This window comes from Chiloscyllium plagiosum, unplaced genomic scaffold (genome assembly GCF_037043375.1).
Source record: "Chiloscyllium plagiosum isolate Xiang-an unplaced genomic scaffold, Cpla_swu_hap1 HiC_scaffold_48, whole genome shotgun sequence".
Taxonomy (NCBI): domain Eukaryota; kingdom Metazoa; phylum Chordata; class Chondrichthyes; order Orectolobiformes; family Hemiscylliidae; genus Chiloscyllium; species Chiloscyllium plagiosum.
The window spans coordinates 22,505,751-22,577,839 of NW_028270186.1; the positions used below are offsets into that span (position 1 = coordinate 22,505,751).

The 72,089-nt window shown below is 45.4% G+C and overlaps 1 long non-coding RNA gene across 2 annotated transcripts; it reads left to right on the forward strand.

Annotated features, from left to right (window-relative positions):
- Positions 1–4,093: 4,093 nt before the first annotated feature.
- LOC148135748 (uncharacterized) lies at positions 4,094–50,366 on the forward strand. Of its 2 annotated transcripts, XR_015754880.1 has the most exons (6): positions 4,094–4,430; positions 6,453–6,581; positions 24,875–24,986; positions 33,058–33,182; positions 34,550–34,654; positions 49,701–50,366. It is a non-coding gene; the product is annotated as an uncharacterized LOC148135748 (long non-coding RNA). The 2 variants fall into 2 exon arrangements; XR_015754881.1 differs by lacking the exons at positions 4,094–4,430; positions 6,453–6,581; positions 24,875–24,986; positions 49,701–50,366 and adding an exon at positions 27,655–27,736 and having other exon boundaries at positions 34,550–34,787.
- Positions 50,367–72,089: the final 21,723 nt, after the last annotated feature.

Below are 72,089 nucleotides of genomic sequence, written 5' to 3' on the forward strand. Positions count from 1 at the left end.
CTACAATCCTCCCCCCTCCCTCCTCAAATGCCTTCATCACCATCAAACCACACAATTACTGAAGCCTCCTTTTGGCACTGCAAACCTCCTAATGTCTGCAAAATCCTCCAGTCCTGATATTTATCTCTGTCTCCTTAACCCCCACCACCCTCCAGTGTCCTTCTGGGGAACATGGCAGAGGAGGGAAGATTTGTGAAGTCCGAGCCATGTTACGGAGATAGAATCCTTGGAATTACAGATTTGGTCGAATGTCTGTGGTGTGCAGATTATGTGCGAGGACTCTAAAGACAGGATTTATGACTACTTGGAAAACCATTGTTAAATTAGCCGCAGTCAGTATGGGTTTGTGAGGGGTCAGGTCATGCCTCACAAACCTTATTGAATTCTTTGAGGATATGGCAGAATATGTTGATGGCTCATTCAGAAAAGAAGGAAAGTTGGGATACAGGGAAATCTGTCTGTCTGGATACAGGATTGGATGGCCTAGAGAAGACAGAGGGTGGCAGCAGATGGACAGTATTGAGCCTGGAGCTCAGTGACCAGTGGTGTTCTGTAACAATCGGCTCTGGGACTCTGCTCTTTGTGATTTTTGTAAATGACTTGGATGTGGATGTTGGAGAGTGGGTTAGTAAGTTTGCCAATAACATGAAGGTTGGTTGAGTGGTGGGGAATGTGGAGGGCTATTGTAGGTTGCAATGGGACATTGACAGAACGCAGAGCTGGGCTGGAAGTGGCAGATGGAGTTCAATCTGGAAAAGTGTGAAGTGATTCATTCTGGAAGGTCGAATTTGAATACAGAATACAGGGTGAAAGGCAGAATACTTGGCAGTGCGGAGGAACAGAGAGATCATGGGGTCCTTGTCCATAGATCCCTCAAAATCACCACGCACGTTGGTAGGGTTGTTAAAAAGGCATATGTTGCATTGGCTTTCCTGAGCAAGGGGATTGACTGTAAGAGCCGTGAGGTTTCACTGCATACTTATAGCGTCCTGGTGAGACCACACTTGGAATATTGTGTTCAGTTCTGGTCCCCTGTTTACAGGAAGGATGTGCAAGTTTTAGAGAGCGTACCCAGGAGATTTACCAAGATGCTGCCTGGAATGGAGGGCAGTTCTTACGAAGAAAGGTTAAGGGAGCTAAGGTTTTTTTCATTGGAGTGAAGAAGGGGGCGGGGTGACTTTGTGGAGGTGAACAAGATGATGAGAGGCACAGAGAGAGTGAATAGTCAGAGACTTTTCCTCCTATGGCATAAATGGCTATTACAAGGGGGTGTAATTTTAAGGTGAATGGAGGATGGATCAGAGGATAGAGAATGGTAGGTGGTTGGATGGACTGTCAATGGTGGTAGTAAAATTAGACACATCTGGGACATTTAATAGACTCTTGGACAGACACATGGATAATAGTACAACGAAGGGTATGTAAGTTAGTTTGATCTTACAGTCGGATAAAAGGTTGGCATAGCATCATGGTCGAAGGGTTTTGGGCTGAACTGTTCTGTGTTCTATGTTCTGTCTGGTAAACTGGGTAATAAGCTCAGATCAGTGTAAAAAGGATATGGCATTCAGGAGGAGCTAGTGAACTGGATACAAAATTTGCTTGATGGTTGTAGACAGAGAGTGATGGGAGACATGTTGTTTTTCTGACTGGAGGCATGTGACCAGCGGTGTAGTTGGTCCACTGGTTTTTGTTATTTGGATAAATGGTTTGGATGGAAATATTGGTTTCCTGGTAAGTAATTGTTTTGGGTGACACTGAAATTGGTAGTAAAGTGGACAGTGAAGAAGGTTATATATGATACAACAGGATGAACAGTACAGCTAGGGTAGTGGGCTGAAGAATAGTAGATGGAGTTTAATTAGATAAATGTGAAGTGTTCCATTTTGGTGAAACAAACCAGGGTGGGACTTGTACAGTTAATGTTCGGGCACTGGGTAGTGTTGTCAGTCAGAGACCCAGTGACCCAAGTACACAGTTCTTTGAATGTGGTGTCACAGGTAGACAGGCTGGTGAAACAGGCGTTTGGGATGGTTACCTTCATTGGGGAGAGCATTAAGAGTAAGAGTTGGGATGTCATGTTGTGGCTGTAAAAGACATTGGTGGGGCCACCATAAAAACATTGTTGAGCAGTAGGAAGAACTCATCTAGTTCACTAACTTCCTTTCGGGAAGGACATCAAATATTCTAACCTGGTCTGGCCGACATGTGACTCCAGACCCACAGCAATACAACTGACTCTGAGCTGCCCTCTGGGTAATTAGCAGTGGGGTCAAAGAATGTTGTTCCAGGCAGTGACACCCACATCCCATGAATGAATATATAAAAATACCTATGTCCCTCCCTACCTCTGCAAACTCCTCCAGCTGCAGCAATCCGTCCTGGCTTTGTAACACCCTGACCACTCTCTGTAACACTCTCACCACCTCCAGCACCTTCACATCTCCCTGTTCCTATTGTGTCAATGAACCCTGACCGTGGCTTCCCTTCCCACAGCCCTCCTCCTGCGAGCAGACCCATTGCAATGCATTAACATTTACTCCTAAAACACACTCTCACTTCAGGATTTTAAGTACTTTTTGGTGATCTTCTCAGCATCATAATCTAGTATGATTCCTTTTGCCCTGAGTGAGGGATCAGTGGGAATTTCTTGCTGAGGTTTTTACTGTTTCAGTGGAATGTCTTTTTGTTGAGTGTTTTTTACACTGTTCCTTCAAATGTTTTCCACTGTCCATTTACAGGCACATATTTCAGTCTGTTTAGCCTGTTTACCTTGGCCAGTTCTCCTCTTAAACTCATGTCATTGGCTATTTTTGTTTCTAGTTGTAGCTTGTCCTTTCTTTAAAACTTTATATTTATTTAAACTGCACTTTATCACAATTTCCCGAAGGATCTCTGCAGGTGACATTACTCATTCACTAAGTTTCATTACACGGTCGCTCTGCGATAGTTATGTCCCGAGCCAGTTGCACAATGTGTTTTTCAAAGAAACACTGAAAAAAAATTCTCCGAACTCCTTTCAACATCAATGTTGACCGTGTGTTTGTCCCAGATTATACAAATATTGAAGTTTTCCAAAATTATCACAATGCCGTTGTTAAAAAATTCCAATGAGTTCCTGTTTAATGCAGTGATGAGCAACGGAATGCTGTTCGGTTGCTAAAACTGTTCTGCTGCTTGTGTCCTTGGCAAGTAGTAGCCAGAATTTAGACTGACTCTACTTCATGATCTGAGGCCAAATGCTTTCTCTGTAATGCCTTTGTTAACCATTATTGTTAGTGTTACCCATTTTGCCTGAGTTTGCACAAGACTGAACCACTGAATATTTTTGTTCACCCTGTATCCATGTCTCCCTGGTGTCTAAATCTCTTTTATCTCTGTGTCACAAATCCATTGACCTTTTTGCAGCAACGTTGTCCATTCAAAAAAAAATTACATACTCTCTACCACAATTTTCTGTCACAAATCTATTCGCTGATGTACAATTTTAGTTAAACTCTATCCCTTCCTGTTCCTTTCTGCTTGTCTTCAGCCACATTCCCATGCTGTTCCATTGCTTCACCTTTTCTATTTGGATTTGGAAAGCTCCTTTCACCTGCATCCTCTCTGTCAGTTTAATGCCCTGTCCATAAACCTACCGACATGATTGGCCAGGACCCTGGTCCCAGCACAGTTCCAGGGGGACCATCCTAATAGATTTTTAAATCAGGTATTGGATGTGTGAGTCTCTGGCTGACCAGCCTTTCTTCCCCTGTCCTAGAAGCCCTTGAACTGAGTAACGTGCTCGGCCATTTCAGAGGGTAATCGAGAGGCAAACACTTTGCTGTGGGGATGTTGTGCAGACCACGTGAGGATGGGCAGATGTCCTTCTCGAAAGGACAAGTGTTTGGATTTGTTGTATACCAGCAATGGTTTCATACTTATTTGTGGATTGTTAATTATTATTTTTAAAATTATTGATTTCAAATGTCTCCTTTTCAGATGGCGGGATTCAATCCTGCCTCCCCTGAACATGAGCTGAGGTTTTGGATACATTCTCTCGCAATAATACCACTCGGCCATCACTTCGCCTGCTCACTGGGTGCTCATCCCTGAGCACTGATACCAGGGCATCATGAAGCTAAACCCATTTTTCCGACACAATTGTGTGATCCTGACACCTTCCAGCAATCTGGGACTATTACTTAATATCGCTCCATTTTCCAGACCTCTGTGGAACTCAGTGCCATCCTCCATGTGTAACCCTCACTGCATCTGTTTTATTTCCCATTCTGTCTATTTCTCTGTCTCCTGTAGTTACTCAGGAAAGTCCTGACTCAATAGCCTTCCCAGCTGCTGGGTGGATCGTCCATCACCACATGGAACGCAGTTGGTCTGCCAGAGAGAGACAAAGGGAAAGGAGATCTGGATCCTTCAATAAATCCTGTAGTGAAGTAAGGTCACCCACAGTGCACAGAGCAAAGAACAATGAGAGGGCTCCAAACATCTGTTAACACAACATGACATAGATACAGTGCTGGAGGGGGAGCACAGTACACACACACACAGACTCCAGGCTCAATCACCACCCCAATGTAAGTTCTGTCATATTAAAACTCACTACTCTGCAACAGTGTATCTATGGCATGTCTTGTGGTCCAGTGTCTTCAATAATATTTAATTCCTATAACAGATCCTATCGCTGTAACCTCCTCCCTTCCCGATACTCCCTCCACATACTTGAAATGTACTGCATTCCAGACTACCAGCCCTATCGCTGTAACTTGCTTCAGTGTCTACAACATGCCTTACCTCGGTAGTCTGCTCCTCCAATAAGGTAAAAACAAGGACTACAGATGCTGGAAACCAGAGTCTAGATTAGAGTGGTGCTGGAAAAGCTCAGCAGGTCAGGCAGCATCCCAGGAACAGGAAAATTGATGTTTCCTTTATCAGGAACAGATGCCGGGAGCCAGCAGAGTGGGGAGATAAATGAGAGGGGAGTGGGGATGGGGAGAAAGTAGCATAGAGCACAATAGGTGAATGGGGTGGGGAAGAAGGTGATAGGTCAGAGTGGAGGATGGAGGAAGGTAGCAAAGAGTACAATGGGTGAATGGGGGTGGGGATGGGGGTGCGAGGGTGGAATGGATAGGTGGAAAGGGAGATAGGTCATGAGTGTGGTGCTGAGCTGGAAGGCTGGAGGGGGGTGAGATGGGGGAAGGGGAAATGAGGAAACTGGTGAAGACCACATTGATGCCCTGGGGTTGAAGTGTTCCGAGCCGGAAGGGGAGGCGTTCTTCCTCCAGGCGTTGGGCGGTAAGGAAGTGGTGGTGGAGGAAGCACAGGAGCTGCATGTCCTCGGCAGAGTGGGAGGGGGAGTTGAAATGTTGGGCCATAGGGCGGTGGGGTTGATTGGTGCGGGTGTACCAGAGATGTTCCCTAAAGTGCTCCGCTAGGAGGTGTCCAGTCTCCCCAATGTAGAGGAGGCGATGGAGCCTGTAACTGGAGTGGGTGTGGTGTTAGGGGGAATGGGGATGGAGTCATGAGCAGGGGCGGTGTTCCCCTCAGGGTTCTGGGGGCGGGGATGGTGACGGGACCTGGGGGGGGTGTCAGCAGAATGCAGGTGAGTAGCGTTGATGTGGGCGGAAGTGGTGGCAAACACGGCAGTGGGGGAGCGTGGAAATCACTGCGTGTGTGACATCAGCGATGATGTGAGGGGTGGAAGTGATGTCAGAGATGGAAATGTGTTGCTGGAAAAGCGCAGCAGGTCAGGCAGCATCTAGGGAACAGGAGAATCGACGTTTCGGGCATTAGCCCTTCTTCAGGAAGTGATGTCACTTGTGGTGTATGAGGAATTGTGAGGGGCAGAAAAGGCATTTACTTTATTTTAACCAATAATTTCCTGTCACCAATCTGTTTGACAATGTCATATTTCAATTAAACTCAGTCCCTTACTGTTTCTTTCTTTTGGTCTTCATTCACATCTCCATGGTGTTCCAATATTTCAACCTTTCTCTTTGGACTTGGGAATTTCCATTCACCTCAGACCTGTCCCCCTCCTCATCTGTGTCCATTTATAACACACTGCATAATCTGGTACCAGAGGAGCCTATCCCAATAAAATAGCTCAGTCCTCCCTGAGTACTGGTAGCAGTGCTCACTGGTCAGAACCACTTCTGATAATACCCGTTGTGTGATCCTGATACATTCCTGCATTCTGCTGATATCACTGTCTCTCTCCATGTGGTATCCCTCACTGTGTGGGTCTAATTGCTGTCTCTGTCAGTGTCTCTCGCTCTTCCAGCTATTCCAGATCCTGAGCCAACAGCATTCTCCACTCCAGAGGGAAGCAACTGCACAGGCCATGGATGGAGACTGGGAATTTCCAGATCTCTGTGGGACTCAGTGCCATTCTCCATGTGTAACCTTCATTGCATCAATGTAATTTTTCATTCTGTCTACTTCTCTGACTCCTGTAGGTATTCCTGATGTCCCTGACTCAACAGAATTCCCAATTCCTGTCTCGTCCATCACCACATTGAAGACAGTTGGTCAGCCAGAGAGAGATGGAGAGTGAGATCTGGAGCCTTCAGTAAATCCTGCAGCCGGTAAGATCACTCACAGTAAACAGCACAGGGAGGAGTTAGTGGACTTTAATTCAGACCCTGAGGGCATGATGTAGGAACAATGCTGGGCAAGGAACATGAGAAAATTCTCAGGCTTCATTATCACCATCTTGTCTGTAAATTCATCTGTTCCACAGAACCCTCCCTATGTCTGTCAGTATCTCTGCTGTCTGTTTCATCGATACCACTTCCCCTATCTCTATCAGCCCCTACAATCCTGCTTATCCCTGTAAGCTCCTCATATCAGTAAAACTCTCCAAGTTTCTGCCTTTGCCTTTAATCCCGGGTTCTGTCACATCTCTCCTTAACTGTGAAAAACAACTTGTCAGTTCCTTAAGCCATCCCTGTCAGTGTAGCCCTTTCCAGACCTGAAAAACTTCCCTGTCTTTGTGACTTTTTTGAACTCCTATTACCTTCATGATCTCTGTAACCTTCCAGTCACGACAACAAAAAAGTTCTGTATCTTCGTAACTCCACCAGCTGTTAGACTCCTCCTTGTCTCTGGACACAAAGCAGAGTGACTCTGCTTCTCTCATAAATTGGTTTCTACATTTCTAATGATGACTATGAACTCTTCCTGTCTCTAAAACGCACTCAGTCTCTGTAAACTCTGCTGGTCCCGCTTCATGTAATTTCCTTCAGAAACTGCAAACCTCTATGCCTTTAATCTCCTCCAGATGCAACCACGCAGTTTATTTCTATAACCCCCATGAGTCATAGAGTCATAGAGATGTACAATATGGAAACAACCCATCCACGCCGACCAGATATCCCAACCCAATCTAGTCCCACCTGCCAACACCCGGCCCATATCCCTCCAAACCCTTCCTATTCATATACCCATCCAAATGCCTCTTAAATGTTGCAATTGTACCAGCCTCCACCACATCCTCTGGCAGCTCACTCCATACACGTAGCATTCTCTGTGTGAAAAAGTTGCCCCTTAGGTCTCTTTTATATCTTTCTCCTCTCACCCTAAATCTATGCCCTCTAGTTCTGCACTCCCCAACCCCAGGGAAAAGAGTTTGTCTATTTATCCTATCATCCATTTATCCATACCCCTCATAATTTTGTAAACCACTGTAAGGTCACCCCTCAGCCTCCGACACTCCAGGGAAAACAGCTCCAACCTGTTCAGCCTCTCCCACTGGCTCAAACACTCCAACCCAGGCAAAATCCTTGTAAATCTTTTCTGATCCCTTTCAAGTTTCACAACATCTTTCCAATAGCAAGGAGACCAGAATTGCACAAAATACTCCAACAGTGGCCTAACCAATGTCCTGTGCAGCCGCAACATGACCTCCCAACTCCTGTACTCAATACTCTGACCAATAAAGGAAAGCATACAAAATCCCTTCTTCACTATCCTATCTACCTGTGACTCCACTGCCAAAGAGCTATGAACCTGCACTCCAAGGTCTGTTTGTTCAGCAACACTCCCGTGCATCTTACCATTACGTCTAAGTCCTGCTAAGATTTGCTTTCCCAAAATGCAACACCTTGTATTTATCTGAATTAAACTCCATCTGCCACTTAGCCCATTGGCCCACCTGTTCCAGATCTGAGGAAACCGTCTTCGCTGTCCACTGCACCTCCAATTTTGGTGTCATCTGCAAACTTACTAACTGTACCTCTTATGCTCGCATCCAAATCATTTATGTAATTGACAAAATGTAGAGGACCCAGCACCAATCCTTGTGGCACTCCACTGGTTTCAGGTCTCCAATCTGAAGAACAACCCTCCACCACCACTCTTTTACCTTTGAGCCAGTTCTGTATCCAAATGGCTAGTTTTCCCTGTAATCCATGAGATCTAACCTTGCTAATCAGTCTCCCATGGGGAAACCTTGTTGAATGCCTTACTGAAATCCATACAGATCACATCTATCACTCTGCCCTCATCAATCGTCTTTGTTACTTTGTTACTTCTTGATTCCCCACGCACAAAGCAATGTTGACTATCCCTAATCAGTCCTTGCCTTTCAAAATACATGTACATCCTGTCCCTCAGGATTCCCTCCAACAACGTGCCCACCGCCGAGGTCAGGCTCACCGGTCTATAGTTCCCTGATTTGTCTTTACCGCCCGTCTTAAACAGTGGCACCACTTTTGCCAACCTCCAGTCTTCCGGCATGTCACCTGTGACTATCGATGATACAACTATCTCAGCAAGAGGCCCAGCAATCACTTCTCTAGCTTCTCACAGAGTTCTCGAGTACACCTGACCAAGTCCTGGGGATTTATCCACCTTTAAGCATTTCAAGATATCCGGCACTTCCTCCTCTGTATATCTGGACTTTTTGAAAGATGTCATCATCGATTCCCCTACAGTTTATATCTTCGATATCCTTTTCCACAGTAAATACTGATGCAAATATTCATTTAGTAGCTCCCCCATTTTCTGTGGCTCCACACAAAGGCCGCCTTGCTGATCTTTGTGGGGCCCTATTCTCTCCCCAGTTACCCTTTTGTCCTTAGTATATTTGTAAAAACCCTTTGCATTCTCCTTAATTCTATTTGCCAAAGCTATGTCATGTCCCCTTTTTGTCCTCACTGGGCGGTCCCGCAGGAATATCCTCTGTCAGTCCTGCTGGGATGTTTCACCCAATCAGAACCAGCAGCTCTCCTCCTCTCTCAGCTCCCCTTCTGTCCTTCCTGCAGCATCTGTCCCCTGGAACATTGTGCTGCCGGTCCCCTCCCTCCCTCTGCTGTTGTTCTGTAATACCTGTGAATTTTCAGTCCCATGTTCCCATCCATGCCATGCGCTCATCTGCCTTAACTGTCAGGCCTTTTACATCAAAGTCAGTGCAGTTTTATTGATCGGTTTTCCCTCATTGCCTGCTCTGCTCTTGCCTGCCTTATCGCTTGAAATGACTCTTTGAAATTCAGTCCCAACTTCAAACTTCAGTCTCTAGCCTGAGACAATCCCCCTCACTGTGGACAACACCCTCACCCTTCATGTCATCTGTAAACCTTCTGCTATCACATCCAACTCATTAATGTACATAATAAACAGCGATGGTTCCTGCACAGATCCCTGTGGTACATCCGCTGGTGAAAGGCTCCTCATCACCGAAACAACCTTCCACCAGTGTTGGATCCAATTTGCCAACTTGCCTTGGATCCTAGTGGCTCTTCCCTTTTGGACCAGCCTTCCATGTGGGACCTTGTCAAAGGCAGTACTGAACCCAATGGAACCCACATCATCTGCACTGCCCTCATCAAGATTTTTCAATCATAATTTCAAAGAAAACTCAGCTGAATTCATCAGACAGGATCTTCCTTTGCCAAATCCATGCTGAATATCCCTAATTGCTTCCTGCCTTTCCAGTTATTGATTCAAACTGTCCCTCAGAATTGTTCCCAATAATTTCCCTCCCCCTGTTGTCAGACTGTCTGCTCTGTAATTACCTGGCCTATCCTTTGGGTCCAGTGACCACAACTGTCTTCGTTTTAACATTGTTATGGAAAAAGATCAGGCAGATTGACAGATTAAGGTGTGAAACTGGAGCAGGGCCAGATTTGGGGACATGAGGCAGGATTGAGCAGAGGTGAATTGGGTGAATTAAAAATCACACAACACCAAGTTATAGTCCAACAGGTTTATTTCAAAGCACTAGCTTTCAAAGCGCAGGTGATCAGCCTAAAAGATGAAAGGCTTAGACAACATGTGTTTGATATTACATTCCATGACACTGCTATCATGTTGCTATAAATTCTGAGCCTTAAGATTGTGCTCCACAACCACCTGATGAAGTAGCGCTCCGAAACCTAGTGCCTCCGAATAAACCTGCTGGACTGGAAGCTGGGGTTGTGTGATTTTTAACTTTGCCCATCCCAGCCACCACCGGCTCCTCCACATTATGACTATCATCGATTGGGCAAGACTGTTTGAAGAAAAATGAATGACTGGAAAACGGGATGCTTCTAAAAGTGTGATCTCAAGAATCCAGGGCCAGTATGTCCCTGTTAGAGTGAAGGGAAAATCTGGCAGGTTCAGGGATCCCTGGCTGATGAGGGATATTGTGGCTCTGTTCAGGAAAAAGCAAACAGCATACATAGAGTTTCAGCTATTCATATCTTCTTCCAGTCCTAAGGACATGATCAATCTCAGGTCCCTGCAGCACTCCTGATCTTTATAACTCACTGCAATGCCTGTGACTATCTGATCCAGTTCCGAAAAGACTCACTATCTGTGTAACATCCTCCCTTGCCTTTCACCCATCCTGTCAATGTCAGGTCTTCCATTCTGTCCCTCATCTACTCATCTCCATAACCTTCTCCATCTCTTACACCCCTATCTGTGTAAATGTCACCTTCCCCTACAAACTTTCCCACTTTGACCAAACTGCAGGAGTTACTAATGCTCCCTTATCTGTGAAACTGCCTCCCACCAAAATGGATGTCCTTATCTCCTGCTAAAATTGTAAGACACCACACCCTCTATACCTAAATAACTTGCAGAACCTAAGCCTTTCAATAACTATAAACATCTTCAGTCACGACTGCCCTCCACATGTCTGTTTGTTCTTCTAATCTATAAAACCGTCTAGATTTCTGTAATCTGCTCCATTCACATAAAACACCCCTGTCTGTGCAAACCACCCCATCCTATCAACATCCTTATGCCTGTAACTGCTGCATCCCTCCCCACCTCCTCATCTCCATGAACTCCTGTAGACCCTACAGCTCTCCACATTTCTGTAACACCCTGTGACTCTCTGGTCCTCCCTCCCTGTGAAACCACCTCCAGTCCCCACACCCCTCCCAGTCTGGGTCGTTTGCTCCAGGTCAGACCATTGCTGTGTCTGTTACCTCCTGACAATCCTAGCAACCATTCCTATTTGTGTCTCTTAATTCCGATCCCATCTCTCCAGCTTTCTGAAACCTCTTTGTGCCATTGTGAGCCTCCTTATTTAGAATATAGAGCGGTACAGCACAGAGCAGGCCCTTCGGCCCTCGATGTTGCACTGACCCTTTATCCTACTCTCAGATTAAACTAAACTAAAGGCCCCACATTTTACTATCATCCAAGTGCCTATCTAAGTGTTGCTTATGTAACTAATGTATTGGTCTCCACTACAAATATTGGCGGTCCATTCCATGCATCTGCCACTCTGTGTGTAAAAAAAAAAAAACCCTATCACATCTCCCGTTAAACATTCTCCAATCACCTTCCATTTATGTTCCCTCGTTATAGCCATTTTTGCAATGGGAGAAGTATCTGGTTATCCTCTCTATCGAGGCCTCAAATCATCTCGTTCACTTCTATCAAGTCACTCCTCATCCTTTTTCATTCCAATGAGAAAAGCCCAAATGCTCTCAACCTACCTTCATTAGACCTCCACTCCTGATAAATCTACTCTGCACCCTCTCTAAAGCTTCCACATCTTTCTGATAATGAGGCAGCCAGAACTGAACACAATATACCAAATGTTCTCTAACCAGATAGAGCTGCAGCATAACTTCATGGAACTTAAACTCAATCCCGCTGCTAATGAAAGCCAACACAACAAACACCTTCTGAACAAGGCAATCAACTTGAGTGATAACATTGAGGGATCTATGGACGTGGACTTCAAGATTCTTCTGTTCCTCTACACTGTCAAGAATCCTGCCTTTCACCCTGTAAAGGTTGTCTGTGGAATCCTGCAATCTTAAACCCTCCCTATCTTGGTAACTTCCTGTGATCCCTACAACTCTCGCAAACAGTGAAACCTCTTCATATCCCGACAATCCTCCTTCGCTCTGTAACCTCCTTTATTAGCATCTGCCCTCAAAAGTCCTGAAGCCTCCTTTTTTTACCACAGCAGTATTCCTAATATCTGCAATACCGTCTCATCCTGATCTCATTCACTGTCTCTGCAACTCCATCACCCTCTAGTCCCCTCTGGGGAATATTGCAGAGTAAAGGAAGGGTTGTAGAGTCCGGGTCATGTTACAGAAGTAGGAAGGCCTGCAGAACCTGGAGGGTGGTACAAATGTATGAAGGGACGTGGATCCTGAGGAGGCTAGAGGGAGCAGGATTCATAGAACCTACAGGATGGTACCGAGAATGGTTTGTGGAACCTGAAGGATATTACAATTTAAATGACTGACTCTTTTTGATTGGACTATTTATGCAGATATTTATCATGATGGCTGTGCACAGCTTCAGATTGCCAGGCTGGGAGATGTGAGCTCAGATGTGAATCTATTTGCCCATTCTGACTGTGTGCCTGACACTGACCTGGTGCTGCTCAGGTAGAAAGCACTCTCCGTGTATATTTACGTGACTGACCAGAGCTCACCACATCCAAGCCTTTGTTTGGAATGTTCTTTATTTTTTTCATTATTTTCAAGTGACAATTCCGCAAGATGCCGTAATTGGGGAGTTTCCATTTTGAGAGAATGAAACCTTTACCATTGGAAATTGGGAAGCCTTCCAAAATGAGATAACGGCAGTCCAGAGACAGTATCCAGCATTCCTGTTAGGGTGAAAGGAAAGGCTGGTAAGGTGTAGGGAATGCTGGATGATTAGAAAATTTGAGGTTTTATTTCAGAAAAAGAAGTAAGCATATGTCAGATACAGGATTAGTGGTGCTGGAAGAGCACAGCACTTCAGGCAGCATCCGAGGACAGGCAAAATCCGAGGACAGGCAAAATCGCCTGTACTCGGATTTTGCCTGTCCTCGGATGCTGCCTGAACTGCTGTGCTCTTCCAGCACCACTAATCCAGAATCTGGTTTCCAGCATCTGCAGTCATTGTTTTTACCTATATGTCAGATACAGACAGGAGGTCTCCCAACATATTTGTTCCTCAGTCTGCCACAGGTTATTCAGGGTCTGTACACTCGTATCAAATTGATGACCCATTCTTATTTCACAGTTCCACTAACACAGTGGCCAATCCCATAAGAATGTCCTCTCTAAGTATTGCTGTGATGGTTCATGCACTCAAAACCCACCACCACGTGTCCTTCCTCTCTTGCCAACCCTTCCATGCTTCCTGTGGTCTCTCTACCTTGAAACAATGATTTGTTGGTCCTATCCCTCCCTCAGCAGTGTTTCTGTAATGATTTGATTAGATTAGTTTACTTACAGTGTGGAAACAGGCCCTTTGGTCCAAAAAGTCTACACTGACTCTCCGAAGAGCAACCCACCAAGACCCATTCCCCTACATTTACATCTTCACCAAACATGACGGGCAACTTAGCATAGCCAATTCACCTAAACTGCACATCTTTGTGACTGTGGGAGGAAACCAGAGCACCCGGAGGAAACCCACGCAGACACGGGGAGAATGTGCATATTCCACACAGATAGTAGCACAATGATAACTATAATCTCCAAGTCCCATATACCCATCCATCCCCGTGTTCATCTTCCTTAGCTGTCAGGCCCCTTGCATTGAAATAAATGCAGGTTAATCATCAGTTTTTCCCTATTCCCTGCTATGTTCTTGCCTGCCTTGTCTGTTGGAATTGCTCTCTTTAACTTGTGTAACAGTCTCAATCTTCTTTCTGTCTTTATGACAGTTTAAGGTCCACTAGTTTATACACTCTCAAGCCGCTTCTCTAATTTGCCCCACCAGAATGTTGGTCCACATCCCACCCCCAGGTCAGCACGGTGGCACAGTGGTTAGCACCGCTGCCTCACAGCGCCAGAGACCCGGGTTCAATTCCCGCCTCAGGCGACTGACTGTGTGGAGTTTGCACATTCTCCCCGTGTCTGCGTGGGTTTTCTCCGGGTGCTCCGGTTTCCTCCCACAGTCCAAAGATGTGCAGGGTCAGGTGAATTGGCCATGCTAAATTGCCCATAGTGTTAGGTAAGGGGTAAATGTAGGGGTATGGGTGGGTTGCGCTTCGGCGGGGCGGTGTGGACTTGTTGGGCCGAAGGGCCTGTTTCCACACTGTAAGTAATCTAAAAGTAATCTAAAAATCTAAAAAAAGTAATCTAAAAAAGGTCAGGTCCATTCCCCACCCTGTCTCCCTGTGCTAACCCCTTCAGGGATCTATGGACTTGTCCACCAAGGTCCCTGTATTCCTCAGCACTCCACAAGGACCTAACATTCATTATGTCTGTCTGTCGCTTATCATTCCTCCCACAGGGTATTATCTCACTTCGATCACTCTAAACCCTGCTCAAATTATCATCTGAAAGACATTGAACTGTAGACTGAGATCAACCGTCGCACTGTGGACAGAACCTCACCTTTCATGTCATTTGCGAGCCTACTAATGGTTCATTCTGCTTTCACATCCGAGTTGTTAATGCCCATTATAAACAGCAATGGTTCCTGCACAGATCCCTGTGGTACACCCACTGGTGAAGGAATTTCAAACACGAAGCAGTCTGTCCACCAATTGTGGATCCAATTTACCAACTTGCCTTGGAACCCAATGGCTTTTTACTTTTGGATCAGCCTTCCGTGTGTGAACTTGTCAAAGGCCTTATTCAATTCCATGTAACATCTGCATTGCCCTCATCAATACGTTTAGACACCATTTCAAAACACTCCACTGACTTTCTCAGACAGTATCCTCCTCTCCCAAATCCGTGAGGATTGAGCCGAGATGATCTTTACCTTTTTAAGTGTTGATTTGTCCTCAGAATTGTTTCCAATAATGTCCCTCCCCCTGCTGTCAGACTATCTGCTCTGTAATTACCTGGCCTATCCCTGCTGCTCCTGAACAAAGGAACCACATTAGTGATCCTCCAGTCATTCGGCACTTCATCTGTGACCAGAAAACTATTAAATATATCCACCAGGGCCCCAGCAACCTCCTCCCTTACCTCCCATAGCAGCCTGGGATACATTTTATTGGGCACTGGGGATTTCTCCAGCTTTATGCCTATGAAAACATTTAATACCTCCTCCGTATTGATCTTAACATGTTCTCGAACCTCACCATCCCAACTAAAATCCCTGGCTCCTGTGTGAATACAGATGAGAATTATTCATTGAAGACCTCACCTACATGCACAGATTGTCTCTTTTATTTCTAACAGGCCTCATTACTTCCTCAGTAATCCTCTTATTCTAAACATATTGATAAGATACCTTGTGACTTTTCCTTAATAGTATCTGACAAGGATATTTTATGGTCATTGTGTGTCCCTCATTTCTAAGGATATCCTTGCAGTCCCTACACTTTTGAATGGCTTCACCTGGTTTTATTGCACTGTGTTTTCTTTTTAAAACTCACGATGTCGCTTGATCAGTATTTACTGGATTTGCTGCCTTTACTATTCCCTCGTCAGGAACACACTGTCCCTGAATTCTCACTGTATCACTTTAACATACTCCCACTTTCCAAATATGGACAAACTGCAGATAGTCTTCCCAGTATATGTTTGCCAGCACCTCTCGAAGAAAGAGATACTGATAGGAGACTCAGTTGTGAGGGGGACAGACAGGAAACTGTGTGCCCGCAGAAGAGACCCCAGGTGGTGTGCTGCCTCCTGGTAACCAAGGTCAAGGATGTCTCTGAGCGGTTACTGAACATTCTGAAGGGGAGGATGAACATCCAGAGGTCATTGTGCACATCGGTCCACATGACAGAGGTAGACGATGGGATGGGGTCCTGTGAAATGAGTATCAGGAGTTAGGTACGAAGTTAAAAAGCAGGACCTCAAGGGAAGTGATCTCCAGATTGCTCTCAGTGCCACCTGCCCCAGTGAGGATAGAAATAGAAAGATAGGCCAGATACATGTGTGGCTGAGGAGCTGGTGGGGGTGGGGTTAAGGTTTGGATCACTGAGATCTCTTTTGGGGTAGAGGTGACCTATACAAGATGATGGGTTTGACTTGAACCAGAGGGACGCCAGTATCCCAGCGGGGAGATTTGTTAGTGTTATTCGGGGAGGGTTTAAAAAGGTTTGGCAGGGACTCTCAATAAGGGAGGGCCTATCGACCAGTCAGCGGAAAAATGCATCAGCCATCGAGAACAAGTTTGCTATTCAGGATATCCAAGGGCACAGCCAAGGTAGGGAAAAGACTTTTGGTTTAACATGCATTTATTTCAATGCACGAGGCCTGACTGGTAAGGAAGACGAGCTCAGAGCGTGGATTTGCTCTGGGGACTGGGATATTATAACCATAACAGAAACATGGCTGAGAGAAGGGCAGGACTGGCAGCTCAGTGTTCCAGGATACAGATGCTTCAGGCGTGACAGAAGGACAATTAAGTGAGGAGGGGGAGCTGCCCTTTTGATAAGGGATGGCAGAACAACAGCGCTTCGAGAGGATACTCTTTAAGAGTCATCAAATGAGGCCATATGTTTAGACGTTAGAAACAAAAAGGGGGTGTGCACTCTGTTCTGACAGTCTTCAAGATTCCCAAATAGCCAGCGGATGTGAGAGGAACAGATGTGTAGAGAGATTGCAGGTACCTAATGAAATAATAATGTAGTATTGGTTGGAGATGTTAACTTCCCCTGGATGGACTGGGCCACCCACAGACTAAAAGGCCCATACGGAATTCAATTTGTCAAATGTGTCCAAGAAGTTTTCTGAAATCAAGATGTAACTCGAACAAGGCCTAACTCTACTCAGGTGGGTGCAACACCGGACCTCCCCTCAGACAGCGTGGTCAGGCAAGTCACTGAATAATCAATCAGAGAACACTTTGGGTCCAGTGACCACAACTGTCTTAGTTTTAACATAGTTATGGAAAAAGATCAAACAGGTCCACAGAATAAGGTGTGAAACTGGAGTAGGGCCAATTTTGGGGCTATTTGGCAGATTCGAGCAGAGGTTGATCGGGTGAATTAAAAAATCGCACAACACCAGGTTATAGTCCAACAGGTTTATTTCGAAGCACCAGCTTTCGAAGCGCAGGTGGTCATCCTAAAAGTGAAAGGCAGAAATTAAATGTGTTTGATATTACGTTCCATGACATTGCCATCCTGTTGCTATAAATTCTGTGCCGTACGACTGTGCTCCACAACCACCTGATGAAGAAGCAGTGCTCTGAAGCCTAGTGCCTCCAAATAAACCTGCTGGACTGGAACCTGGTGTTGTGTGATTTTTAACATTGTCCACCCCAGTCCAACAACGTCTCCTCTACATTATGATTACCATCGATTGGGTGAGTCTGTGTGAAGGAAAAGGAATGACTGACAAATGGGAGGCTTTTAAAAGGGTGATCTCAAGAATCCTGGGCCAGTGTGTTCCAGTGAAGGGAGAATCTGGCAGGTTCAGAGATCCCTGGCTGCTGAGGGATATTGAGGCTCTGTTCAGGAAAAAGAAAACAGTATACATAGAGTTTAAGCTATTCGTATCTTCTTCCAGTCCTAAAGATATCATCAATCTGTGGAGACCTTGCAATCCTCTCAGGTCCCTGCAGCACTCCTGATCTGTAGATCTCACTGCAATGACTGTGACTATCTGATCCAGTTCCAAAAAGACTCACTATCTGTGTAACATCCTCCCTTGCCTATCACCCATCCTGTCAATGTCAGGTCTTCCAGTCTGTTCATCATCCACCCATACATTGACTTTAAGTTATTTGTATCTTTTTCCAGACCGAAAGATACAATCAATTTTTTAGACCGTACAATCCTCTCGGGTCCGTGCAGCATCCCTGATCTGTAGAACTCACTCCAATGCCTGTGACTATCTGATCCACTTCCAAAAAGACTCACTATATGTGTAACATCCTCCCACCCTGTCAATGCAAGCTGTTCCAGTCTCTCCATCCATCTACTCATCTCCAGAACCATCTCCAGCTCTAACACCCCTATCTGTGGAAACGTCACCCTCCCCTACAACCCTTCCCACTTTGACCAAACTGGAGGAGGTTACTAATGCTCCCTCATCCGTGAAACTGTCTCTAACCAAAATTGCTGTGCTTTCCTCCTGGTAAAATTGTCTAACTCCACATCCTCTATATCTAAATAACCTGCAGAAACTTAGCCTTTCTATAACTATAAACATCTTCAGTCGCGACTGCTATCCACATAGCTGTGTGTTCTTCTAATCTATAAAACCGTCTTGATTTCCACAATCTGCTCCATTCACCTCAAACACTCCTGTCTGTGTGAAACATCCCATCCTACCAACATCCTTTTCTGTGTAAACTGCTCCATCTCTCCCAACCTCCCCATCTCCATGAACTCCTGCAGGCCCTATAGCTCTGTAACCTCTTGTGGCTCTATGGTCCTCCCTCCCTGTGAAGTTACCTCCAGTCCCCACAGCACCCCCAGTCTGGGTTGTCTGCTCCAGATCAGACCATTGCTGTCTGTGTTACCTCTGACAATCCGAGCACACCTTCCTATTTGTGTCTCTTCATTCAGATCCCATCCTCTGCAGCTTTCTGAAACCTCTTTGTGCCATTGTAACCCTCCCTATTTAGATCGAAGAACAGTACAGCACAGCGAAAGGCCCTTTGGCCCTCAATGTTGTGCCGATCATTTATCCTACTGACCCTACATTTTACTATCAGCCATTTGCTTGTCTAAGAGTTCACTAAATGTCCCTAATGTATCTGACTCTACTACCACTGTTGGCAGTGCATTGTACGCACCTGCTACACTGTGTGTAAAGAACCCACCCCTGATATCTCCTGTAAAATCTTCCTCTGATCACCTTCACTTTATGTCCCCTTCTTATTTCCATTTTTGCAATGGGAAAAGTATGTGGCTATCCTCTCTATCTAAGCCTCAAATCATCTCGTTCACCTCCAGTAAGTCATCTCTTGTCCCTTTTCATTCCAAAAAGAAAAGCCCTAACTCCCTCAACCTTTCTCCATAAGATCTCCCCTCCAGTCCAGGCAGCATCTGGTAAATCTCCTCTACACCCTCTCTATAGCTTCTACATCTTTCTGATGATGAGGCAACCAGAACTGAACGCAATATACCAAGTGTTGTCTAACCACACTTGTCTTGATAGAGCTGCAGCATAACCTCATCGCTCTTAAACTCAATCTCTCTGCTAATGAAAGCCAACACACCACATGCATTCTGAATAAGGCTAACCACTTGAGTAGCAGCTTTGAGGGATCAATGGATGTGGACCCCAAGATTCTTCTGTTCCTCCACACTGTCAAAAATACTGCCTTTCTCCCTGTAAAGGTTGTCCGCGGAATTCCTCAATCTTAAACCCACCCTATCTTGGTAACTTCCTCCAATCCCTCCAACATCATAAACTGGGAAACCTCTTAAAGTCCCGATAATCCCCCTTACCTCTGTAACCTCCTTTATTAGCATAAACCTTCAAAATTACTGAAACCTCTTTTTGCCACAGCAACATTCCAGATATCTGCATAACTCTCTAGAATGGCTATGCACCCTTCAGGTTCCCAGGCCGGGAGATGGGAGTTCAGATGTGAATCTATTTGCCCATTCTGTCTGTATGCCTGATACTGACCTGGTGCTGCTCTGGTAGAAAGCACTCTCCGTGCATTTGGTAACCTCCAGATCTATGTAACTGATCAGAGCTCGCCTTATCGAAGCCTTTCTTTGGAAAGTTCTTTGTTTTGTCATTATTTTCCAGCAAACATTTCATGAGATGCAGGAACTGGGAAGTTTCCATTTTGAGAGAATGACACCTTTATCACTGGAAATTGGAATGCCTTCTAAAATGAGAACAGCAGTTTGGAGGCAGGAGACATATTCCTGTGAGGGTGAAAGGCTAGGCCAGTAGGTGTTTGGAATGCTGGATGAGGAGAGAAATTGAGGTTTAAGTTAAGAGAGAAGTAAACATATCTCAGGAGAGAGTGTGAATCCTTAGGAGAATATAAAGGCAGCAGGCGTATACTAAAGCTGAAGATCAGGAGGGCGAAAGGGGGACATGAGATAGCTTTGGCAAATAGGATTAAGGAGAATCCAAAGGGTTTTTATAAAAATATAAAGGACAAAATGGTAACTAGGGAGAGAATAGGGCCCCTTGAAGATCAGCAAGGCAGCCTGCACGTGGATCTGCAGGAGATTGGGAGATATTAAACAAGTGTTATACATCAGTATTTACTGTGGGGAGGACATGGAAGATATAGAATGTAGGGAAATAGATGGTGTCAACTTGCAAAATGTCCATATTACAGAGGAGGAGGTGCTGGATGTCTTGAAATGCATAAAGATGGATAAACTCTCAGGACCTTATCAGGTCATAGAGATGTACAATATGAAAAAAGATCCTTCAGTCCAACCCATCCACGCCGACCAGATATCCCAACCCAATCTAGTACCACCTGAGTCTCCACCACTTCCTCTGGCAGCTCATTCCATACACGTACTACCCTCTGTGTGAAAACGTTGCCCCTCAGTCTCTTTCATATCTTTCCCCCGCACCCTAAATCTATGCCCTCTAGTTCTGTACTCCCCGACACCAGGGAAAAGACTTTGTATATTTATCCCATACGGGCCCCTCATAATTTTGTAAACCTCCATAAGGTCTCCCCTCAGCCTCCGATGCTCCAGGTAAAACAGCCCCAGCCTGTTCAGCCTCTCCCTAGAGCTCAAATCCTCCAACCCTGGCAACATCCTTGTAAAGCTTTTCCGAGCCCTTTCAAATTTCACAACATCTTCCGGTTAGGAAGGAGACCAGAATTGCAAGCAATATTCCAACAGTGGCCTAACCAATGTCCTGTACAGTCGCAACATGACCTCCCAACTCCTGTACTCAATACGCTGACCAATAAAGGAAAGCATACCAAACGCTTCCTCACTATCCTATCTACCTGCAACTCCACTTTCGAGGAGCTATGAACCTGCACTCCAAGGACTCTTTGTTCTGCAACACTCCTTCGGACCTTACCAGGGCCTGATCAGGTGTACCCTCGAACTCTGTGGGAAGCAAGGGAAGTGATTGCTGGGCCCCGTGCTGAAATATTTGTATCATCGATTGTCCCAGGTGAGGTGCCAGAAGACTGGAGGTTGGCTAACGTGGTGCCACTATTTAAGCAAGGTGGTAAGAAGAAGCCAGGGAACTACAGACCGGTTCGCCTGACGTCAGTGGTGGGCACGTTAAAGGAGGGAATCATGAGGGACAGGATTTGCATGTGTTTAGAAAGTCAGTGTCTAATTATGGATAGTCAGCATTGCTTTATGCATGGGAAATCATGTCTCAAGAAATTGAATTGAGGTTTTTGAAAAAATAACAAAAAGGATTGATGAGGGCAGAGCAGTCAATGTGAGCGGTATGGAATTCAATAAGGTGTTCGCAAAGTTTCCACATGTGAAATTGGTGAGCAATGTTAAATCTCATGGAATACAAGGAAAACCAGCCATTTGGATACAGAACTCGCCCGAAGGTAGAAGACAGAGGGTGGTGGTGGAAAGTTGTTTTTCAGACTGGAGACCTGTGACCAGTGGAGCGCTACAAGGATCGGTGCTGGATCCACTATTTTTGTTATTTATATAAATGTTTTGGATGTGAACATACGAGGTGTAATTAGTAAGTTTATAGATGACACCAAAATTGGAGGTGTTGTGGATAGCAAAGAATGTTACCTCAGATTACAACGGGATCTGTATCCGATGGGCCAATGGGCTGAGGTGTGGCAGATGGAGTTTAATTTAGATAAATGTGAGGTGCTGCATTTTGGGAAAGAAAATCTCAGCAGGACTTACTCACTTAATGGTATGTTCCTAGAGAGTGTTGCTGAACAAAGAAACTTTGGAATGCAGATTCATAGCTCCTTGAAAATAGAGTCGCAGGTAGATAGGATAGTGAAGAAGGTGTTTGGTATGTTTGCTTTTACTGATCAGAGCATTGACTAGAGGAGTTGGGAGGTCATGTTCTGGCTGTACAGGACATTGGATAGGTGACTTTTGGAATATTGTGTGCAATACTTGTCTCCTTCCTATCGGAAGGATTTTTTGTAAATTTAATGGTTTCAGAAAAGATTTGCAAGGATGTTGCTAGGATTGGAAGATTTGTGCTTTAGGGAGAGGTTAAATGGGCTGGGGTATTTGAGGCTGATGGGTGACCATACAGAGATTTATAAACTCATTACATTATTTTTTTTTACATTACATTACAGTGTGGAAACAGGCCCTTCGGCCCACCAAGTCCACACCGACCCGCCGAAGCGCAACCCACCCATACCCCTACATTTACCCCTTACCTAACACTACGGGCAATTCAGCATGGCCAATTCACCTGACCTGCACATCTTTGGACTGTGGCAGGAAACCGGAGCACCCGGAGGAAACCCACGGAGACGCGGGGAGAACGTGCAAACTCCACACAGTCAGTCGCCTGAGGCGGGAATTGAACCCGGGTCTCAGGCGCTGTGAGGCAGCAGTGCTAACCACTGTGCCACCGTGCCGCCCACTGTGCCACCGTGCCGCCCACCGTGCCACCGTGCCGCCCACAAGAGAAGCATGGATAGGTTTAACAGACAAGGTCTTTTCTCTGAGGTAGTGGAGCCCAGAACCGGACAGCCTAGCTTCAGGGTGAGAGGGGAAAGATATAAAAGGAACCTAAGGGACAATGTTTTCAGGCAGAGGGTGATGTGTGTATGGAATGAACTGCTAGAGGAAGTGGTGGAGACTGGTACAATGACTGCATTTAAAAGGCATCTGGATGGGTATACGAACAGGAAGGGTTGAGAGGGATTAGGGCCAAGTGTTGGCAAATAAGACGAGATTATTTTAGGATATATGGGTGGCATGAACGAGTTGGACACCGAAGGCCCTGATTCTGTGCTGTACACCTCCATGACTGAATGTTTTCCACTGTCCATTTCCAGCCATACACTTCACTATTTCCCCTGTTTACCTTGGTCAGTTTTCCTCTCAAATACATGTAAATGGCTTTGGTTGTGATTGCAGGGTGTGCTTTATGGTCACTTTAAAAATCCATCAGCCCTTTGAATTCCACTACACGACAATTTCCCCGCGGATATCTCAGTGTGACATTACTCCTTCACTCAGCTTCATCACCCAATGGTCGATCTGAGATAATCATATCCCTGGCCATTTACTCAATGTGTTATTTAAAGAAACACTGACAAAAACATTCGGAGAGGAGTTCGGAGAATATCATTTTTGACAAACATTGAAGTCTCCCAAAATTATCACAGTGCCTTTGCATTACACAGGAATTCATTGGAATGTGTAACAGTGTTGAGCAATGAAATATTGTCAGGCCGCCTCAAAACTGTTCTCCTCCTTGTGTTTTTGACACATGTTACCCAGATTCTGCATTCAGGCTGATTCAGCTGCATCATCTGATGTCAAAGTCTTTCTCTGTAATGCCTTTGTTACCCATTACTGTCAGGGTTACCCATCCTGCACTCCCTGAGACCCCTCAAGGATGTGTACAATTCAATATTTATGTTCCACGTTTTGTTTCTCCTATAACCACACCTTTCTGGTGACCGAATATTATTTATCTCGGTGTCACAAGTCTATTACCTTATGGCAGGTACTTTGTCCATTCCAAAGAAAGAACATTGTAATTGACTTTTTCCCACAATTTCCTGTCACAGCCTAATTCCCTGATGTACAGTTATAGTTAAACTCTGTCCCTTCCTGTTCATTTCTGCTTGTCTTCAGTCACAACCCCGTGCTGTTCCGATGCTTCAACATTTCTATTTGGATTTGGAAAGTTCCTTTCACCTGAACCTTGTCCCTGCATCCTCTCTGTCAGTTTAAAGTCCTGTCCATAAACCTACTGACACGATTGGCCAGGACACTGCTCCCAGCACGGTTGTTTTTAATTCCATCGTGGGATGTTGCTGTCTCTTTCTGGCCAGCATTTCATGCCCACCCCATGAGCTGCCCTAGAGCTGAGTTGCTTGCCAGGTAATTTCAGGGGACAGTTGAGAGTAAATCTCGTTACTTTGCGTCTGGAGTCACATGTAGGCCAGACCTGCTGTCGATAACCGATTTCCTTCCTTAAAGGATATTAATCAGTTAGATTGGTGTAGTTGACATCGGCATTAAATTCTGGATGAACAGTCGGGTGAGAATAACCTGAGGTTATCACCTGTCCCACTCGTAGTTCACCCATCACTGAGTACTGACCCCGTGCACCATGAATCGAAACCCTTTCACCATGACTGTTGTTTGATCCTGACACCTTCATGCACTTTGGTGATATCACTCATTATCTCTCCATGTGGTATCCCTCACTGTGTGGTTCTAATTGCTGCCTCTGTCAGCTCCTCTCACTCTTGCAGCTGGTCTGAGATCCTGATCCAAAATAATCCTCTGATCAGCAATAGCACAGACCAGGGACAGAGACTGGGATTTTCGTGATCTCTGCCGGACTCAGTGCTACTCTAGATGAGTTATCCTCACTGCATCAGTCTAATTTTCCATTCTGTCTATTTCTGTCTCATGCAGGTAATCAGGATGTTGCTAACTCCTCTCTCATCCATCACCTCATTGAAGATGCTTAGTCAGCCAGAGAGAGATGGAGAGGGAGGTCTGGAGCCTTCAGTAAATCCTGCAGCCGGTAAGATCACTCACAGTAAACAGCACAGGGAGGAGTTTGTGGCCTTCTGTATTCAGACCCGGAAGACAGGATATAGACACAGAACTGGGCAAGGAACAGCAACATTCTAGGCTTCATTCACATCATCTTGTCAGGGTCCTGCATTCACCTTTGCTGTACTGGTCCTCACAGAGACAGCACAGAAGCCCCAAGCATCAATCCTGGCCCATGTTGTACTAGTGATCTCTGTAATATCCTCCAGTCCCGATAATCCTTCCTCTGTTTGGAAGCTCTTCTAGTCCACACAATGCTCTCTGTTTCTGTCAGGTTCTCCAATCCCTAACACCCTTATCCCGAAACTTCTCCAGTGGATACTAAATTCCTTCATCCCTGTAAACCTCACAGTCCTGTCTGTCCCTGTAAGCCCCTCATAACAAAACCACTCTCTATGTCTATGTATTTGCCTTTAACCTCTCCATCCATCCCTATCTGGGTAAACTTCTCCAGCTCCTACAACCCATCCTTTTCTGTGAAAAAAATCGTAACTTCCTTATCGTTCTCCAAACCTTCAATCTTAATCTACATAAACTTCACCCTGTCTCCACCAACCCGCCTGACCACAGGAACCTCTTCCAATTTGTGCAACCCTCCCCATCTGTGTTACTGTCTCCAACCCCGTAACCTGGCATTCTCCATTGCCTTCCGATCTATGGAGCCTTCCTGAACCTAGAAGCCTTCTTATATCTGTGAACGTGTTCAGTCGCTATAACCTTCCATATCTCTGTTATACACACAAAACTCTTCTCTCTGAAACACCACCTGTCTGTGCCTCACAGTCTGCCTGCCTCTCCCTATATCCATCCCTATCCCTATCTCCAGAAGCTAATCCAGCTCCATCTATCCGTATAAATTCCTCCAATCCCCAAACTCCTTTGTCCCACTGACATTCTTGACCAGATGTAACTTTGTTTAACTCTAACATCCTCCAGCCCCTGTAAGCCTCACTATCTCTGTAACCTGTACCATCTGTTCAACCTCACACTACTGAGGAATGACTCCCTGCATTCGACATAAGGCAGATGGAATGACAGAGAGCAGATATGATGGAACTGTCATTCTGGCGATGTAAAAACAGAATGATAATTGCTGGGAAGGAAATATTGAAGGTTTGTTGGGATCGAGGCAGGCTTGGCAAAAAGCCACCAAGGAGTGAAGAAAGGATGAGCTTAATGCTTTAATGAAATTGCGACGTGGAACTGAAATCCAAAATTTGGAGGCTATTGGATGGAGCTGGGAATAAACAAGCAGCAACAATCATTGGCCGGAATTCTTTTATAGGGACCAACCAGTGGTGGGAATGCAAATGTGGTTACAGTCAGAACACTGAATATACTTACAGCAAGGGTAGTACAGCAACTGTGTGTGACAGTGGTCTCCATCCACACTAGATAACTAATAAGTGTCAGTGCTGTATTAGATAGCATCCTGGATTGTGTACTAGATTGTTTACGATAACATCATTGAACAGGCAGAGAATAGAGGGATATGGACCATGTCGGGGCAGGTGGCATGTGTTGAGAATATCATCATGGTCGGCACAGCCATGGTGGGCCGAAGGGCCTATTGCTGTGCTGTACTTTCTAATTTCCTACTTCCCAGCATGTACTTGATCAAAGCTCTTCCGAATCTTGAATCTTGCATTCAATTTTTCTGTCATGTTTTCTAAACATCAGTTGGGTGCAAACTCAATCTAATCCACCTCTTATTGGAAAATTCATCCATTTCCAGGATCAGCCAAGCGACCCTTCTCTGACCTGCCTCCAATAGAAGAATATCATTCCTTCGGGCACTCACACTGTTCATAGTATTCTGGGTGTGGTCTGACTTGTACCTTGCATAGTTTTAGCAAGACCTTCCTATTTTTAGACTCCATTCCCTTTCTAATAAGTGGCAGCATTTGATTTGCCTTCTCTATGACCTGCTGACCCTGTAAGTTACCTTTTTCAGATTGATAAACAAGAACTCGTACAACCCTTTCTGCTGTCAGTCTGAAACCAAACAATGTTTGCCTGACAGTAAGTGAGGAGCATGCTGAAATGAGTGAGAAAGGACCTATCAATAAAAAATAACTGGACCCTTAGAAACACATTTTATAAAGAAGAATGTGTTTTTGAGCCTGTTGGATTTTAAATGTTGGTGTGAATATGAATGGCAGAATAGATAAGGGTGTGGTGGGTGACGGTATGGGGGAAATGTGCTATTTGAATTTACAGAAGCCTTTATGCAAGTTTCCGTAAGGGCTTAAGAATAACTAGGAAGAGAATAGGGCCCCTTCAATATCAATAAGGTCGCCTATGTGTTGAACCAGAAGAGATGAGTGAGATCTTAAACAAAAAAAAATCTTGTCTGAATTTACTATGTAGAAAGACATGGAAGATCAGGAGCTTGGGGAAATAAATAGTGATGTCTTGGAAAGAATCCTCAACAGAGAAGGGAAAGTACTGGAATCTTAAAACAAATAAAGATAGATCAATCCTCAGTAGCTCATTCGGTTTATCCTCGAATATTATGGGAAGCTGGGGAAGAGATTGCCGTGTCTCTAACAGAGATATGTATATTATCAACAGACACAGTGAGTTACAGGAAGACTGGAGGGTGGCTAATGTTGTTCCATCACTTAAGGGCTGCAGGGAAAAGCCAGGAGTGAGCCCAGTCATGGGGACGTTGTTGGTGGAGATTCTGAGAGAAAGGAGCTACGCATATTTGGAAAGGTAAGGGCTGATTACAGATGGTCAGCATGGATTTGTGAGTGGGAAACCGTATTTCACAAACTGGATTGACTCTTCGAGGAGGTGGCCAAGAGATAGATGAAGGCAGAAAGTCAACGTTGTCCACATGGACTTCAGCAAAGCATTTGACAAGGTTCCAACGTGTAGAACATCTAGTCAAGAGGAAGAAGGAAGCTTACATAAGGTTAAGGACGCAAGGATCATTAGACTTCTATAGGGTTATATGGGAGCGGCACAATGCCTGAGTAGTTAGCACGGCTGCCTTATAGCACCCGGGACCCGATTTCAATTCCAGCCCCGGGCGACTGTCCGTGTGGAGTTTGTACATTCTCCCCATGTCTGCGTGGGGTTCCCCCAGGGGCTCCAGTTTCCACCCACAGCCCAAATCAGCCATACTAAATTATCCATAGTGTTCAGGGATGTGTAGTATTGACACGTTAGTTAAGGTACATGGAGAGAAATAGGGTCGGGGAATGGTTTTGTGTGGGATGTTCATCAGAGGGTCGGTATAGCGTTGTTGGGCCAAATGGCCTGTTTCCACACTCTGGGGACTCTGAAGGTAGCCAGGAAGGAACTGAAGAATGGACTTAGGACTGCCCGAAGGGGGCATGAAAAAGCTTTGTTGGGAAGGATTAAGGAAAACCGTAAGGCATTCTCCACTTATGTGAGAAACAAGAGGATGGCCAGAGTGGGGGTAGGGCCGGTCAGGGATAGTGGAGGGAACTTGTGCCTGGAGTCACAGGAGGTAGGGGAGTTCCTTAATGTATACTGTGCTTCAGGATTCATACTGAGAGGGGCCTTGTCATTTGTGAGGACAGCATGAAAAGGACTGATATATGTGAACAGGTTGATGTTAAGAAGGAGGATGTGCTGTATGTTTTCTAAACATAAGGATAGGTATATACCAGACGGGATGTACCCAAAGTTACTGCAGTAATCAAGGGAAGGGATTGCTGCGCCTTTGGCGATGACCTTTGCACCCTCACTGTCCACCGGAGTCATACCAGATGATTGGAGGGTGTCAAATGTTACTCCCTTGTTCAAGAAAGGGAGTAAGGATAATCCTGGGAATTACAGACATCATGTTCTTATGTCTGTGGTGTGCAGATTATTGGAGAGGACTATGAGAGACAGGATTTATGACTCCTTGGAAAACCATAGTTTGGTTACAGATAGTCAGCATGGCTTTGGTAGGGCCAGATCGTGCCTCACAAATCTTATTGAATCCTTTGAGAATGTGATAAAACACATTTATGGCTCATTCAGAAATTACAGAGGCATGGGATACAGGAAAGCTGTCTGTCTGGATACAGAATTCCTGGCTCATAGAAGACAGAGAGGAATGATAGATGGGAAGCATTCAGCCTGGAGCTCGGTGACCAGTGGTATTCTGCAGGGACCGGTTCCAGGACCTCTGCTTTTTGTGATTTTCTTTTTAAATGACTTGGATGTGGGTGTGGAAGAGTGGGTTAGTAATTTTGCCAATGACATGGAGGTTGGTGGAGTGGTGGATAGTGTGGAGGTCTGTTGTTGGTTGCAGCCGGATTTTGACAGGATGCAGAGCTGGACTGAGAAGTGGTAGATGGAGTTCAATCTGGAAAATTGTGAAATGATTCATTGGGGGAAGATCAAAGTTGAATGGGTTAAATGCAGAATATTTGGTTGTGTTGTGGAACAGAGGGATCTTGGGTTCCACGTCTATCGATCCCTCAAAGTTGCCACCCAAGCTTACAGGGTTGTTAAGAAGGAATATGTTGTGTTGGCTTTCATTAGCTGGGGGTTTGAGTTTTAAAGCTGTGAGGTTATGCTGCAGATCGATAGAGCCCTGGTTAGACCCCACTTGGAATATTGTGTTCAGTTCTGGTCCCCTCATTACAGGAAGACAGTGGAAGCTTTAGGGAGGTTAAGTTGGAGATTTACCAGGATGCTGCCTGTGCTGGAGGGCATGTCTTATGAAGAAAGTTTGAGGGAGGTAAGGCTTTTCTCATTGGAGTGAAGAAGGGTGAGGGACGACTTGGTAGAGGTGAACAACATGATGTGAGACACAGAGAGAGTGAATAGTGAGACACTTCTTTATACCATAGCATAAATGGCTATTATGAGCAGGCATAATTTTAAGGTGATTGGTGGATGGTTAAGGAGAGATAGGCTCTTTACAAAAAAGCTGTTAGATGGGTGGAATGCACTGCCAGCAGTGGTAGGAGAGTCAGATACATTCGGGACATTTAATACACTCTTGGATAGACACATGGATGGCAGTAAAATGAAGGATATGTAGGTTAGTTTGATCTTACCGTCGGATAAAGTTTGGCATGGCATCATGGCTTAGGGGTCTTGTGCTGTACTGTTCTGTGTTCTACGTCCCGTATGGTAAACTGAGTAATAAGCTCAGGTCAATCTAAAAGGATATGGCATTCAGGAGGAGCTAGTCAACTAGATACAAAATTGGCTTGATGGTTGGAGGCAGAAGGCGGTGGCAGACATGTTTTTCTGACTGGAGATATAGGACCAGCGGTGCAGTGGCTGCAGAGTTGTTGTAATGTGGATAAATGGTTTGGATGGGAGTACTGGTTTCCTGGTAAGTTTTTTTGGGTGGTACTGAAATTGGTGGTAAAGTGGACAGTGATGGAGATTATCTGATTCAACAGGATGAACAGTACTGCTGGGATAGTGGGTGAAGAATAGTGGATGGAGTTTAATTAGATAAATGTGAAGTGTTCCATTTTGGTGAAACAAATCAGGGTGGGACTTGTACAGTTAATTCTCGGACCCTGGGTAGTGTTGTCAGTCAGAGACCCAGGGATGCAGGTAGACAGTTCTTTGAAAGTGGTGTCACAGGTAGACAGGCTGGTGAAGCAGGCCTTTGGTATGGTTACCTTGACTGGGCAGAGCATTGAGAGTAGGAGTTGGGATGTCATGTTGTGGCTGTACAAGACATTGGTGAGGCCACTATAAAAGCATTGTTGATCAGTCTGAAGAACTCCTCTCGTTCACTTACCTCCTTGAGGGAAGGACATCTGAAATTCTAACCTGGTCTGGCTGACATGTGCATCCAGTCCACAGCAATATGGCTGCCTCTTAACTGCCCTCTGGACAATTAACTGTGGGGCAAAGTATGCTGGTCTAATCAATGACAACTTCATCCCATGAATAAATATGTATATGCTCCTCACTACCTCTGCAAACACCTCCAGCTGCAGCAATCCATACTGGCTTTGTAACACCGTTCAGGCCCTGACCACTCTCTGTAACACTCTCACCACCTTCAGCAACTTCATTTCTCCCTGTTCCTGTAGTGTCATTAGCTCCTGACAATGATTCCCCTTCCCACTGCTCTCCTCATGTTAGCAGCCCCTTTGCAATACCTTTAACACTTACTGGTTAAACTCTCTCTGATTTCAGGATTTTAAATACTTTGTAGTGATCTTGTAAGCCTCATAATCTAATATGATCCATTTTGTCCTCAGTGAGTGAATGGTGTGAATTTCTTGCTGAGGATTTTCTGTTTCAATAGGATGTCCTTTTGTTGAGTGTTTTTTACACTGTTCCTTCAAATGTTTTCCACTGTTCATTTACAGACACATGTTTCAGTCTGTTTAGCCTGTTTACCTTGGTCAGTTCTCCTCTCACACTCATGTAATTGGCTGTTTTTGTTTCTAGTTGTATCTTGTCGTATTTGTAATTCACTTTAAAACTTTATATTTCTTTAAACTGCACTTACTCACAATTTCCCAGAGGATCTCTCCAGGTGACATTACTCATTCACTAAGTTCTATCACACAACGGTCGCTCTGAGATAGTTACGTCCCTCGCCAGTTGCACAATGTGTTATTTAAAGGAACACTGAAAAAATTCTACAATCTCCTCTTCGAATATCACTCTTGTCAGTGTGATTGTCAAGATTATATGAATATTGAAGTTGCACTGAATTATCACAATGCTCTTATTAAAAATTCCAATGAGTTCCTGCTTAATGCAGTGATAAGCAATGCAATGCTGTTCAGTGGCTAAAACTGTTCTGCTGCTTGTGTCCTTGGCAAGTAGCAGCCAGAATTACATTCAGACTGACTCTATTTCATGATCTGAGACCAAATGCTTTCTCTGTAATACCTTTGTTATCCTTATTGTTCGTGTTGCCCATTTTGACTGAGTTTCCGCAAGCTTGTGATCCATTGAATATTTATGTTACAACTTTTGTTCGCCCTATAACCACGTGTCCCTGGTGTCTAAATCTCTGCGTCACAAATCAGTCTATCTTATCGCAGACAATTTGTCCATTCCAATAAAAACATAATTTACTCGTTCCCACAATTTCCTGTCACAAATCGATTCACTGATGTACAGATTTAGTTAAACTTTGACTCATCCTGTACCTTTCTGCTTGTCTTCAGCCACATCCCCTTGCAGTTCCAAAGCGTCACCTTTTCTCTTTGGATTTGGAAAGCTCCTTTCACCTGAACCCTGTCCCTGCATCCTCTCTGTCAGTTTAAAGCCCTGTCCATAAACATACTGACATGATTGGCCAGGACACTGCTCCCTGCATGGTTCCAGTGGGGCCATCCGAATGGATTTTTTTTTAAAATCTGGTATGCGATGTGGGTGTCTCTGGCTGACCAGCCTTTCTTGCTCAGACCTAGCTGCACTAAAGCTGATTAACTTGCTCGGTCATTTCAGAGGGTAATTAAGAGGCAAACACTTTGCTGTGGGGACGTCGTGCAGACTACGTGAGGATGGGCAGATGTCCATCTCGAAAGGAGAAGTGTTTGAATTTATTGTACCGCAGTAATGGTATGTATTGATTGTCAATTACGATTTTAAAAATAATTTATTTCAAATTCCACCATTTCAGCTGGTGAGATTCAAACCTGCCTCCCCTGAACATTAGCTGAGGGTTTGGATATATGCTCTAGCAATAATACCACTAGGCCATCACTTCACCTGCTCACAAGCTATTCATCCCTGAACACTGATACCAGTGCATCATGGAGCCACACCTGTTTTTGCTTCATGATTGTTTGATCCTGATACCTTCCTGCACTCTGGTGATATCACTCAGTATCTCTCCATGTGGTATTCCTCATTGTGTGGGTCCAATTTCTGCCTCTGTCAGTGTCGCTCACTCTTACAGCTACTTCAGATCCTGAGCCAACAGAATTCTCCACTCCAGGGTGACACAACAGCACAGGCCAGGAATGGAGACTGTGATTTTCCAGATCTCTGTGGGACTCAGTGCCATTCTCCATGTGTAATCCTCACTACATCAGTCTAATTTCCCATCCTGCCTATTTCTCTGTCTCCTGCAGGTAATCGGGAAAAATAGACTTCCCAACTCCTGGGTATCTCGTCCATCGCCACATTGAAGATTGTTGGCCAGCCAGAGAGAGAAAGGGCAGGGAGATCTGGAGCCTTCAGTAAATCCTGCAGTGAGGTAAGATCATTCACAGTGAGCAGAGCAGAGATCAATGAGAGGGCTCCAAACATCAGCTAACAAGACACGACTTTGATACAGTGCTGGAGGGGGAGCACAGTACTGACACACCCTAAGACAATCACCACCCTTACTGTAAATTTTGTTGTACTGATACAGCATCGGAGTGTCACAGTTATCCATCCAGGCTTGTGAGGTCTTAGTGAACATCAGTATAACAGAGGTGAAAGCAGACTTCCCATGAGTGTGTGGGAATGCTGCCTGGGATCTTTCTGTTCTGTGTTCCCCCTCCAACACTGTACATATACAATGTCTCCTGGACCAGTGTCTTCAATACTTTTTAACTCCTATAACAGTTTCTGTCCCTGTAACCTCCTCCATTCCTGATAGTCCCTCCACATGTTTGAAATATACTGCATTCCAGAGTACCATCTGTATCGCTGTAACTTGCTTCAGTGCCTATAGCATGCCTTATCTCAGTAGTCTCCTCCTCCAATAACTGGAGAAAGAGCCACGCAGAACAGAAACGGTTCCTTCGATCCAACTAGTCCATGCTGACCACGGTTCCTGAACGAGTCGCATTTGCCTGCGTTTGGTCCCTATTCCGTCAAACCTTCTCCTCTGCATGTACCTGCCCAAATGTCTTTTCCATGATGTAATTGTACATTTCTCTACCACTTCAGCGGCAGCTCATTCAAAATGTGCACCATTCTCTGTGTGGAAATGTGCTCCTCTGGTCGCTTTTAAGTATTTCCTCTCCCACCTCATATTTTTGCCCTCTAGTTATGGATTCCCTTACCCTGGGGTAGAGACCTTCACTATTCACCCTACGTATACCCCTCATGTTTTTTATAAACCTTTATAAGGTCACCCCTCAGCCACCTACACCCAATGGAAATACGAAGGATATTGATACAAATATCTCTGCCACGGTCCCCACTGCGACTTTGCTGCAATGTTCTGAGATACACTTGTTCAGGATCTAGGGCTTTCTCCGCATTTGTGTTCAAAGACTTCCAGCACCAACTCTTCTGTAATGGGGACTCTTTTCAATACATCACTGTTTCTTTCTTTTGTTTCATAATCTTTGTCCACAGTACTTTCTGACATGAAATATTCATTTTGGGTCGCGACCATATCCTGTTGTTCCAGGCATGGATGCCTCATTGATCTTTGACGGGCTCTATTGTCTCTCTAGTTGCTTTTTTGTACTTGTATGCTGAAGAATATTTTTGAATTATCCCTAACCTTATTTGCCAAATCTATCTCATTCCACCCATGTTGCTTTCCAGTTTATCCAGCCTCCCTGTTTCTGTCAAATCCTCCAGTATCAGTAACATCTTCATCAATCTTTGCTCCATTTTCAGTTTCAGAATATGCTTCCTAAAGCAGGAGGATCAGAATTCTACACAGTACTCCAACTGGAGACCCAGCAATGTCTGATACAGCCGTATCATGATGGACCAACTCAGGTACTGAATGCTCTGACCCATGAGGGCTAGTGTGCCTAACCGCTTTCCCTGCCCTGTCCACCTGTGACGCCACTTTCAAGGAACAATGTAATTGCACCCCTTGGTCTCTCTCTGTTCAACGACACTGTCCAGAGCTCTGCCATTAATTGTATTAGTCGTCTCTGGTTTGTCTTAAAAAAATCCAACACCTGAATTCAGCTCCATCTTTCATTTCTTGACCCACTGGCTCAGTTGGTTCAGATCACCTTTGATAACTGTAATCACTGCCCACTATAACACTTATTTTACTATCGACAAACTTACTAACAATAATTCATATATTCTAGTTTATGTCAATAATGCACATGCGTGGCCCCAACACCAATGCTTATGGCACACCGCTGGTCAGAGGCCCCCAGTCTGCACAACAACCCTCTCCTAGCATCCTCTGTCTCCTACTGTCAAGCCAATTTTGTGTCCGTTTGTCTCGCTCTCCCTGATCCCATGTGATCTAACCTTACCAACCAGTGCACCACGCTAACCCCTGTCTAAGGTCTTCTGAAGTCAGGATAGGGACGTCTACTGCTCTGCCTTCATCCATCTTCTTGGTCACCTCTTCAACAAACTCTATCATGTTTGAGAGGCACGACTTTGTATGCACAAAGCTATGCTGACTATCCCTAATCAATCGTTGCCTTTCCAAATGCATGTAAGTCCTGTCCCGTGGAATCGCTTCCAACAACATTGGCACCACTGACACCAAGCTAATTGGTGTTTATGTCCCTAGCTTTTCGTCGCAGCCTTTCCTAAATATTGGCACAACATTAGGCAAGCTCCAGGCTCCGAGCTCATCACCCGTGGCTGTCAGTGATAGAAATATCATTGTAAGTTTCTTCCTGAACTTACCCCAATGTCCTAGGAAAAACTTGATTAGTTCCCAGGGATTTGTCTAATTTTAATGTGTTTGAAAACCTTCAGCACCTCCTGTCCTCCAATGTGGACTCTTTTGAAAACATCACTGTTTATTTCCCTGCTTCTCCAGTGTGTCTTCCACAGTAAGTTCTGACGTGAAGTTTTGTCTTGGATCTCACCCATTTCCTATGGGTTCACACATGGATGGCTTCATTAATCTTTAAGGAGTCACATTCTGTTCAGAGTTAATGATAATCTTATGTTGCTAATATACTTGTAGAATCTCTCTGGGTTTTCCTGAACCTTCTCTGCCAAAGCTGTCAGTTCCCCTTTAGGCCCTCATGGTTTTCCTCTTAAGAGCATTACGACACCCACAATTTTCTTCAAAGTATTGACTTAATCCAGCTGGCTATATAGGATATGTACCCCCTTTTGCCTTGACCAGAGCCTCAATATCCCAAGTCATCCAGTATTTCCCACTGGTGTCAGCATTGTCCTTCACACTAACAGCAATATGCTGCCCCTGAAATCTTAATTTATCTCTCTTTTGAAAGAATCCTACTTGACCAACGTCCCTTTATCTGCAATTTTTAGACAGTCTTGTCTAATACCTTCTAGATTGCAGCAAGGCCAGTTTTGACGTTTCACTTGTGGACCAGGCGTGTCCTTTTCCATCGCTATTTTCAAACTAATAGAATTGTGGTGACTTTGCAAAAGTGCTCCCCCACAAACTCTTCAGCCCCTTTCACAACCTTATTTCCCAAGGGGAGGTCAGGTTTTATCCCTTTCTCCAGTCGGGCCAGTCACATACTGATTGAGACAGTTTTCTTGAACGCACTGAACAAATCCCTCCCATCCAACCTATGGAACACTCTGGCAGTCCCAGTCTAGGTTTGGAAAGTTAAAATCCCCCACCATTACAACCCATCCTTCTTATAGATATCTGAGATCTCTGACATATTTGCTGTTCAATTTCCTGCTGACTACTGCAGGCCTGTAGTACAGTCATATCAAACTGATTATTCATTCTTATTTCTCAGTTCCATTACATAGTTTCAGTGGGCGATCCCCAGGAATATCCTGTCTCAGTGCTGCAGTGATGTTTTCACTGATCAAAAACTCCACTCCCCCTCCTCCCTTGCCTCCCCATCTATCCATCCTGTTGAATCTGTCCTCTGGAACAATGATCTGCGAGTCCTGTCCCTCCCTCAGCTGTGTATCTGTAATTCCTGTCATTTCCCAGTCCCATCTTCGCATCCATGCCGTGCGTTCATCTGCCTTACCTGTCAGGCAGTAATTTAATTGATGAGTATTCCCTCATTGCCTGCTGTGCTCTTGCCTGGTTATCAATTGAAATTACTTTGTTGAAATTCTGTCCCAGCCTCAACCTTCAGACTGCAGCCAGAGACCGTCCCCCTCTCTGTAGACAACACCCTCATCTTTCCTGTCTTTTGAAATCCTGATAATGATACCTTCTGCTTTCACTTCCGAGTGATTAATGTCCATTAGGAACAGCAATGGGTCCTGCACAGATCCCTGTGGTACACCTGCTGGACAAAGGCTTTCAATTACAAAACCAACCCTCCACTAATTGTGGTGCCAATTTGCCAACATGCCTTCGATCCCATAGGATCTTCACTTTTGGACCAGCCTTCCTTGTGGGACCTTGTCGAAGGCCTTAATGAACTCCATGGTATCCACATCATCTGCACTGCCCTCATTAATATTTTCAGACACCATTTCATCAGACAAGATATTCCTGTATCAAATCCGTGCTGACTATCCCTAATCAATCCTTACCTTTCCAGTTATTAATTCAAACTGTCCCTCAGAATTGGGACATTGGGATCACTTCTTGGGTAGAGGTGACCTGTTACAGGGGATGAAAGGCACTGGATGCAGAGGGGCACCAGCATCCCAGGGAGGAGATTTGCTTGTATTACCTTGCAGAATTTAAACTATTTTGGCAGGAAGTTGAGACTCTGAATAAGACAGGGGCCATCAACTCGTCAGGGGAAAATACATCAGCCATCGAGAGCATGTTTCCTATCCAGGATATCCGGGGCACAGAATAGGAAGGGAAAAGAATTATGGTTTTCAATACATTAATTTCAATGCACGAGGCCTGACTGGTAAGGCAGACAAGTTCAGACCATGAATTAGCTCTGCGGACTGGGATATTATAGCCACAACAGAAACATAGCTGAGAGAAGGGCAGGACTGGCAGAGCAGGGTTCCAGGATACAGAAGCTACAGGCGTGACAGAAGGACAAGTAAGTGAGGAGGGGAAGTTCTCCCTCTGATTAGGGAGGACAGAACAACAGTGCTGAGAGACAGTATTGTTGAGCAGTCATTAAATGAGGCCATATTTTCAAAAGTTAGAAACAAAAAGGGGATGGTCAGTCTGCTGGGTTGGTGTTCTAGATGCCCAAATAGCCAGCAGATACGAGAGGAGAAAATGCGTATAAAAATAATAGAGTAGTATTGGTTGGAGATTTTAACTTACGATGGATTGACTGGGTCACCCACATTGTAAAAGGACCATACGAGGTGGAATTTGTCAAATACGTCAAAGAAAGTTTCCTAAACCAAGATATAGAGGGTTCCACGCTACTCAGACGGATGCAACACTGGACCTCCCGTCAGAAACCGAGGTTGGGCAAGTGACTGAAGTGTCAGTCAGAGAGCACTTTGTGTCCAGTGACCACAACTGTCTTTGTTTTAACATAGTTATGGAAAAAGATCAGACAGGTCCACAGATTCAGGTCTTAAACTGGAACAGGGTCAATATTGGGGCCATTCAGAAGGATCAAGCAAGGGTTGATTGGGTGAAGGGAAAAATCACACAACACCAGGTTAACATCCAGCTGTTTACACAGGAACCTTGATTATCTGAACGAGATGGGCGGGCAATAGTACATTCAGATAATTGGTTATTCGAATAATCGATTGCATGTCGTTCGTTGAGGGCTCAGAGTTTTCGGTAATGCCTAGTCCCCGTTGAGGTGACTAGGCAGCAGCAAACCATGCGTGAGGCCTCACGCCCCATCAGCCCCCCAAAACTTCCCACTGCTCGCCCCCAAACTCTTCCAGCACCGCCCCCCCACCCCTCAACATCGCTCCCCCGCCCGCTCGCAAACCCATCCAACACCACCCTCCGCCCACCTCCAACAGATCACCCTGCCCACCCCAAACACATTCAACATCACCCTCCGCCCACCTCCAACAGAGCACACCGCCCGCCCCCAAATCCATCCAACATCACCCTCCGCCCACCTCCAACAGAGCACCCCGCCCGCCCCAAACGCATCCAACATCACCCTCCGCTCGCCTCCAACAGAGCACCCCGCCCGCCCCAAACGCATCCAACATCACCCTCCGCTCGCTTCCAACAGAGCACCCCGCCCGCCCCCAAACCCATCCAACATCACCCTCCGCCCACCACCAACAGATCATCCCGCCCGCCCCCAAATCCATCCAACATCACCCTCCGCCCACCTCCAACAGAGCACCCCGCCAGCCCAAAACGCATCCAACATCACCCTCCGCTCGCCTCCAACAGAGCACCCCGACCGCCCCAAACACATCCAACATCACCCTCCGCCCACCTCCAACAGATCATCCCGCCCGCCCCCAAACCCATCCAACATCACCCTCCACCCACCTCCAACAGATCATCCCGCCCGCCCCCAAACCCATCCAACATCACCCTCCGCCCACCTCCAACAGATCATCCCGCCCGCCCCCAAACCCATCCAACATCACCCTCCGCCCACCTCCAACAGATCATCCCGCCCGCCCCCAAACCCATCCAACATCACCCTCCGCCCACCTCCAACAGATCATCCCGCCCACCTCCAAACCCATCCAACATCACCCTCCGCCCACCTCCAACAGATCATCCCGCCCGCCTCCAAACCCATCCAACATCACCCTCCGCTCGCCTCCAACAGAGCACCCCGACCGCCCCAAACGCATCCAACATCACCCTCCGCTCGCCTCCACCATCACCCTCCGCTCGCCTCCACCATCACCCTCCGCTCGCCTCCACCATCACCCTCCGCTCGCCTCCAACATCACCCTCCGCTCGCCTCCAACATCACCCTCCGCCCGCCCCAACTGAGCACCCTGCCCGCCCCCAAACCCATCCAACATCACCCTCCGCCCACATCCAACAGATCACCCTGCCCACCCCAAACACATTCAACATCACCCTCCGCCCACCTCCAACAGAGCACACCGCCCGCCCCCAAATCCATCCAACATCACCCTCCGCCCACCTCCAACAGAGCACCCCGCCCGCCCCAAACGCATCCAACATCACCCTCCGCTCGCCTCCAACAGAGCACCCCGCCCGCCCCAAACGCATCCAACATCACCCTCCGCTCGCTTCCAACAGAGCACCCCGCCCGCCCCCAAACCCATCCAACATCACCCTCCGCCCACCTCCAACAGATCATCCCGCCCGCCCCCAAACCCATCACCCTCCGCCCACCTCCAACAGATCATCCCGCCCGCCTCCAAACCCATCCAACATCACCCTCCGCCCACCTCCAACAGATCATCCCGCCCGCCTCCAAACCCATCCAACATCATCCTCCGCTCGCCTCCAACAGAGCACCCCGACCGCGCCAAACGCATCCAACATCACCCTCCGCTCGCCTCCAACATCACCCTCCGCTCGCCTCCAACATCACCCTCTGCCCGCCCCAACTGAGCACCCTGCCCGCCTCCAAACCCATCCAACATCACCCTCCGCCCGCCCCAACTGAGCACCCTGCCTGCCCCCAAACCCATCCAACATCACCCTCCGCCCACCTCCAACAGAGCACCCCACCCGGCCCAAACCCATGCAACACCACACTCCGCCCGCCTCCAACAGATCACCCTATCCATCCCAAACCCATCCAACATCACCCTCTGCCCACCTCCAACAGAGACCCTGTCTGCCCCCAAACCCATCCAACATCACCCTCCGCTCGCCTACAACAGAGCACCCCAACCGCCCCAAACGCATCCAACATCACCCTCCGCTCGCCTCCAACATCACCCTCCGCTCGCCTCCAACATCACGCTCCGCTCGCCTCCAACATCACCCTCCGCCCGCCCCAACTGAGCACCCTGCCTGCCCCCAAACCCATCCAACTTCACCCTCTGCCCACCTCCAACAGAGCACCCCACCCGCCCCAAACCCATGCAACACCACACTCCGCCCGCCTCCAACAGATCACCCTATCCATCCCATACCCATCCAACATCACCTTCTGCCCGCCTCCAACAGAGACCCTGTCTGCCCCCAAACCCATCCATCATCACCCTCCGCCCGCCTCCAACAGAGCACCCCACCTGCCCCCAAACCCATCCAACATCCCCCTCCGCCTGTCTCCAACAGATCACCCCGCTTGCCTCCAAACCCATCCAACATCCCCCTCAGCTCCCACAAACCTGTCAAATACTGCCCCGCCCGCCTCCAAAAGCGCCCCCCCGCCCGGCCCCAAACCCATCCAACATTACACCCCCCGCCCGCCCCACCTACCATGTGTTCCCATACCCCCAGCTGCCCCGCCCCCCCGTGCGCCCCTGCCCTATCATCTCCTCCCCCTCCTGGGCAGCCAGAACGGACACCAACAGTAAGACAGGTGGGTAAGTCTCCAAATAGCGCACGCGCACATGCACACATACACGCGCGCGCACATGCACACATACACGCACGTGCACATGCACACATAGCTACACACAACTTTTCCTTCAACATTTTGAAAAGTTACACGTCTGCCCTGTGCAGGACAATGTTCGAGAGAATATCTGGGGAAGGGGGATTTAGGATTTAGCCCTATGCAGAACTCCAGTCTAAGTCTGGAGAGCCAGAGAGGGTGGGAGGTCAGTCATTTGGAGATGTAACCTGGGCTCAATATCTCAGCAGTATTTCAGTAGCTGAGATCTGTTTTAATCAGTGTGAACAAAAAAACACACAGTCAGGGTTCAAGCAGCTCTTTGATGTAATGTTTCTATCGGGACCTCGAGATCTCCTTTGGATAATCCGATATTCAGATAATTGATATTTGGATAATCGATGACCCACTGTGTTTGGAAGCATTAGATTTAGAAGCACTGGTGATCATTCAAAAGATGAAAGACTTAATCAAAACTTGTTTAATATTTCATTCCATGACACTACCATCCAGTTACTATAAATTCTGTGTCTTATGACTGTGCTCCACAACCACCTGATGAAGAAGCAGCACTTCGAAAGCCAGTGCTTCTAAATAGACCTAGTGCACCTGTAAGCTGGTGTTGTGTGATTTTTAACTTTGCCGATCCCAGTCCAACACCGACACGTCCAAATCATGGGTGAGTCTGTTTGATGGAAAAGGAATAACTGGCAAATGGGAGGCTTTTAAAAGTGTGATCTCAAGAATCCAGTATGTCCCTGTTAGTGTGAAGGGAAAATACCCTACAACCCTTCCCACTTTGACCATTCTGGAGATGGTTACTAATGCTCCCTTATCTGTGAAACTGTCTCCAACCAAAATTACTGCCCTTCTGGTAAATCTGTCAGACACCATACCCTTCATATCTGGCTCACCTGCAGAGCCTAAACCTTCCTGTATCTATAAACATCTTCAGCCATGACTACCCTCCATATCTCTATTTGTTCCTCCAGTCTATATAACCCACTTTATCACTGTAATCTGCTCGATTCGCCTGAAACATTCCTGCCTGTATAAACCGCTCCATCCAATCAACGTCCTTATCCCTGTCACCTGGCCCATCCCTCCCAACCTCTCCATCTCCCTGAAATCCTGCAGGCCCTACAGCTCTCCGCATTTCTGTTCTCTCCTATGGCTCTATGGTCCTCCTTCCCTGTGAAACCACCTCCAATCCCCACACCCAGCCCAGTCTGGGTCATCTGCTTCAGATCAGGCCACTGGTGTTTCTGTTACCTCTGGCACTCCGAGAAAACCTTCCTAATTGTGTCTATTCATTCACATCTGATCCCGTTCAGCCTCGTGAAACCTCTTCCTGCCATTGTAACCCACCCTGTTTGGAACACAGAACAGTACAGCACAGTTTCTCCTGTCACCACATCTTTCTGGTGACCAAACCTTGCTGATACTTTGACAATTCCAAAAAAAAACTGAAATTGACTTTTTCCTAGAATTTCCTGTCAGAGCCTAATTCACTGTCCGTTCCTGTTCCTTTCTGCTTGTCTTCAGTCACATCGCCATGCTGTCCTGATGCGTCACCTTCTCACTTTGGATTTGGAAAGCTCCTTTCACCTGAACTCTGTCCCTGCATCCTCTCTGTCAGTTTAAAGCCCTGTCCAGAAACCCACTGAAATGTTTGGCCAGGACACTGCTCCCAGTAGTGTTGTTTTTAATTCACTCATGGGATGTTGCTGTCTCTGGCTGGCCAGCATTTCATGACCACACCCAAGCTGCCGTTTAGCGAGTGACTTCCCGATCATTTCAGGGGGCAGTTGAGAGTCAACATCCTTGCTCTGGGTCTGGATTCATATGTAGGCCAGACCAGCAGTCCATAACAGATTTCCTTACTTAAAGGGTATTAAGTAAGTTAGATGGGTATCCCTGCTACTGGCGTTAAATTCTGGATGAGGAATCGATTGAGGGTAACACGAGGCCATTGCCTAGCCCACTGATTGCTCACTTATCCCTGAGTACTGCTCCCAGTGCACCTTCGTCCTGACCGTGATTTGATCCTGATACCTTTCAGCACTCTCATGCTATCACTCAGTATCTCTCCATGTGGTATCTGTCACTGTGAGGGTATAATTGCTGCCCGTGGCTGCACCTTTTGCTGTTATTCCAGATCCTGACCCAACAGTATTCTCCACTCCAGGGAGACGCAGCAGCACAGGCCAGGGATGGAGACTGGATTTTCCAGGTCTCTGTGGGACTCAGTGCCATTCTCCATGTGTAACCCTCACTGTATCAGTCTAATGTCCCATTCTGTTCATTTCTCTGACTCCTGTAAGTATTCAGGATGCTCCTGACTCAGCAGAATTCCCAATTCCTGTTTCATTCATCACCACATTGAAGACAATCGGTCAGCCAGAGAGATGAAGAGAGACATATGGAGCCTTCAAAAAACCCTGCAGATCTGTAAGATCACTCACAGTGAACAGAGCAGAGTGTATTTAAGGGATCGAACTTTGGTCTAGAAGACATGACATAGATACAGTGTTGAAGAACGAACACAGTGCATGATGGTCCCAGGCTCAAACACCCCCCTCTTGTTAATTTTTAACTCTGCTGTACTGAGCCTTCCTGTGTCAATCCAGGCCTGTGCTGTCTTAGTAAGGATCTATACAATAGAGGGGAAAGCAGGCCTTCCTCAAGGTGATGGTATTGAATCCTGGGATCTTTCCGTTCTATATTCCCTCCTCACGCTGTCTCTTGTCATGTGATAGAGTCATACAGCAAGGAAACATGCCTTTCGGTCCGACTTGTTTGTGCCAATGTCTTGAATGCTTGTAATTCCCAGAATTTTTCCTATTTCTGTAACCTCCACCACTATCATATTCCCGCTGTATATTTGAAACCTACTCCGATGATGACAACACTCCCTATGTGTAAATTGCTCCCATGTCGATAACATGCCAATCTCAATAATCTCATCCTGCACCCAGTACAATAATTCCTATTTCTGTAGTTTTGCACAATACTTACAGTTCCCCCATCTCTGTAAAATCATCCAACCGGGACCAAAATACCCACGTGTGTACTTTCCTCAAGCCCCAAGAGAACATGATGTCACTGTAACCTTCTGCAGTTCCGATCACACTCCTGAATCTTGGCCTTTAGCACCACACGATTTCAGTAACCTTCTCCCATCCCTACCACCTTCCTTATCTGTATAAACACCTCCAGACCTTTTTCAAGCCACAACAGCAGGCCACATCTCTGTTTGCTCGTCCACTCCCTACAGTCCTCCCAGCACCTCAAACACTCTCTGTTTGCGTAATTCTGCAATTTGGGGCAGCACGGTGGCTCAGTGGGGTACAATAGTGCTTCACAGCACCAGAGACCCAGGTTCGACCCCAGCCTCGGGTGACTGTCGGTGTGGAGTCTGCGCATTCTCCCCGTGTCTGCGTGGGTTTCCTCCGGGTGCTTCGGTTTCCTCCCACGGTCCAAAGATGTGCAGCTCAGGGGAATTGGCCATGCTAAATTGCCCATAGTGTTAGGTAAATTGTCGGAGAGAAGCGGGTCTGTGTGGGTTACTCTTTGGAGAGTTGGTGTGGACTTGTTGGGCCAAAGTACCTGTTCTCATGCTGTAGGGAATCTAATCTAAACTCTCCCTCTGCGTTCCATATTACTGTCCTAAATATATCCCTCTATCCATAAACAGTCCCAACCCTTCACACCTCAAGACTCTGTGAACTCCCACAGCTCCAACATCCCTCCTTCACTGTGTAACCTTTTCCATTTCTGAAACACTCTGAAAATGTGGACATCCTACAAACCTCCCTATCTGCGTAAACCTCTCAGGTCCCTGTAAAACCCCCGATCTGTGGAAACAACTCCAATGCTTGTGACTTTCCCGATCAGTTTCTACAAGACTGGCTATCTATGTAACATCCTCCTGTCGCTATCACCAGCCCTGTCAATGTAAGCTTCTCCAGTCTCCCCACCAATCTAATCATCTCCATAACCTTTTTCAGCTCTTAGACCCCTATCTGTGTAAACGTTACATTCCCCTACAACTATCCCTAAAGCAGAAACCACCTCCAGTGTCTGTAATACTCCCTATCTGTGTTTGTGTCTCCAGGCTCTATTGCTGTTCCTGTCTCTGTAAGCTCTGACAGATTGTACAGCTTTCCGGTCCATATAATTTCCAGAACCTCAGCATCTGACATCAACAAATGTCTTCATTAACTATAGCCTTCCGTATCTCTGTTTGTTCCTCAATTCTATACAACTTCATAGTCTCTGTTAATAGCACCATTCCATAAAATACTCCCTGTCTGCGTAAACTGCCCCAATCCTCCACTGAGAAGCCTCCCTGTCCTTTTGATCACCTGTAATCCCTTCAGATCTCCCTGTATCTTCCCTGATTCCATTGAATACGGTTCATCTCATATTGTAACTCCTGTAACTCATGTGTTACTCCATATCTCTGTGGTATTCTTCAGTTCCTGCAATTCTCATTCTTTATCTCCAGAGTTTCTAATCCCCCTGATCGATGTAAGGTTATTGATCCCTTACAGCATGTTTAACACCTGTAGCAGTCGTCAACTCCTCAACGCATCCTGTCCCTGTAACCTCCTCAAGTACTACAGCTCACTGTCTTTGTAATATCTTCCAGTATCTGCAACCCTGTTGGTTTTTGTAACCCCCTCCAGAACAGCACTCCACATCTCTGTGTAACTGATGGGAATGCTGTAAACCTGCCTTCACAGTCCTCAATAACTCTCTGAACTCCTGCATCCCTACAACCCTCAGTATCTCTGGTTCCTCCAATCCCTACACTTCTCCCTGGCTGTGTGAACTGATCCAACCTCTTCAACCCTCCCTATCTCACTCACTCCTGCAGCTCCATCTATTGTCCATGTCAGTGTAATTCCCGACACCAACAATCCTCCCGGTCTCAATAAACTCCTGCAGCTCCAACTACCACGACAATCTATGTAGTCTCCAGTCCGTCCAATCCTCCCTTTCTCTATAAACTCCTGTAGCTCCAAATACCACCCCATCTGTCTACTCTCCAGTGCCTATAACCCTCCCTTTCTCTATAATATCCTGTCTCTCCAACTACTACTGTGTAATCTCTAGCCCCTATATTCCTCCTGATCTCTGTAACTCCTTCAGAACTGATAACCCTGTAACTCTCCTTGACATCTTTCAGCCCGACAACCAAATGATCTCTAACCACCAATAGTGATCTCAAACCACCCAAACTCTGTAATATCCTCCAGTCTCTACAACCCAGCTTTTCTTTGTTCGCTTCTCTGGTGTCTGTATTCCCCTTTATCTCCGGTTACAGATCCTTGCTCAGGGAAGCAATGTCTCAGTACCTAATCCGTAAGCAAACAGGAATCTTTGGTGTATCAATAAATGTGCTTCATTTTCTAAATTTTAACGACTGCAAGTTCAACCTTCTCCACCTCTTCTCATCAATATCCCTCCATTTTGAGGAACAGTCTGGTTAACCTTCTCTGGGCTGCCCCCAATACAAGGACATTTTCCCTCCAGATAGGGGACCAACCTGTTCACAGTATTCTCAGTGTGGGCTGACTGGAGTCCTCTATATTTATGGAGAAAGTGAGGTCTGCAGATGCTGGAGATCAGAGCTGGAAATGTGTTGCTGGAAAAGCGCAGCAGGTCAGGCAGCATCCAGGGAACAGGAGAATCGACGTTTCGGGCATAAGCCCTTCTTCAGGAATGAGGAAGGTTTGTCCAGCAGGCTAAGATAAAAGGTAGGGAGGAGGGACTTGGGGGAGGGGCGTCGGAAATGTGATAGGTGGAAAGAGGTCAAGGTGAGGGTGAAAGGTCAGACTGGGGTGGGGGCGGAGAGGTCAGCAAGAAGATTGCAGGTTAGGAAGGCGGTGCTGAATTCGATGGATTTGACTGAGACAAGGTGGGGGAAGGGGAAATAAGGAAACTGGTGAAATCCGAGTTCATCCCTTGTGGTTGGAGGGTTCCTAGGCGGAAGATGAGGCGTTCTTCCTCCAACCGTCGTTTTGTTGTGGTCTGACGATGGAGGAGTCCAAAGACCTGCATATCCTTGGTGGAGTGGGAAGGGGAATTGAAATGTTGAGCTACAGGGTGGTTGGGTTGGTTGGTCCGGGTGTCCCAGAGGTGTTCTCTGAAACGCTCCGCAAGTAGCTGGCCTGTCTCCCCAATATAGAGGAGGCCACATCGGGTGCAGAGGATGCAATAGATGATGTGTGTGGGGGTGCAGGTGAATCTGTGGCGGATATGGAAGTTTCCTTTGGGGCCTTGGAGGGAGGTGAGGGGAGAGGTGTGGGCGCAAGTCTTGCACCTCCTGCGGTTGCAGGGGAAGGTGCCGGGAGTGGAGGTTGGGTTGGTGGGGGGGGTGGATCTGACGAGGGAGTCACGGAGGGAGTGGTCTTTACGGAATGCTGATAGGGGAGGGGAGGGAAATATATCCTTGGTGGTGGGGTCCGTTTGGAGGTGGCGGAAATGATGGCGGATGATGCGCTGTACATGGAGATTGGTGGGGTGGTAGGTGAGGACCAGTGGGGTTCTGTCCTGGTGGCGGTTGGAGGGGCGGGGCTCAAGGGCCATCATGTATAGGGATAGAATTAGGCCATTCGGTCCATCAGGTCTATTCTACGATTCGGTTATGGACGCATTGTTTCTCAACCCCATTCTCTCACTCCCTGTAACCATTGATCTCCTTATTCATTCAGAACCTGCTTATCTCTGAGTTAGATACACTGAATCACTTAGCATCCACAGCCCCATAAGGGAGTGAGTTCCACAGATCCATCGCCCTCTGGCTGAATAAATTTCTCCACTTCTCCATTCTGAAGGGTCATTCCTTCGTTCTGAAGCTGTGCCCTTGGCCCCTAGTTTGTCCTACTACTGGAAACATCCTCCCTACGTCCACTCCATCCAGGCCCCTCAGTATTCTGTAAGTTTGAATGAGATTCTACCGCCGTCTCTGAAACTTCATCCAGTGCAGACCCAGACACTTCACCTGCTCCTCATATGACACGAATTTCATTTCTGCGATCGTTCTTGGAAACCCATTTCTCGTACCCCTTCACATCCTTTGTCCAGACTCTGAATGAATATCGTGTAGAGTGTAGTCCCTAAACTGACCCCTGCAGAGCTCCCCTCATCACCAGTTCCCATCGTGATAAAATCCCCTTTCTTCTCACACTCTGCCTTGTGCCAAACAGACAAATCCACTATCCGTGTTAAGCATGTTGGTCTGAAATGAAAATTTCATTTCACACACACTGCTGAATTTATGTTTCGATCTGGCTGTAAACAGCAGAGTTTCACCATTACCTTCCCATCCGTAATTCCCTGGAGAAGGTGGTAGTGAGCTGGCTTCCTCACCCACTGCAGTCCTTTGGGTGTAGGGACAGACACAGTGCTGGGAGGATGGAGAGTGGCTTGGCGGGCACCTTGGAAATGCTGGTGTTCCCGTGCACCCGGAGCTCCTGTCCTTCCAGGATATAGTTGTTCCAGGTTTGTGAAGGGCTGTTGAAAGAGACTTCTTTAGTGATCTCAGTGCTACTTGTAGATATTTTATTCATTTATTCATGAAGATAAGCTTTGTTGGCTGAGCTCGCATGTGTTGTTGATTTGGAGTTGTCCCTGAGAAGGTGGCGGTGAGCCACTGCATTAGCTGTTGGAACTGTTATTATCTGTGTCCCCTCCAGCAGGCGCTACAACACTCCTCACGTCTATAACTGCACACAGACAATGCAGCTCTACCTTTTATATCTGGCATCCTCCCCGACTTATAACTCTTGTAGTTCCTCACAATATCTCACCTCCTCCATTCCCATCTGTGCCTGAGATCTCTAAAATTTCTTTATTCTTGTTTAAACTTCTGATCACCTAAACTCGATCCCTTTTTAAATTTGTAAACCCTTAAGCTTCTGTAACTCTCCACATAACTGTATTCAATGACAGCACAGGTTCCCTTCCTAAATCTCTATAATTACGATGGTTGTGTGTGCTAAATTGGCACTGTTCATCCTCCTTATCCTTCTAAGAACTTCCAGCCCCTATAATCCCATATTTGGAATGCTCCCATTCTCTGCATCTCCTCAATTCCTGACGGTCCTTGAACACCACAAGTGCTCCAAAAGTTTATATTCCGCCCAGTTACTGTAAGTTTTCTAACTCTGTAACATTCAACAGTCTCCAGTACCTTACACCACTTGCTGTCAATTTGTATTTGTTGAAGTCTACACATTTCTGTCAGCAGCTCAGAAAAAGCCTTTTAGGTTCTCCAAAGCTCCGTCATGGACAAGCCACCATCTCTGTATTTCCTTTGCCTTCTTCAATGTCTGAAACTCTCACTGTATCTTCCAGGAAACGTCTTTAGTTGCTGCAGGTCCCCAGACAATCTGTTCCATCCCATACAGCTCGCTCAATCACTGTAACCCCCTCTGTTCTGTCTAATCCTCCTCTTTTCCACTGTCTTCCAGGCACAACAGAGATCCTATAAGAGAGCAATGCGGAATGGGATGTTATAAACCTCAGCTGAGGCTTGAGGCCTACCAATACCTGGGAATCACAAAGGAAGGAACCTGAGAGAGAGCACCACAGAGCAGGAGAATATTCATCAGCAGCGAGGATCGAGGCTGACTGGGACTTGGAGTTGGAGAAACAGCAGAGTAGGAAGGGTGAAGTGGTCTGAGAGTCGGAATTTAGGGAGCTAGATGGATGCTTAGCAAGTGGTACCTCAAATGTAGCAATCCCTGGAATACTCCCCGTGCCATGTACAAGTGAGACCAGAACTCAGAGTTTTAGGTAGATGAGAGTGTGACTAGAACGATGGTGCAGTAGGAAGGGCTTCAGCTTCCTGGGACATTGGGACTGGTTCTGTGGAAGGCAGCAACTGGACAAGCCGGGAGGGCTAACGTGACAGAGCTGGGACTGAATTCATTGTGGGCTGTGTGGGAGGGATTGAAAATAACTTGATGTGTGCTTAGGATCCAAAAAGGAATAGTAGAGGAGACTACCAGGATTCTCAAAATAATGGGAGATGCAGTTGGTACTAATTTACAACAACAAGTTAATTAGTGGAAGATGGAGTGAGAAAGGAAGCCTTAATCTGAGGTACTCTGCATGAACATAAATACTCGGAATATAGGGAGTTCCAGATGTAGATTTGTGTGTGGAAATCTGATGTACTGATCACCGAGAGCTGGCTCAAGGAATGGCAGGACTGTGTGTTAAATATTGCTGAGTATAAAGGATTCCAAAACGATAGAAGGGAAGGGAAAGAATGAAGGTAGAAGTATTGGTTTAGATTAGCATTAGTTTAGGCGTCCAAGAGAAAGAGGATCCGTCCAAGGACAGAATTTGGCTGGAGCTACAGAACAAAAAGTGTACAATTACACTGTGAGGTACAGTCTGTCTGCCAGGAACCAAAGAAATGATGGAGACAATAAATACGCAGGGTCATTTGAGACCGATGACCAATACTACAGATCAGTTATACTGAGAAAATTAATGTTTCCAGATATTGACAGGGATACTGGTGGTGAAGGTTTACGAGGGTCAAGTGTTCCTGGATTACATGGAGGAGAGCTCACTGGAGGAGTATGTATCCAACCCAAGAGAGCATGTACTATTGGATCTGGTCCTTGGGAAAGAGGTGGGGCAAGTGGATCCAGTTTCAGTAGGGGATGGTTTTGGGGTGCAGCGATCATTTTATTATAAAGTTCAGGATAATGGTAGAGAATGAAATGCAATAATTGAGAGGGAGAAACATTAGTTGACTGACAGCAGCCTTCAATGGGGCAAGTATGAAGCTGGGAACATTTCAACAAGGCCAGTGAAATGGTAGCTTTAAATAGTGTGAACCAGGTCAGATGGAGCTGTCATTATGGAGATGGGGCTGTAGTGTGACCACGACAGACCAGGATAATCAAATCTTTTATCCATTTCTACAGGAAGGATAAATAGGCCAACACACTGAAGGAGCATTGTGTATAAAGGATGTGATCAGTATTATTGTGATGCTCATCAATTTACACACTGCTCCTCCCTGCCCTCACCCCTCATCCCTGCGTATTAATCCTATCAGATATTGGTCACCTTTGCAAACTTCAGAAAATAGCACAGTTTGGAGGAGATAACTCTGTCCACTGTCTGCGTTGGACAAGATGTAACGTTGTTTTTTAAAGCCCTAGTTCTGTCTCCCCAGACAGTGTAGGACTTCAGGTGTAGATCCCGACACCTTTTTAAAATGGTTTGAGAGTTTCTGCATCTACTCCACTTCCCTGTGTGACTCCCAGATCCCGACCATACTCTGGGTGAAATAACAACCTTCCTCATCACGCCTCGACTATTTAACCACATACATTAAGTATTCGCCATAGGTAACTGAGGTCTCCAACAGGAACAATGTATTCTCTCCCTTTCTATCCAGGCTCCTGACAATATGTGCACCCCAATCAAATCTCCTCTCAGTATCCTCCATTCCAATCTTTTCCCATAACTGCACTTCAACTGTCACAGGGTAACGGATCGACTCTGTTCCCTCTCCAATCCAATTCTTTCCTCCCATATGATGGGGTGACCAGAAATGCACACAGTCCCCAAGCTGTGACTCATTATTTATACAATTCCTGTATAAGCTTCCTGCTCTGAAATTCTGCACTTTGGCTGAGAGAGGAAATGATGCCATTTGCTCCATTAATGAGATTATTGATCTGTCCAGCCTACTTCATTTACCTGCCCACACTGACCATGCTCTCATTTATTGTTTATTCCTCTCTATTGTTGATGTCCCCAAATGCCTTGCCTTGCACTTCTCTGGGTTGTTTACTTCATTCACCTGGCCCCCATATTTTCTGTTTTTTAACAGTCTGCCATGGGATCTCTCGTCAAATCCAAGAAATTCACATGCAGTCACGAGTTACTGACTCAAACCGACCCAGTCAAATTAATTACACATGATCTTCCTTGACCAAGTCCAGACCGACTATCCTGGAGTCCCTGGGACTTCCTCAGTGACCGTTTATCCACTGTCTCTGAATTCCAGCCGTGACCTATTCAGTCAGTCCCTTGCTCTACATTAAACAAAGTTGCGGTATTAGCCATTCTCCAGGCCTCCAGCACAATCCCTGCATCCAGTGAGGATTGGATAATGTAGATAACTATAAGGCCGGGGATTTTCCCCAGCTCCTTTTTACAGTCTGGAACATTGTGTTACCCCTTTTTGAGGATTTGAATCTCCTGTATATTTGTCCGCTCCAAGTTTGTTGCTCCCAAAATGTCATCCCTATTTTGATCCAGACAGACAAAGGCCTAACCCATCTTATGATTGGTCAAGTCTCATTTTAAACAGGTTTTATGGAGGGTTTCTCTCCACAAGGTGAATTGCATGTTCTCATGATACCATCCCCAATCTGCCTCATTAACTACTCTCCCTGCCCGCGTGGTCTTCCTCTCATCTGACACGAACGCGATGATTTTTCCCCTTTGTCACAACAACTGCCCTCTGCCTGGATATCCCAGAATGCACCAGCCTCCCTGTTTCCCGGAGCCATCTTTAAAAAGTCATTTTACTCTTGGATTGTGAATCTGAAACTGGCCAGGACATGGCAGAGGGGTTAAAACTGGGGCCTCACTTTGTGGCCAAGCCCCTGAGTTTCTGGTGGATGGCATGGTGCAGGAGAGGGACATTATCTTCCTAAAGGGCTGGCAGGGGAAGCTATGACACCAGACCCTGCCAGCTTAGTCCGAGGCTGACCCCTAGGTCAGTGAGGTACCAGCCTTCTGGGTGAATACCCAGCAGTATAGGAAGGAGGTCAGTGACCTTCTCCACTCCACCAGGGTAAGTGCCACCATCTGAAATTTGTGACCTCACCCTCACTCTCTCTCTCTATTACTGCACCCACCTCCCACCAAGGCTCATGTTCTCCCACCGTCAGTGCATGCAGCACCTTCTCTCAGTCTCTCTGTAATCTCTTCTCTGCCCCTCTGCCCAACTCTGCCTGTTGACTGTGCTGCCCATTCACTCACTCAGAAGAACTCGACATCTTTCCCCCAGCTGTGCCAGCACTAACAGCTGTACCAACACTTCCATGTCCCTAATCCTACTTGGTAATTCTCACATTCCAGAAGGAATCATCCCATACGAGGGCACAAAGAGCGAAGAGAGATATGGGACAGCCTAACATTCATCTCCTCACCCCCTCATAGGGGAAGGATCCTGACCCTAACAACCAAGAGAGGCTGACTGACTGACTGTGTCCAAGGTCCCGGACTGGGATCTGAGACTCCCCCTGGGTCACTGTGCTGGGCACTGTGACTTCCTGTGGACAATGATATCAAGCTTCCTGGGTTTGTGTCTCTGCTAAACACCAACACAACACAGCAGACGGGTGAGCCTGGTAGATGTAGCTGAGGAGAAATGCTGCTAAAGGCAGGGTAAGGCAAGGCAATAATTCTGTGAGCATTCAAATCAGTTCAAAGTGAATGTGTACAAATATGGATTGAGCAGCCCAGAGAGACAGACCATGAGCTGGGTGTGTGTCCCTGAGCACAGTGTCCTTGCAGCAGCATTGCAATGAGAGTTGTCAGTGCACCCTCAGCTGCAGCATTGAAGTACAGAAGCGTACTGTCAGTGGGTCGGAGATGTGCTGGGATGGCATGGTGAGGCTGGCATGTGTCAGATGACAGCATTGGTGGGTGTGGAGGACATGTAGCTTCTGTCAGTGCAGTGTGCCCCGAGACGCTGGTGTCCAAGGAAGAAGGCCACAGGAGCGAGCGGCGTGATGGCGTCACCAGGTACCAGCTCTGACATTCATGTCAAATTCTCAATATTGAGTTTCCCCAAATTGGGAAACGATCTGAAGCTGCAAGATGATGATGGGAGGAGTCCACAATAATGTGGCTGTTGATCATCAGTAATCATTCAGTGAGCATCTCGCCACTCCCGTGCTCAAATCTTGTCTTAAAGAACAGTCCAGCACAGGGACAGGCCCTTCAGCCCAGCAAGCCCGCATTGACACAGGATGACCTTCTAAAGTTAAAACAAAAGTTTTTGTTCCACTACCTTCTATGTCATTCTATTCCCTACTTATTCATACTTGTGCCAAGATCCCTCTGAAACCTTGCTATATTGACTTCTTCCCCTCTATCAGTGCATTTTCACATTCTGTCTGGAAAAGCAGAAATAAACTTACCTATCACATCTCCTGAACTTTCTCCCTTTTACCTAAAACCTACGGTCCTGAGTGATTGATATTTCTCCTCTGGGTGGGGGAAGGGTGTAGGGGTTGGGGGAAGCATCTAGCTGTCCTTCTATCTATGCCTCTGATAATTTTGTAAATATCTATCAGGAAGCCCCATAGCCAATGATGCCCAGGTGCAAATAAACCATGTGTGTTCAATTTCTCCTTCTGGGTAATACCCTCCAAACCAGACAATATGCTGGTAAAACTTTTCCATACCCTCTCCAACACTTCAGCATCGTGTGGCAACCAGTACTGTACACATAATTCTAAATGTACGTTGAACTAAGTTTCTCTACAGCTGCAATGTGACCTGCTAATTTTCATACTGCATGCTCCGATGTATGTCTGCAAGTTTGCCATCAGTCTTCTTGATCACCCTATCCACCCATGTTACCACTTTCATGGAACTGTGGAGCTGTACACCAAAATCCTTCGGATGTTGATGCAATCAATAGTTTTTCCATCCACTTTATACTTCTCTCCTGCATTCGACCTTCCAAAATGTATCACATCACAACTCTCCAGATAAAGTTACATCTGTGTTTTCTCTGTCCAAGTCTGCAGCTGACATATATCCTGCTGTATTATCTGGCAATCATCCTCACAATCTGCAACTCCGCCAAACTATTTACAGATCTCCAGTCACAAAAAACACTGTTCCACCACTATGTATTCTATGACCAAACAGTTCTCTATCCATCTTACTAACTGACCGCTGATCCCATTTCACTTCACCTTCTGCATGAGCCTGCCATAAGGAACCATATCAAAGGACTTGCTAATGTCCAATTGGCCAACATTCAGCCCCATGCTCTCATCAATCAATTTTGTCACTTCCTCAAAACATTCAATTAAGTTTGAGACATGATCCTCCCTGTTGCTAGTAAGTCCATACTAGAGTACTATTGGAGCTGCACTCATTCAGACAAGTGATTATTCCATCATATTCCTGACATGAACCTTGCAGAGTAGATTATATTCCCTACAGTGTGGAAACAGGCCCTTTGGCCTAACCAGTCCACATCAACCCTGTGAAGAGTAACCCACGCACATCCAACTCCCTCTGACTAAAACACTTAAAAAATTAGCATGGCCAATTCACCTGGCCTGCGGGAGGAAACCCATGCAGACACGGGGGGAATGTGAAAACTCCGCACAGACGGTCGCCTGAGGCCGGAATCGAACCCAGGACCTTAGCGCTGTGAGCCACCATGCCACTCTTGATGGTTCCCATAGAGTGGGACTTATGATGGGCCGTGATGGTTACTGTACAGTGGGAGGTATGTTAATCTGATGGTTACTGTACAGTGGGAGGTCTGTCTGGCTGTGAGGTTGAAGAGTGTATGAGCTGTACAGAGTATGATTCTACTCCTGCCAATGGCCCTTGCACCTCATGGCTGCATCATCATTGTTTATTCAATCTGTTTACAGTCTGTCCCACTCAGTATTCAAGGGGCTACATATCATGGCGAGGAGGGCCTGCAAAATGTGAAGGTAGCCCTTGCTGCCCATTGTGGAGTGACCATTCTTACTGATATTTGAAATGGAGAGGTGTATCTGCAGCAGGCAGATTGGTAGCGATGTGGTCAATTATATGTTTCCCTTTTATTGATTCCACCATAATTTGCCACAGAGCAGTCTAGCAGCCACAGGATTCAGCATCAATGCTGAGCACTATCATTAGATTGGATTCCATACAGTATGGGAACTGGCCCTTCGGCCCAGCCAGTCCACACTGACCCTCCGAAGAGCAACACACGCCTTTCTGACTAATGCACTGAACACTATGGGCAGTTTACCATGGCCAATTCACCAGAGCTGCGCATCTTTGGACTGTGGGAGGAAACCCACGCAGACAGAGGGAGCATGTGCAAACTCCACACAGGCAGTTGACCGAGGCTGGAATCAAAGCTGGGACCCTATTGCTATAAAGCAGCAGTGCTAACCACTGAGCCACCATGCCACCGTATATTGACTATATACCAAGGAGCTGTCCCCCTCTGCCTGGCTGTGTCCTGTCAGTGGGACTGAACCTACCAGAGAGGGTGGTGATGTTGCCTGGGACATAGTCCTGTTCACAGAATCCTGCATGACAGACAATATCTGACTGTTGCTTGATTAGTTAATGGGAAATATATAACAGGTCACTTTCACATTTTCTGTAATGAAGAGTTAATATCACTTTATTTCTTACATATTTTAAAATAAACCAAATATCATTGTTTTTCAGTTGAAAACAATTGAAGTGAACAATAATTGAATTACCAGAGCGCACAGCTATTACACAATTCAGTGACTGTAGTAAACAGCTGATTTATGTTCAGATCAGTGAACACACCATCTTGCAGGCAGCAAAGCTGTTGGAAATGACTGAGGAAAAGCCTGAATTCAGACACAGTGTTACTGGGCCTCACCATGACCTCCAAAACACTGACAATCTCCAAGATCAGTCCAGAGAGCTCCTAAACTGGAGCTGGGCAGTTTCTCACACAATCCCTCACAATATACTGGTTAGAGACATACCTGAACAACAGGGAGATGTGAGTGGGGCAGACTGGTCAATGGACTAGCACATGGCGCTGGTCCAGACACAGTTCAATATTTATAACAACGACCTGTAAACAGCCATGTCTTGCAAGTATATCTTTTCTTGTGTGCCACCTAAATTCTGTAATTCTGCACCTTGGACCTGATCCTGAATGAATGTGTTATAAAGGTGATGGACTCCTGCAGCACATGGCATCTTACATTGAATCCATCATAAACCACATCCAGTGTATGTTAGCCCCACAATGTCAGTATCCAAACAGAATTGTGCAGCTCCATTGATGGCCAGCATCATCCCAGCCCAACGAGCTTGAGTTTGACTTGAGCCGGTTATTTCTGTGTAAATGCTTGCAGCATTGTTCTAACCGTTACCAGCCATTAAGTAAAGTCTCTTTACTGAAGGTCCGATATCCTTTCATAATACCAACTTTTCGATTGTCCAATAAGCACAAAATCCAACCATTTATTCAGTACACTGTTATAACAACAATATGATGCAAACTCACAGTGAGGAGCATTGAAATGATGAGTCGCATTGCCACACCCAAGACCAAATTGTTATTAAGTACAAGGACTTTGAAAATATACAATTATTTTCCCTTGAATTAATATTGTTAACTAATAGTCGATTCTCCTGCTCCTCAGATGCTGCCTGAACATCCGAGTTTTTTTTTCAGAACCACACTTTTTGACTCTTATCTCTAGCATCTGCTGTCCTCACTTTCTCCCTGCTAATATTCACTCATAATCATTTTCGTGACAACAGTATTACTGTGTTTAAACATGTTCCAGTCAGATATGAGTACGTTTTCAGTTGCTTCTGTCTATCTCGGAGCTCAGTATTGTGGGATGAGATTGCCAGTGTCTGTGTGATGCTCGGTGTTTAGGCCATGCCTCTGAGAGACTGACAGATTGTTTCAAACAGCATATCCCTTCAGCTGTTCACAACAAGCAAGGTACTGCCTGGACCAACCAGCCTGAGCTCACAAAACCTTAAACTCAGTGTCCAGCATTGAACAGGTCGAGACAATTTTTTTAATGTTAATTTATTCATGCAATGTGATTGGAACGGCATTTATTGATAGATAGGGAACTTGTGGATCCTAGAGGCATGGCATTCATCCACAAACTCCATCAACAAACACATCGACCTGGACCCAATATACCAACCACTACAGCGGACAGCTGAAACTGACAACCGGAAGCGGCAGGGACAGACCACTATAAACACCGAAGGAAGCATCAAAGAAGCGCTTCGCAGGAGGCTCCCAAGCACTGAGGATGTCGCCTAGCCAGGGGACGAAACGTTTGCAACAAAAACTTCCAGCTCGGCGAACAGAACCAATATTCCATAGATTTCTACAATATTGTCTCTATTAAGACATTGCACAATTCCATTTTTAAACTATTTACGTGTATCTCTGTATCTTTCCCTGTCATCCCCTCTAGCCGCTACATCCATCTGTATTTCAGGAAACCTCTGTATCACTACAAACTTTATATCATATTACAGCCTCGTCTATCACTGTAAATTCCGCCAACCCCTACACCCCTCCCTATCTCTTTAAACTCCAGCTGCTTCACCTTTCCCCATATCCTGTGAATGAGTTCAAAAATATCTCACTAACCTATTCTAGCATGTACAGGCCACACTATTTCTGTAATACCTCCAGTCTTACTTTCCTCTCTCTGTAACATCTCACACCTTGCTTTCCTATCTCTGTAACATCTCGCACCTTGCTTTCCTATCTCTATTACATTTCCAGCTTTGGTTTCCAGTCTCAGTAACATTTCCAGCCTTGTTTTCCCTCTCTCTCTGTAACATTTCCATCCTTTCTATAGTCTCTCTGTAACATGTTCAGCCTTTCTTTCCTATCTCTGTTGCATCTCTAGTCTTGCTTTCCTCTCTCTAAAACATCTCCAGCCTTGCCTTCCTATCTCTGTAACATCTAGAACCTTGTTTTCCTCTCTCTGTAACATCTCCAGCCTTTCATTCCCACCTCTGTAACATATCTTGCCTTGCTTTCCTATCTCTTGAAACATCTCCAGCCTTGCTTTCTTCTCTCTCCGTAACATCTCCAGCCTTGCTTTCTTCTCTCTCCGTAACATCTCTAGCCTTGCTTTCCTTTCTCTGCAACATCTCCGGCCTTGCTTTCCTCTCTCTCCGTAACATCTCTTGCCTTGCTTTCCTATCTCTGTCACATCTCCAGCCTTGCTTTTCTATCGCTGTCACATCTCCAGCCTTGCTGTCCTATCTCTGTAACATCTCCAGCCTTGCTGTCCTATCTCTGTAACATCTCCAGCCTTGCTGTCCTATCTCTGTAACATCTCCAGCCTTGCTTTCCTATCTCTCCGTAACATCTCAAGCCTTGCTTTCCTCTCTCCGTAACATCTCCAGCCCAGCTTTCCTCTCTTTCTGCAACATCTCCAGCCTTGCTTTCCTCTCTTTCTGTAACATCTCCAGGCTTGCTTTCCTATTCTCTCTAATATCTCCAGCCTTACTTTCCTCTCTCCCTGTAACATCTCAAACATTGCTTTACTCTCTCCCTATAACATCTCCAGCTTTGCTTTCCTATCGCTGTCACATCTCCAACCTGGTTTCCTTCATACCTCAGTGAATTGGTTATATATTTGCTTCTGCATTTTCATCTTTCTGGGGCTCTATTATATATCCCCAGCAATGTGCCTGTCATCGTTTGGAACCTCACCTCGACCCAAAAGCCTCATTTGAAGACACGTCCAAGATACCATCTCTCCTTACTGCAGTAACTGTTCTTTGATTAATAATGCAACAGCACCTCCTCTTTAACACCCTCTCCTGTCCTGACTATAATTCCAGTACAACAGAATACTGAGTTGTTAGCCCTGACCTCCCTCAAACACGTCTCTATGATGGCAAAACATATTCCACCTCCACATGTCGACTCATGCCATTGTCACAACAGTCTGTCTGATAATACTCCCAGCATTCATGTAAGCTGGAATATAACACCTGGAATACTCTGTGTATCGGAGTTCCTCAATCATTCACTATTTGTTATCAGGCTGCCCAAACCATGAACCAAAATTGTAACTCTGGGACTGAATGAATATTTGTTGAATTGTAATTTTAAAAAAAAAGAAAGTATTCATCAAGTGCAACTTTCCAGAACTGAGCAGTCAGCTCCACATACAATGAGTATCTGATGGTTAATTCTCCCTCCGTGTGCAGAGGGGCCAGCCCTCAGTAATGGATAAAGTGAAGACTGCAGTTGATGGAGATCAGAGTCGAAAAGTGTGGTATTGGAAAAGCACAGCATGTCAGGCAGCATCCGAGGAGCAGGAGAGTCGATAGTTCGGCCATGAGCTCTTTATCAGGAAGGCATTGGTGCATTCCTTTTTTTTGATTCTGTGATTTGCAGGCCGTTGAGAACCATACTTGCTCAGCAAGGCAGCACTGTATATAGCACTGAAAACGAAAGCAGTCAATCAATTGGTTGGACAGCGTGTAGACAGGTTGAGGGGAAATACAGAGTGATTGACGTACAAACATAAGGATGGATAAATCCCCTGGGCCAGAGGAGGTATACACAAGGTTACTCCAGGAGGTGATGGAAGAGATTGGTGTGACTTTGGTAATAATATATGCGTCTTCATTGTTCACTGGAGTAGTGCCAGATGTTTGGGGGGTGGCAAATGTTATCCCCTTGTTCAGGTAAGGGAATAGGGATAACCCTGGGAATAATAGAATAGTCAGTCTTACACCAGTGGAGGGCAAAGTATTGGAGATGTTTCTGAGAGACAGGATTTACAATGACTTAAAAAAACCATAGTATGTTCAGCATGGCTTTTTGAAGAGCAGGTCATGCCTCACAAACCTTATTGAATTCTTTGAAGATGTGAAAAAACATGTTGATGAAGATAGACCAGTAGATGTGGTGAACACGAATTTTAGAAGGCGTTTGATAAGGTTCCCCATTGTGGGCTCATTCAGAAGTTAAGGAGGCATGGGACGCAGGGAAATTTGGCTCTCTGGATACGGGCGTGGCTGGCCCATAGAAGACAGAGGGTGGCAGCAGATGGAAAGTATTCAGCCTGGAGCTCAGTGAGCAGTGGCGTTCCACAGGGATCGGTTCTGGGGCCTGTGCTGTTTGTGATTTTTATAAATGACTTTGATGAGGAAGTGGAATGGTGGGTTAGAAAGTTTGCCGATGACATGAAGGTTGATGGAGTTCTGGATAGTGTGGTGGGATGTTGTAGTTTGCAACAGGACATTGACAGGATACAGAGCTGGGCTGATAAGTGGTAGATAGAGTTTAACCATAAAAAGTGTGAATTGATTTAATTAGGAAAGGTTGCATTTGCATCCAGGGTTAAAGGCAGAATTCTTGGCAGTGTGGAGCAACAGGGATCTTGGGGTCCATGTCCGTAGTTTCCTCAGTGTTGCGACCGACATTGATAAGTTTGTTAAGGAGGTGTATGGTGTGTTGGCTTTCATTATGGGGGATTGTGTTTAAGAGCGGCGAGGTTAAAGCTTAGGTCAATAAAGCTGCGTTTCAACCACACTAGGAGTATTGTGTTCGGATCTGGTTGCCTCAGTATAGGAAACTTGTGGAAGCCTCAGTGTCGAGAGGAGATTTACCAGGATGCTGCCAGGACTGGAGAACATGTCTTAGAGAGAAAGTTTGAGGGAGCTGGGGCTTTTCTCCCTGGAGCGAAGAAGGATGAGAGGTGACTTGATAGAGGTGTACAAGATGTTGAGAGACGTAGATAGATTGGACAGCCAAAGTCTTTTCCCATGGCAGAAGTGGCTATCAACAAGGGCCGTAATTTTAAGGTGATTGGAGAAAGGTTTCGGGGGCTGTCAGAGATAGGTTATTTACACAGAAAGTGGTGGGGGCGGAATGCACCGCCAGTGGTGGTAGTAGAGTCAGATACATTAGGGATATTTAAGAAGACTCTTGGATAAGCACATGGACGTTAGTACATTGAAGGTTATGTAGGTTAGTCTGATCTTAGTGTAGGATAAAAGGCTGCCAAAACATTGAGAGCTGAAGCGCCTGCACTGTGCTGTACTGTTCTATGTTCCAAGTTTCACTCAGTTTGTGGATTCTCGTCGGTTGGTGAATGTGGGAGGAAGTGTGGCGGGTGAGGGAGTGAAGTGTGTGAGGTCAGGAATCTGGGGTGGGGCGTTAGACCAAGACTTCCAATTTTGATGTGCTTTGTTAGATTCACCTGAATGTCAGCACAATATGTGAGGTTTCCAAGACCAGAGAAAATCCACCAAGTTTAGTTATTAAAACGATTCTTGGCTTGCCATTTGCTCCTGGTTTCTTCAGATACATTCTGTTGTATGACCTACAATTAGTATCTGAGCATCCACAGGCATGTACAATTTTATTTTGATCCTGGTTAATGTGAAGGTACATTTAATGGATATAGTTTCAGAGGGTTCACTGTGAGACACAAGATGCTGCAATAGACTGTCAATTGTGAACGTTTTCACCCAGTGTCTGGTCCAGGAGGCAGATGTATGGAATCTGGAGGTCATGCCAGATGCCATCACCATAAGTAACGTGTGTGATGTGATTATGACACTCCATGTCCATACATCTGCTCCCTGGGCCAGGCTCTGACTGATGATGAATTTATAAGGCATGGTTCCTGGTCAGTCAGTGGTGTCTAATTTAGACAGCATTTGTACCTACACTGAGAGCAGTGATAGCCTGTTGGCTAGTTTCCTCCTGCTCAAGGCGGATCCCAAATGAATCTCTGTCAGAAAATGTTTGAATGACTGCCCTGACCCAGGTTGGAAACTGTCTGGTCAGATTCTGGAGCAGGCCAGTGTCTCACTCAGTGCCACAGGCAGCTGTGAGGTCCAGTAGCACTTTACCCGAATTCAGGCCTTTTGGAATCCACTTTTAATGATGGTCATGACGCAAAGTCATAGGTTTAATGATCGGAACAATGATCAGGAGTTTGCCATGTTTGTGAATTGGGCAGTAATAAGATATGAGCTACAATTATTCAACTGAACAATAACTGCATCATCTCTGAGACAATTAAGTTGATTCTATATTGATGTAATTAAAATATAAACACGAAAAACCTTTTATTATACAAAAGTAAGGAATCACATTTTGTTTTGTATCGAAAACGAACATGTCTGACTATTTTGGTGATCACAATTACACATTGAATCTCAGTATTCAAATACAAAAATTGTCGCTCTATCATTTACAAAGTGACTGACCTCTAACTGACTACATATTCAGATTGAACAAATGATTGAAAAATCAAATAGACTTACAACTCTTACACATTTAAATATAATCAATCGATTTAATTTCTCACCGGAAATATGTGAGCTTCAGCTATTTGCCAACAATTCTATTAGTTTTAAAATAATGATGGAAAAGGATAGACTAGATGTAAATGTTAATGTTCTAAATTGGAAAAATGCCAATTTTGATGGTATTAGGAAATAACTTTCAAAAGCTGATGGCAGCAGATGTTCGCAGGGAAAGGGATGGCTGGAAAATGGAAAGCCTTCAGAAATGAGATAACGAGAGTCCAGAGACAATATATTCCTGTTAGGATGAAAGGAAAGGCCGGTAGGTATAGAGAATGCTGAATGACTAATGAAATTGAGGGTCTGGTTAAGAAAAAAGAGGAAGCATATGACAGGTACAGGCAGGATAGGTCGAGTGAATCCTTAGAAGACTATAAAGGCAGGAGGAGAATACTAGAGAGGGAAGTCAGGAAATCAAAAAGGGGACATGAGATAGTTTTGGCAAATAGATTTAGGGAGAATCCAAAAGGATTTTACAAATACATTTAGGGCAAAAGGGTAAATAGGGAGAGAATAGAGCTCTCAAAGTTCAGCAAGACAGCCTTTGTGTGGAGCTTCAGGAGTTAAGGGAGATACTAAATGAGTATTTTGTATCAGTGTTTACTCTGGAGAAGGACATGGACGATGTAGATAGACACAGAAATAGATAGTGACATCTTAAAAAATGTTCATATTACAGAGGAGGAAGTGCTGATGTCTTGAAATGAATAAAAGTGGATAAATCCCCAGGACCCGATCGATCAGGTGTAGCCTAGAACTCTGTGGGAAGCTGGAGAACTGATTGCTGGGCCTCTTGCTGAGATACTTTTACCATTGATTGCCACAAGTGAGGTGCCAGAAGACTGGAGGTTGGTGAACGTGGTGCCACTGTTTAAGAAAAGTGGTAAGGACAAGCCAGGGAACTATAGACCAGTGAGGCTGACGTCAGTGGAGGGCATGTTGTTGCAGGGAATCCTGAGAGACAGGATGAACATGTATTTGGAAAGGCAAAGACTGATTAGGGATAGTCAACATGGCTTTGTGTGTGGAAAATGATGTCTCATTAACTTGATTGAATTTTTTGCAGAAGTAACAAAGAGGATTGATGAGAGCAGAGCGGTGGACGTGATCTATATGGACTTCAGTAAGGCATTCGATAAGGTTCCCCATGGGAGACTATTTAGCAAGGTTAAATCTCATTGGAGTACAGGGAGAAATAGCCAGTTGGATACAGAACTAGCTAAAGGTAGAAGACAGAGGCTGGTGGTGGATCGTTGTTTTTCAGATTGGAGGCATGTGACCAGTGGAGCGTCACAAGGATCAGTGCTGGGTCCACTACTTTTTGTTATTTATATAAATGATTTGCATGTGAGTATAAGAGGTATAGTTAGCAAATTTGCTGATGACACCAAAATTGGAGGTGTACTGGACAGCGAAGAAGGTTACCTCAGATTACAAGAGGATTTTGATCATATGGGCCAATGGGCTGAGGACTGGCAGATGGAGTTTAATTTAGATAAATGTGAGATGCTGCATTTTGGGAAAGCAAATCTTAGCAGGACTAATACTCTTAATGGTGAGGTCCAATGGAGTGTTGCTGAACAAAGAGACCTTGGAGTGCAGGTTCATTGTTCCTTGAAAGTAGAGGAACAGGTAGGTAGGTTAGTGAAGAATGCATTTGGTATGCTTTCCTTAATTGGTCAGAGCATTAAGTACAGGAGTTGCGAGGTCATGTTGCAGCTGTACAGGACATTGGTTAAGCGACTTTTGGAATATTGCATGCAATTCTGTTCCCCTTCATATCGGTAGGATGTTGTGAATCTTGAAAGTGTTCTAAGAAGATTTACAAGGATGTTGCCAGGGTTGGAGGGTTTGAACTATAGCTGGTGGTTGAATGGGCTACGGCTATTTTCCCTGGAAAGTTGGAGACTGAGGTGTGACCTTAAAGAGGTTTATAAAATCATGAGGGCCATGAATGGGGAGATAGACAAGGTCTTTTCCCTGGCGTGGGGGGAGTCCAGAACATAGAGGGCATAGGTTTAGGTTGGGAAGGAAAAATATAAAAGATATGCAAGGTGCAACCTTATCACACAGAGGGTGGTTTGTGTGTGGAATGAGCTGCCAGAGGAAGTGGTGGAAGTTAGTACAATTGCAACATTTAGATGGTGTCTGGATAGGTATATGAAGATAAAGGATTTAGAGGGATATGGGTTGAGTGCTGGCAGGTGGGACTAGATTGGTTTGTGTTATCTGGTCGGCATGGACGGGTTGGACCGAAGGAACTGTACCATGCTGTACATCTCTTTGACTCTGTGACTGTAATTTAGAAATGACAATAATTTGATATGTACTGTCAAATAAATGGTTTATATCATTAAATTGTAGCATACAATAGTTGAAATCTTGCTATTTTTAGAATGAATGATAAAGAACAAAGAACATTCCAACACAGGAACAGACCCTTCGGCCCTCCCAGCCTGTGCTGATCCAGATCCTCCTATTTTCTAAACGTGCCACCTATTTTCTAAGAGAATGTATCCCTCTGCTGCCTGCCCATTCATGTATCTGTCAGATACATCTTAGATAACGCGTTTGTACCTGCCCTGATCTCCTCTGCTGGTAACACGTTCCAGGCTGCCACCACCATATGTGGAAAGAACTTCCCACATATATCTACCCTAAACCCGTCCCCTCTCACTTTGAACTCATGACGCCTAGTAATTGAGTTCCAAATCTGGGGAAAAAGCTTCTTGCTATCCACCCTGTCTATATCTCTCTTGATTTTGTAGACCTCAATCAGGTCCCCCTCAACCTTTGTCTTTATAATTAAAATAATCCTAATCCACTCAATCTTTCTTCATAACCAGCACCTCCATACCAGGCAACATCCTGGTGAACCCACTCTGCACTCTATTCAAAGCATCCACATCCGTTTGGTAACGTGGTGACCAGAAATATATGCAGTATTTCAAATGCAGTGAAACCAAAGTCCTATGCAACTGTAACATGACCTGCCAACGTTTGGACTCAACAGCTGATCCAATGAAGGAAAGCATGCCTTATTTTGCCTTGACCAGTTTACTGACCTGCCACCTTCAGGAAACAATGGACCCAGGTCTCACTGTATGTCAATTTTCCCCAAGACTTTTCCGTTTACTGTATTGTTGCTCTTGAACTGGATCTTCCAAAATGTATCGCCTCGCATTTGCACAGTCTGAACTCCATCTGCCATTTCTGTGCCCATCTCTCCAATCTATCTATATTCTGCTGCATTCTCTGACATTTCCCTTCACTATCTGCTACTCCAACAATCTTGGTGTCATCTGCAAACTTGCTAATCAGGCAACCGATACCTTCCTCCAAATCATTGACATATATCACAAACAACAGTGGTCCCAGCACAGATCGCTGTTGCATACCACTGGTCATAGGTCTCCAGTTAGAGAAATCCCCTTCCACTACTACTGTCTGTCTCCTGTTGGCCAGCCAGTTCTCTATCCATCTAGATAAAACATCCTGGACCCCATGCGGCATCACCTTCTCCATCAGCCTACCCTGGAGAACCTAATAAAACACCTTTCTCAAGTCCCTCAGTATCTTCTCCAGAAGCTTCCCTACCACTGATCTGAAGCTCGCCGGTCTATAAATAACTAGATAATTCCCGCCATCCTTCTTAAACAAGGAGACAGCATTAGCAATGCTCCAGTCCTCCGGGACCTCACCCATGTATAAGGGTCCTACAAAGATATTTGTTAAAGCCCCAGTTATTTCCTCACTCCCATCCCTCAGTAACCTGTGGTAGATCTCATCCAGACCTGGGAGCTTGTCTACATTTCTACCTTTTAGAATATCCAACACTTCCTCCCTCTTTATGTCGACTTGATCCAGAGTACGCAAAGATCTATCCCTAACCTCAACATCCATCATGTCCCTCTCCTTGGTGAATACAGATGCAAAGTACTCGCTAAGAATCTCACCCATTTTCTCTGACTCCATGCATAACTTTCTTCCTTTGTCCTGTGTAGGCCAAACAGTTCTCGATTACCCTCTTGTTGTTTATATATGAAACGTAGTCTTTGGGATTTTCCTCAACCTTGTTTGCTAAAGATATCTCATGACTACTTTTAGCCCTCTTAATTCCTCAATATTTACTGTGAAATGTCGTTCATGTAAAGAAAATAAACATTTGTTCGTGCGAGTAGGAACTCAGACCTTTTCAAACTGTTTTGTGCCAAAAAATATTTGAAATCCGTCTCAGTGCAAATAAAAAGCAAGAGAAGAAACATCTTGGGAAGTATAATTTTCAGCCACTGTCCCCCCAAAGTACTTCTGAGGTAGAATATAGTGAGGGCTTGTCGCAGGGGCACAATTTTAACTATGGGTGATTTGAACATGCAAATTAACTTAATTAATCAACTTGATAGTGATATCCTCGAATAAAAATTCATGGAGTGTATGAGAGATTATTTCTGAGAGCAGGATGGCGTGGAACCAACCAGAGAATGGGCTAATTTCGATTTGATATTACGTAACAAGGAAGGATTGGTGGATGAGCTTTGACTTGGAAGGAGTAAACACAACTTGCTGGAGTTTCACATTCATATTGAAAGAATGAAGACTGAGTCATACATGAGAATTTTAGTATTAGGCAATGGTAATTATACTATTATCCTAAGGAAGGATTTGGCCTGGGTGGACTGGGGGCTGGGTGGGGGTGGGAGAAAAGAATAGTCAAAGGCAGGCAGTTGAAGAAATTTGGCAAATAATTCAGGAGATATTGAAGACCGAACAGGAGTTGCATAACGTGGAAAAAAATCATCCATATCTTGATAAGGAAGTCAAGGATAACATGAAGGCCAATCCTAGTGCATATCATACTGCACACGTTAGTCACACTATGGAGGATTGGGCAAGTCAGTGGACTCTTGGTGTTATCACTGAATTCTTATGTGATAAGTCCAGATAATGTTCTGGTGACCTGGGTCCAAATCCTACCACAGCAAGTAGGGGAGCTTGAATTCAAATCTGGAATTAAGAGACTGATAGTGGTTATGAATCGATTGCCAAGAAAAACCCACCTGGTTCACTAATGTCCTTTAGGTAAGGAAACTGCCATCCTTACTATAGATTCACCACTCTCAGGCTGAAGGCCTTTCTGACCGGACGGGCCACCTGAAAGAATAATCTTACGAAGGGCAATAATAAATTTACCATAGAGTTACAAAAATGAACAATTATTAAAGCATGCTGCGAAATGGACCCCAGCTTTGACTAAAGTCTCTGTGCTAATCCACATGCTGCAGAAGCCAGACAGGCTGCAGATACCCACAGACGGTTTGCAAACAAACCTGAAACTACAGATACTGTAATACTCACCTGAAGTTGGACCTGAATGGGACAATGGAATGTTGCCCTTGAACCAACCCATGGTTGAGTCTGATTGATCAGGGTAAATGAACCTGATCATTCCATTGACAGATCCTCCTTACCTTCCCAAAAGGGCGTGAAGACTTGGAAGGATAAGAATCACCACAAAACCCCACACAGTGCAGTAACTGGAGAATAACCAGGGAAAGAGAAGACACCTCCAAGATCATCAGAAGAACAAGAAGACATCACCAAGTCGAGCCCGGTCAACTTCTAGTGGGGTGGTCTGTGACCATCCAAAGTTAAGTTAAAGCATAAGATAATGTGTTACGTTTATCATTGCGTTATAATACGTTTTATTGTTCTATATTAATTGTGATCAATAAACAAATATTGTTTGGAAGAGTTAACTCGGTTCTTTTGCTGAATATAAGATTTCAAACACACTGTGCATCAGAAACAACACCTTCCTAATTGCTGACTCAACCTACAAGTTTGTCTAGAGACAATCCTGAACTGGAACTCGCAACTCTCTTTGTACTTCAGACTTCTGATTTTTCTCTCCACTTACAAAGTAGTGTATGCCTGTATTCTTCCTACTAATGTGCATCACCTCGCACTTTCCCAAGTTGTACTCCATCTGCCACTTTTTTGCCCACTCTCGTAATAGTTATTCAGTTTCTCATCTATTGTTTGTTCCACATGACTATCTCTCCAGCGTCATTTTCCAGTGCCCCAATATCCACTTCTGCTTCTCTTTTGCCCTTTATATGTCTAAAGAAACTCTTACAGTTGTCCTTTATATCACTGGATAACTTAACCGTATACTTAATCTTCTCCGTCCTTATTTCTTATTTTGATGCCATCTGTTCATCTTTGAAGCTTCCAAATCTTCTGGTTTCGCACTGCCATTTGCGATGTTATCTACTTTCTATTTTCCTTTTCCGCCAGCCATGACTGTCCCAGTCATCCATTGTTGCCTCCACCTCGCTGTGCAATGCATCTTTTACCTCGGGATAAATCTCTGCTGTGACTCCAAACTTGCTCTGAGAAACTCCCGCCATTATTGTTCCACTGTCTTTCCTGCTCGGCTCCTCTCCCAGTCAATTCTATCCAGCTCCTCCCTTGTGTCTTTGAAGGTGTCTTTAGTTAGCTGTAATATTAACTCCGATTCTACGTTTTCCCTCTAAAATTGAAGAGTAGGTTCAATCATAGTAAGATCACTGCCTCCGAAGGTTCCTTCACCTTAAGCTTCCTTATCAAGTCTGCCTCACTGCACAGCTCTAAATCCAGTATTACCCGTTCCCTCGTTGCCTGCACCATAAGCTGCTCCAAAAAGCCATCTTGGAGACATTCCACAAATTCCTTTCCTTGCAAACCACTACCACTGATTTTCCCAGTCCACCTGCATATTGAAATCCCCCCAGTCACTGTATCTCCTCGTCTATCATGCGCCCCAGCTTCTGACTATGATTTGTCGACCTGTACATAGCTCCAACTACGGTTTTTCACCTTTACGGTTCTTCAATTATACCCACACACATTCCACACCATCTGACTCTATTTTAAGTAATGGAACTGAGTGATGCAACTGCAAAACACTTTAGCATTGTCTCAAATTTATAGTTTAGACATAAAGTAATAATATTTCATTGTCAATTACTTTGCAAGATCGCCACAGTGTATTTCTTTCGCCAAATATTCTGTCTTTATTAGAGAAGAATACAAACTTCAGCGTGGGTTTCCTCCGGGTGCTTCGGTTTCCTCCCACAGTCCAAAAATGTGCAGGTTAGGTGAATTGGCCATGCTAAATTGCCTGTAGTGTTACGTGAAGGGGTAAATGTCGGAGAACGGGTCTGGGTGAGTTGCGCTTCGGCGGGTCGGTGTGGACTTGTTGGGCCGAAGGGCCTGTCTTCACACTGTAACTAATCTAAAAAAAACTTGAAACTGTTCGAGAAGGAAGATATGAAGAGGACATGAGTCTATAAGGAGATTTAAGGTGGGTCAAGTGAACAGGCAAATATTGGTGTATGGAACATAGTAGGAAAAATGAGTCTGTGCTAAAAGATATTGGCGGGTTGAATGGAAACGTAGTGTATTATTTCAGTGGAGAGATTGGCTTTAGGCACAGAGGAACCGGGCACTTGGATTACAAAATAAAAATTTTACGTGTACATCAAATTTTTAGGGAGGTAAGACAAATGTTGAAACTTTCTGAAACAGAATACATTTAAAAGTTGGGACGATTTTGTACAGATTTACAATGTAGTGGTGTAACCACATCGAGAGAGCGATGGCCACAATGAAAAGAAATACAATCCAGAGAAGATTCACTCAGCTGACTCTTGCGAGGAGCGTTTATTTCAGGAGGAAATCTTGAAATGACTGGCTCTGGATCTGCTGGGGTTTAGGCGAACAACATGTGGTCTTGCTTAATCTCAAAATATTCCAAATAGTCTTTCAAGTTGAATTCTAAAACAATATTTCAGCTTGTGTGAGAGATTACCATGAGTAGATGGAGAGTAAAACAGAACAATGTCTCTGTTAAGAAGATGGTGATTTGGTGTCATCCTCTCAGAGTGTTGTGTCTTTGTACAATTCTCTTCCCAGATAGCGATGGAGGATAAGGCATTGAATATTCCTAAGGCAGAGGCAGGCAGATTCTTGACTAAGAATGATGCACGAACATTGTAAGGGCAAATGAGGAATGTGCGATTGAGGTCACAATCAGATCATCCACGACCTTATCACATGATGGAGTTGTTTTGATTCCTTACTCCTGATGCTCGGTTTTACATTTCTGTTGTCTTTAGATACTGAAAATAAAATAATACAGTTCTCTCAATTTCAAAACAGCGACAAACTCTTCAGATCAACAAAATGCCCTTGTTGTTTAATAATTAGTAGAAAATCGGATTGTCTTTTTAGTTCATTTGGATGTTAATGGAGCCAGACCAGCATTAATTGCCCTTGAGAAGTTCCAGTCCAGTTGATGTTGGTCCATCCAAGTGGCTGTTGGGAGGGAGTGCCAGCAGTGCATCTCATGTGTCGGTTTAACTGGGAGTAAATATTACTGGTGAGGAACAGCTTGCGGGATAACAGACTCTTTGTCAATATAAATATATGGGAATGAATTTATTAGTCTTCAGAGAAAGAACAACCTTACATGAGAAGTCTATATAATAATGAAGCGAAGTCTGTTTCTATGTTATTGGTGAACGTAAAATAATGGTGTCAAACAGCTGGAATAATGTTGATGCTGTTGTTGGACGATTCTTGCACTGAGCATGTGAATTATCCTGGATGATTTCAGAGATGGCTGGGTTGTCCTAGGTTGAGTAAGTGCTGATACTCCATGGGATGATGCTTGTTTGTAATCTCACCACTTACTGAGCACA